The sequence below is a fragment of the Brassica napus genome, chromosome C1, assembly GCF_020379485.1.
Source record: "Brassica napus cultivar Da-Ae chromosome C1, Da-Ae, whole genome shotgun sequence".
Lineage (NCBI taxonomy): Eukaryota > Viridiplantae > Streptophyta > Magnoliopsida > Brassicales > Brassicaceae > Brassica > Brassica napus.
Window position 1 is genome coordinate 18,019,439 of NC_063444.1, and position 54,437 is coordinate 18,073,875.

Here is a 54,437-nt window from a genome sequence, read left to right on the forward strand (position 1 = left end):
CCCGGGGGGGGGGGGGGGTGTTGGCAGGGTGTGTGTTCGGTGCAAGCAGCTAGGACACCTTAAGAAATATTTCCTACTTATAAAACAATCTGAGACTATATGTTTTCACTGTGGACGACGTCAAGTCCATGTAGCAAAAGACTGTGGAGTTCATGTGACGAGGGTAGCAGATGAAATATTACCACCACCACCACCACCTAAGAGACAAGCACTAGAATCAAGGGTATTTCTTGTTTGTAATTAAGAATGAGCTGAGACGATCGCAAGTATGTATTTATGTATAACTTTTTGCATTAAAATTTTGATAAGTTGAAGTACTATGCACCTAAGTCTAGTAGTGTAGTCCTAGCGTGTTTTTTTCGGGGTTAGTAATGGGTGGAGGAGTAACTTCCCACGCCCCCACTAGAACAAACATATAGTTTTGTGAGTCTAAAATTATTAAGCTGTCGAACCTTCAAAAAATTCTCAAAATTGGAGGCCAGAAGAAGAATCGAGACAGTCGCGCCAGAGCAATGACAACTACGTGAGTCTAGAGACGTGCCAATGATAATGAGATCTTAGAGACAGAGGCGTCAGGTCTTAATGGATTGTGCCAGAAAATGTGTCCAAATTCTTCGATAAAAGAGGAAGATTGTACTTAATGGAATAAGGAATATGACATGGATCTTTACTACCGCGGCGTGGAATACCATTGGTAGTATACACAAACACATATGGAAGTTGCGATGATTTTTGGCAAGTTGCACCTGTGTGACACGTCAGTACAAGAGGATAACCATGGACTGGAATTTTTGGACCTGTTACACGCTTCAATTCAGGAACCGAGTGACTGTTGCAGGTGAAGAAGATGCATATATAGGACGAGATGTGGAAGAATGTTGTTTGATGGATTTCATAGTGCAGGCATATTAGTCGATAAAGGTGGAATGGTGAATCTAGTGTTAATTACTGCAAGAGTTGCATGTGCCATAATGGAAATGAAACATGGTAACTATGTATTGTTGTTGGTATGCCAAGGACATGATCTGATAAACATATGTTGCGTGCAAATGTATTTGGATGATAAGAAAAGTAGTTAAGGTATCTACCATTGATTGATACTGTTTACAATAATAGCTACCACTCGAGTATTAGAGAATGTTGGAAACCCTTATGCTTAACCAAAGTAGGGAAGAACTTGAATATAAAGCTGAAAGCGACCCAATAAACATCTAAGCAAGTGGAATTGCTTGATGTGGAGCCGAAGTAAACACATCACCATCGAATGATAGTAATGACAAGTGATGTATGGATTTAGAATATGCATAGGGATGCATGTTTTTTGAGGATGAGACATTTTTTATGAATTGATTTGGATTATAAGTTACAGGTGTTGGGTTATGGTACTTGAGATCGTTTGATTGTGAGAGGATGGATGTTGTGTCATGTCGGTTGGAATTCCACAACGAATCTCTGAGTTCGCAATGTGCATGTGCAGTATATCGTAAGGTTGTCATAGGACATGAGTTGCTTGTTTAAAAGCCATCATTAGATGGGTGTCATAGTTTATTAATGGTCAACAGACGTGTTGAGTTTGTAAACTGCAAAGAAACATTAGTTAATGGGACAATGACGTGTGGACTGTCTTAGTTCGATGGGAAAGTGATGTGATTTCAAATGTCGTTTGGATAACAATAAGGATCAGTAACCCAAGTTAGTTATGGGAGCCAGTGTATCACCAAGTGCCGATTTGTTTTTGAAAAAGCAATGCACCATAGTGCCGAATTGAATCCAAAGAGGAATTCTCTGTAAGTGGAGGAGAATTGCAACATGGCTAGCCCACTAGAGAATTAAAGCCCAAAAGAGAAACCCCTAAGATTTTCCTCCTTCTCCTTTTATCATCAGAGAAAACAGAGCTAAGCCGTGCAGATATTCCGAGCCGTCAAGACCTAAACCCTAGCCGCCACCGTTGGTGTCTCCGATCTGCCACCGCAAGCCCGCCTTCGCGCTTGTAAGCCTTCGAACTACATGTCATTCTTCTTCTTCTTAGAGATATTTCACTGGGTGTTACAAGTGTGATCCTAATCATGTTTCCTATCTTCTGTTGAGTGTGAGAGTGCAGATCTGTGGTTATGTTGTTGCATTCTTCTTCTTCTTCTGTGTGAGGACCCGGTTGTGAACTTCTCTCATGTTGTGTAATACCTCATGGAGTTAATCATTTGTTAATGTTGACCAAGATCTAGTTGATAATTTGTGTTGATGTGATGAAAGACATGTTGATTGTTATCAGATGAAAAGCACATAGAACGTGGTAGGCTGTTAAAGGATAACCAGTTGTGTGATAATACTGAAAGTTGATAACATTTTAGGGCATCATGACGCCGTTGATGAGACTTGAGGTTATTTTGTAGTGTGAAGGGTGCTGGTTGGGCGAACGCCGGTTGGGTGGAGAGTGATGAAGCCGGGTGTCCAGGCGGTTGGCTTGGGTACACTTGTGGATTAGAGAGTCTAGGAAATCTTGTTTGATGCATTATAGGCGATATTAACTTATGATTTGTTCTTGTTGTATTATGTGATCTGAGATGAGTTCATAGGTTCATATACTTACTAAGTAAACCGAATTACTCGCCCCTCATTCTTTAAAGTCCCGTTGTGGTGTCAATGCTTTTGGGAAGACACATGTTTTATTTCAAAATTTTCGTTGAGCTTTGGTAAGACTTTAGTATTGTTTTATATTTGGTTTTTAATTGAAATTAAGTTCATGGTAAGACAGTTTGGTAAGAAATAAAAGAAGTACTGAGCTTGAACATTCAAGTGTTGTTAATGTTAAAGTAAGATCATACGGATTGGGCCGTTACAATCTCCCTCTGGCCAATCAGTCAAAAACTTGTATAAGAAATTCCGAATGATGATGATTATTGGATCCAATACTGGATTATCCATTAAACCAAAAACTTCTTGCTCTATGTTACATAGCTTGACGTCTTCCTCTTCTTCTTTAAGTTACTAGACCTGCAAAAGCAAACAATGATGCTTTTTACTTCTTGTGTGATTCTCACATTCGGCCTCCACAGTGTCTGACTAGTCTTCTGATATTCTTTTTGTTATATTTTGTTTTTTAGGAGCAGTTTTCAGTTTAACAACACCACAACAGAATAAGATAGAGTGAAAGAAAAGAAAAATATTGATTGAAGAATTCTTATGGCGAGTTGTATAATTGTTTTACAATTTTATTTTATGTTGATTCATCTTCATCATGTTTTTTGTGGTGTTTATTGGTTTGTAAGCTTTTATATTGTACCTGTTTAGGCACATTGTATCTTCGGTGGAGTAAAAAAAAATTAATGAATAATATTATAATTAATTTATTTACTGATATAACTTTATCGATTGATATTAATTATGTATATACAATATTAATATTAAATTAATAATAGTAACTAATATAATTATTAAAACCATTTTAAATTAATATTAATTTTTATTTCAGTTACTAATAAATAATATAATTAATAACATCATTTTGAAAAATTGATGTAAATTTTAGCATCATTTCTTTTTATCAACATCATCATTTTTAAAAAGTGATATATACTGACAAAATTATTTACATCATTTGCATCATCACTTTCAAAGTGATTTATTTAAGTGAAACAAATTATTTGCATTATCACTTTTAAAGTGATTTATCTAAGTGAAACAAAATTATTTACATCATTTGTAACTAATACAAATATATAAAATAAATGATGAATCTTTTTTTTTGCAGTGTCTTGAGGTAGGGTTGGACCCGCCTCCAACACTTATTTTCCTTCTCATTATTTTAGATTATCTAACACAAATACCAAAATAAGTGTAACACTAACATGTCACATACATATAAAATAAACACAAAGCAAAAAGGTCATACATGACCGATCCAAATGTTAAAGACCACCACAAGTACAACTTATGTGGACGTAACTTATTGTACTCTTAAAAAAACGTGATGCTTATCTCAGCAGGAGGAGTTTCCATACTGGGGGAAAAGGAGGAATCTTCTTTTGCCGCTTGTCATATCTCGTACAAATACTTCTCAAACAATTTCATGTGTTCAGTTCGGAGAGCAATGAACAAGGATAAGCTGCCATCATTCGTGGGACTTGGTAGCACAAACGACAAACCCTCGAATGCAATTACACTAGGTCCCATAAATACGGGACGTCCCCAACCAAAGTCTGCATCGTAAATGGGTAATCTGACCCAGCTTGTGATTCCCAAATTTGGACAATTGTAGGTATGTGCACCACGGATTAGGGCTGACAGATCAGGTTGCATCTCCAGGTAGTCGAGAGCGGACCTCAGATACTCATCGTCCATGCGAGCCAAAACATCATGAATCAGTCCAGCAACATACGATGTTGGCTTTGACAGAAGATCCCCTGCAGCGGCCAATGGTGTGGCAGTAAATACGACGTTGCCAAGGTAACCAGGGGGCAGCTGCGGGCGCAGTCTTGACCGTCCATCAGTCGCAATGTACAGTTTGGTCACTTGATCGTCTGGAAACGCGCGAGCCTTCGTGACTGATCTCCACACATGAGCTGCCAACGTCTCGTACGAGCTGTAGCTTACTGGGTTGCCATCCTCCTTGGCTTTAGCCTTGAGAGCAACAAGAAGGTCGCGGGATAATTTGAAGATGGAGACGGTGGTATTGTCAGGATGGAGAGGGATCTTCATGGAGGGAGAAGGTTGGTATTCAACATGATGGAAAGTGGGGTGAGGTGGTTCTCTAGCGCGGAGGAGGGTACGATCGATGAAAGGAGGAAGGGTAAGGTCAAGACCGCGAGCCATATCAGACCAGGAATTGATGAAATGGATACTAGATAAACCATCACTGACATGGTGTTGAATGCCAACACCAAGGGAAACTCCACCACATTTAAAAAAGGTCACCTACAAGGGGATGAAGATGGAGAGTGAAGCTAGACAAAAGGAGCCAACAGTTGTTTGTTCACGATTAAAAGGGAAGTAAATCGACATTACTAAAACTCACATAGCACAAAAAAAAAGAAAAAAGAAGACATATAAAAGGGAAGCTGACCTGTAAAACGAGAAGCGGGAATGTATGAATGCCAGGGGAGTAATCAACATGGGGAACAAGCTTGCTGAGATTGACGGAGGGAGCAAAGTCTCCTAAATCATCGATGACGGAGGGAGTATCGGCGACGATGAAGAGAGCACCCGCGGCGTTGCAGTCGATCTCGATACGACCATTTTCGTCCCTCCTCAAGCTGCCAGCAAAGGGGTAGAAAGGGACCAGGGCCTTGGCGAGGGCTTCCTTCAAGACCTGGGGGTCGAAGAAATTGGAGGCACCGTTGGATCTGTAGAAGTAGACGCTGGAGCTGTGGTACCTGGCAATGATGAGGTCGACGTTGGAGTTCCATAGGTAAGTGGATGGGGTCTCGGCCGCGGGGCGGACCATGGCGGCATTGCGGATGTTAATTTTCATAGTTTTGGTTGATGGATTTGAATACAATACACTACAGATGGTGTGGAAATATGAATAAATAAATGTGTACTTTTTATAGTATTCCTTCACTAGGGTTTTGACCCACGTGGGTTTGTTTTCTGTATTCAATATATCTATTCCTTCACCCACCCTCTTTATTTTTCCATCTATATTACCAACTCCCCCATAATGCCACATTCATTTGCTTGTCTCACTTTCATGTTGGTTGTAAACAATTTAATAGCAGAACATCGATTATGGACCTTTTAAGAAACACGGGTTTTGACCGACGTGGGTTTGTTTCCTATATTTTTATTTTATTTATATTAATTTAGTTTTTTTTTTTTTGTAAATGATTTTTTTTATAAAAGAAAGTTTGAAACAAAAGAGGAATCAAGATGATATGAAAACTGGAGCGCCCAATTGTCGTAAAAAGGTTTGAGCGGAATGCTCTTCACGCAATAAAGTATGCGGGATTAAAGCCAACCTCACATCCCCTTTAAACCTGAAGGATCATTACTTTAGTTTTTTTGTTAAGTGCCTTCTCTCGACTGTAATACGTAATTGTATTGTTCATCTTAATGAAAGCAAGAAGTTATTACAAAAATGTATTGTTTATTGCCTGATTGAAACTTTTTTATTTAGTTATATCTTTTTTTTTTGTGTCTTATTTCATCTTTAATTTAGTCATATTTTCCCCATTATCCTAGTTATTTTTTTTTTACTATTTTTGTGTCTCTTTAGTCAAATTTTAGTAAATATCGTTTTTCATGTTGGTTTTAACTTACATTTTTACTTCAAAATGTCTAGTGATGATTTATAAATTTAAATATATTAGATATTATTTAGTAATTTATAGACTTGGAAGAGAAAATTACATGGTTTTTAATTAAACTGAAAACTAAATAGACTTAATTTGTACCCTTTTCTGGATTTTTTTCATTTATGTATAAAATATGTTTTGAAAAGTAGTAAATACATATATGCAATGAGTAATAAGTTTATAGCTATAACTTGTAGCCTTTTCCATTTTGTTACCACATCTTTCCTCTTCAATGAGATTTTAGGGGGTTGTAAAGCTTAATGTTTTCAAGATGCTTTAAATCAACTTGTATCTTCTTTTTTTGGTAAAAATGTAAAAATATTATTACCATTTTTTTTTGACAGAAGAACAAAGAAAACAAATATCAGAGAAAATAAGTAAAAACTTAAACACAGACCCGATCTTACTCAAAACAAGGACAGGCACAACAAACCGTAGCCGCAATCCAGGGGCCTCAACTAATCCGCACAACCGCTTGCCGCAAAAAGAAGAGCCACAGTTATAACGAGAGTTGGAACCGGTAATTTTGACGTCTCCGATAATCCGTTCTTTATGATTGGCTCGACCAAGAACAGCTCTAAGTAAACTACCAAAGCATCCGCCACCACAAGCTACAACAGAGGCCTAGTAACAAGAAGGAGCATTTATTCGGATGCAAAAGCCACCAAGTAGCAACGCGCCAAGGACCTATACAAAACTTTTAGCCTTTTCCATTTTAGTCAATGCAATCCTCGATTCAGACTGTTGCAGGTCGAGATGATAGAAAAGTGCATAAATGATTATTTTTGAACTTATTAATAGAAGAGTGCATACACGCTGTTTTATAAATATATACATTTCTTCTATTTTTATAAATATGTACATTTCTTCTATTTTATACGTAATATTATTAAAGAAACATATAAATTTTCATTCTAATATCTATAGTATACTATTCAGTTTAAAATTTGAATTATTGAAGTTAGATATGTGTTTTAGCAGAAAAAAGGGTTAGATATGTGTTTGATAATACTTTTACTTACATATATGAATGAAAATAATGATAGGCTTCATCTGTAAATTAGTTTTCTTTAGCTGAACCCATTATTTAAATGAGTTACTAGGTGTTTTCCTGCACCATGTGCAGTAATTGTTTTTTTTAAAATCTAACTTATATTTAAAAATAATTTTTATTAAATATCATAAATTTTACTATTTTCTTACTAATATTTAATATAAATTTGATATATATTAAATCAATTTATATAAAACTAATAAAAATGATATAAAATTGTATAATTATCAAAAATTTGGTCTAAACAATATTTATAAAATTTGTAGATATATAAGAAACTAATGATCTTACGATTAGATATTTAAATTTTTAAAAAACTATAGAAATTTTTGAAAGATTTAGTAATACAAATTGTATAATTATACAAAAATAATCATATTTCAAAATTTGAAATGTTGTATATGAATATATTTATTTTATAGATGTATGAGCTATTACCATATTTTAAAAAAGTTTACCAAAAAGAAATATCAATATTGAATGTAATATATGAATTATTACCATATTCTAATAAGTTTGTCAAAAATATAAATCAACATTAAATGAATTTATCCATATCATATTTTTCTGGAAGCCATGTCATCAATTTCAGTAGCCATGTCATATTTGTTTTGTGAAACTGATTGCAGAGAAGACATGTGGTAAAATCACTTCGCAAATATAGTCTAGGGGATTTAGGTGAATAACCTAAAACTATTCATAAATTAATTAGGGAAGTGGATATGCACGCTGTTATGAATTCATATTCCCGTTGATACCCCTACGACAAGTAGTGAAGTGAAGCTTTACATGAGTTATTAACAGATATGGTAACATTGTGACAGATATGGTAACATTGTGTGATTTTATTACATGGGAGAGCACTTAGTGCTACTGAGGCACTTTTTCACGGTTGAAGACTCTGCTGCCCTTCCAAAAGCGTAACCAAGCCTGGTATTTGGGTAATTACGCTTTCACTATCTAGTAGGGCTGGTTAGTCATTTGAAATTCGAAAATAATAGGGGTGATGAGTGTGGACGCGAACCGAAAGTTAATTTAGTTTTTGTATTTACCCTCGGGCCCGGGTTTTTTTATTCCGGGATTGTGGTTTTTTTACACTGTTTCGTCTGTAAAAGTAAAATGCGAAGCCGAGGACGGAGAAAGGCTACGACTTGGTTTCTCGGCGGCGGGCGGTGTAAATGTGTTCCGAAATCTAGATGGCGATGTCGGCGCGAAATAAGAGGGTTGGAAAGTCGGCGGGGAAAGGTTAGTTTTGTTATAAGCCGCCACTTCGATTTAAGGGATTAGGGTTGTTGATTTAAGACGTTTTCGTAGATTTTCAGATTGTTACGGACTCTTGTTACTAATAGGCGAATTTGTGTTCATGGGTTTGGTCCTTTTGTTTAATTAAAGGGTGTTTCGATGTGGCAGTTTTTTTGCATCTTCTAACCGTGTGGTCTATGTCGTTTGCTTTTTGGTCTTATTGTAGAGATTGCACATCCAACAGAGGTGGTGGGGAATCAGAGGTTACCATCTCGTTTATTTGCGACTGACAGATATCCGAGCAAACGCTTCAATTTGAATGCTTCCCTGGAGTACCTTCTACTGATTAGGGATGTGTTAGAAGGGGCCGATGAAATGGAGAGGCTGCTTGGGTCTTGCTTCGGAGTTCTATTTAGGTTGCAAGTGAGGAGGTGTGCTTTCTCTGCGAAGTTAGTACACGGGTTGCTAACGAGGCAGCTTGTAACAAAGAAAAGGTTAGAGTTGTGGCCTGTCTTTGGAGGTGACCCTTTGAGATTTTCATTGGCCGAATTTGGGCATGTGACGGGTCTTCCTTGTGGAGAGTTTGAAGAGGGGTATGTGGTTGATGACAAGGCACGACCAACTAAAGGAGATTATGTTTTCTCGGACAGGCTTTTTGGTGGAGGGAGACGTGATATAACCATCGCAGAAGTGGCTGCAATGGTTGCATGTGATAAGGAGATGCCACTTGTTAGGAAGCTGAAGTTGTGTTTGATAATCATAGTTGATGGAGTTTTGCTGGCTACAAATCAGATACCGAAGCCGTCTGTGAAGCATGTGAAGCGGCTTGAGAAGCTCGATAAATTCCTTTCATTTCAGTGGGGGCGGGAGTCTTTTTGGTGGACTATTAGCAGCATGATACCTCCGGTTAAGATGATTGGTAAATGCGACGACCCGAATGGTGTATTTTGTAGGAAGCTTCGCCTGGAGACCAAAGTCCTGGCCGGGTTCCCTTGGGCACTGCAGCTGTGGGCATTTGAAGCGATACTAGCCTTACTTGCTCGCCTATGGCCGGGAAACGACGAGCAGACATTGCTGACTTATGACGGGGACAAGCTTCCTCAACACACGGGGCTGGGCTTGGTGGATGTGCTAGACGCTGAGCATGACCCAAAGGTTAGTGCAGAGTTAAACCTTTTTGGTTGGTTGCTCTTTCGTTGATGTTGGATAACCTTTGTTAATTGCACGTCTGTACGAACGAAAACGAAGTACAAATTGGATAGTATGTAGTAGCGTGTGTACGAAATAATTGGATAACATGCGAGTTTGTACATATGTACTTATCTCTATTTAGTGTATTTTATGGACAACTATGTTTAATGGATGTATGTTTGATTGGTTACAGCTAACGGTGCAGCCGATGTATAAACCTTGGAAGGATAAAGAGGACGGTTGGGGGGAGTTTGACAGTTAGATATTCGATAGAAAAGTGGCTTACATGGTCGGCTTAGTGAAGACTGGGCACAAATTCAGCAGAGGCGAGTGGGTGGGTGGTGACGCGGACGAGCCAATGTACGATCACGAAGAAGCAACAAAGGACAAGAAGAGGAAGCAATATAGGGGCCCAAGCAGAGAAGAAGAAGGTCATACACTGAAGCAACGAAGGCTAAGCAGATTCTTCAGCAAGAAAGTGGCTGGCGGAGGACATGATGTTGAGGAATTGCATGCGAAAGTGAAAAAAATAAGCCAAGCGTTTGCAAGTTTGGAGAAGGTAGTTGTTAAGCAGGCTAGGGTGTTGAAGAAACTCTTAGCGAAAAGGAAATGAAAGTTTTCTAACCAAAAATTGAGTGGTGTCGGATAGAAGAGGAGGGAGGCCGTCTGTGTAGGCACTGGTCGAAAACAGTTGTTTGAAGGAAGCCCGCCTGCAGATTCTGATAGTAGCAGCGATGAGGATGGACCCGACCATATGAATGAGAGTGCTCCCGGGCAGGATGGCATAGGGCTGGAGGGGATGGAACCGGAATTGGTGACAGAACCGTCTGGCAAGATGGATGTTGTTCCTTTAGAAGCGGAAAACACCAGGGGTGTTGACAAAGAGGGTACAATGGTCTTCTTTGGCAGCGGGAGTAACACTTTCTACGTGACTGAAGATGAGGTATGGAATAACAAAGCCTTAGGTGGGGAGGGAGTTGTAGCAAATGCTCACCCACTGTCATATGTTAAGCAGAATGATGATGTTGGGTCCTTAAGAGGAAATGAAGGGGATGGTGTAGCTAGTGGCACTGAAGTGGTAAGTTGATTGTTTTTAAGGTCATGGTTGGAGTGTTTTTCCTTTTAATTATGTGTGTTTTTTTTGGGTAGGATTTTGGTGAACTAAATAAACTCGTGGATTAATCACACGGGATGCTTTGGTTTCTTCCCCCGATAAGAAGGTGAGTTGGGTTATTTGGTTAGGGGTTTACTTGTAGATAGAGATGTAAGTGCAATAACTGTGTTTGTAGGTGTGTGAGGACCATGCATCAGGAGAAGAGCATGAATCTATGGAGGAGACGGCTGCAAAAGTTAAGGGAGATGTTGGAGAAACGGAGGTTGAGAAGGTAAAAATAGTTGTTTTGGTTGTACATGTTGACATGATTGTGTACATGTGTGCGAAGAAGAATGGGGAACATATGGTGGATGATTAAATGACGTTTGTGTACATGTGATGCATGTGACAATCAATCAGGACAAGGATGAAGCCGTAGAGAAGGAAGCTGATGTGAAGGGACGTCATGAGGAGAAGGAGGATGATGTAAGTGAACTTATGATGTTTATATGTGTACAATATGAGGGAGTTGAACTTTTTTTGCGGTGGGTTAAATTTGCTTAGGGCCACGCGTTACAGGTTATTGAAGAATCTGGTGGGAGCGAAGGATTAGAAAATGAAGCTGATGAGGAGAAGGGAGATGTTGCGGAAAAAACATGCGAGGTATGCATAACTCTTTTTGTGTTGTAAAGTTTATTGGCTATACATGTGTGCAAAGTTGTTTACTTTGCATAATGGACACAATGAATAGTTGTACATGTGGATAAGGTCAAATACTTGTACATGTGTACACTGGGAGGTATATGTTGCTGAGCTTTAACTGAAATGTCTTTGGGTGTTGTTATGTTGAAGGTGACTGCAGCTGATGGGGTTAAAGGTGGGAGCGAGGATGAGAGTGATGAGAGTGATGAGGAGAAGATGTTGGCAAGAGAGGAAACTATGGTGGAGTTAAGTGATTCTTCTCCATGCCCACGGAGCGAGAAACATAAGCCAGTTGAGAGGGAAGCGGACTTAGCGGCCATTTTGTTGGCTAAGGAACAATTTACAATGGATAAACTCGTTCCGGAGGTGGAGGATCCTGATTATGCTTTCTTCGAAAGTGTCTTGGTTGCGAATCCTAAAGTGTATGCAACATATCTTTCTGATTTGAAAGTGGTAGGATGTGGCTAATTTGTCTGTGTCTTCTTGCAGGCTCCATCTCAATGCTGGGAACTACAATCTGGATAATCAGTTTTTTCCTGGACTTGGCGGCTCTTTGGAAATGGGTGTCAACAGAGGTATATTATTCTTGTAGCGGTTATTTGTGAAATATTTGGTAAACATGATTTTGTTGATTTGTTGCAGTATATGGAAGCATTGGTCGACTACGTGGGGCAAAGACATGACGAAAGGCTGAAACAGAGGCGATGCCTTTTCCTTAAGCCATGGTTTGTAGCCCATCTTCAAGGAAAAGCGCGGTCTTTCAATGCTGCAAAGTTCAACAAAGGAAGGGTGGTTGGTGATGGTAGGCTGTCATCTTTCTTAAAAAAGGAAGGAAAGAAATGGGGAGAGGATGTGGACACGTTGTACACTCCTATGATTTGGGATGGGAACCATTGGGTTGGGCTGTGCATAAGTTTGACTAATTGGAGGGTCCTGGTGCTGGATCCTAACCCCAAACTGAAGGATATGGCAGCAGTGTGTGGTTTGTTGGATTCAGTAGCACAGATGTTTCCGTATTTGGTGGAGAAGGTATGTCCACCACCAACAGAAGGGGTGAACTGTTTGGAACCTTTCATAGTGGAAAGAATGGGGGGGGGGAGTTACGAGAACAGGCGGAGTGGTGATTGTGGGCCTGTTGCTATAAAGTTCATGGAGCTCCATGTTTTAGGAAACCGGATGGGTTGACGGATGATCTAGTGGACCTGATGAGGAAGCAGTTTGCCATGGACTTGTACAAGGACTGGGTTGTGTCGCTATACATGGGGGATGAGATGAACTGAAAAGCTTGGTTTGTGTTGTGGTTTTATGCAGTACGGATTGTTGTAGGTTTTATTTTGTGTTTTTTGGTTGTATGATATGGACGTGTAAGTGTACGTGTTGGATTTATATAATTATGTTGGATTTATATAATTATGATATGGATGTTGGATTTATATGATTTTGGTGGATTAAGCTAATTATGTTGGAATTGTATGGACGTGTAGGTGTTTGTACAGATGTGCATTTACATTGATTGCACATGTGGATAAAGTTTAGACAGCTAAACCCTATGCAGTTTGTACTAGCTATCTGATCGAGGTACTTAGTTTGGCTTATGGTTCGGCGAAGTGTTCCTTGCTAATCTAAATTTGAGAAGCTCCTTGTAATAGCAGACAAATTCAATAGCAGACCAACATGCCTTTACATTGGTTGTACATGTGGATGAAGTTTAGATAGCTAAAGGTGCACATGAATATGAATAATAGGGTAGCTTGTTTGGGCTGGTACGTTCTAGGTTGTACATTTATTAACAGGTGCAAGGATGTTGGATTTATATGATTTTGTTGGATTTAGGTAATTATGTTGGAATTGTATGGATGTGTAGGTGTTTGTATAGATGTGCTTTTACATTGATTGTACATGTGGATAAAGTTTAGACAGCTAAACCCTATGCAGTTTGTAGTAGCTATCTAATCGAGGTAATTAGTTTGGCTTAGGGTTCGGCCTAGTGTTCCTTACTAATCTAAATTTGAGAAGCTCCTTGTAATAGCAGACAAGTTCAGTAGCAGACCAATGTGTCTTTACATTGGTTGTACATGTGGATTAAGTTTAGACAGCTAAAGGTGCACATGAATATGGATAATATGGTTTGGGCTGGTACATTCTGGATTGTAGATTTATTAACTGGTGTAAGTGCTTATGCAGGTTATCCAGATGGATACTAGGGTAACTGGTATGTGTGTACATGTTGTAGATATCCAGGTGGACATGAGATCATGTTGGGGTGTAGACCCTGCATGAACAAATTAATGCACGGACTAGAAGAAAAATAGTGAAAGTTGTAGCCATCGCAAAACACCCAATACATGTTCAATTGTTATTACATGCCATAAAACCAAAAACACAAAAAGGATTCTATTTGGGGGGGTGAATGCGCTATCCAAAAGGTAATTCTCAGTGTATATAGGATTCACCACAGTCAGATGGGGACAATGCAGTTGGTTCGGTTGTGACCGGTACGGCCACAGCGCCCACATTTGTGAGGAATAAGTTTTTTCTTCTTAGGGGGCTGCAAGAAAAAGCAAAGGCAATTATATGAGTGAAAGGTAAGGATTGATGCAATAGCAAGGATAGGATAGGAAAATTACTTGGATCTCTTCTGTAGATGCAACACGCTTATCTTTGGGGCATCCATATGGGCGGCGAGTCTGGGGGGGGGGGGAGCATTGTGATCGAATCAGGTACAGGGTGATCTCCCAAGGGGGCTTTAGGGTATATGACTCCTGCATAGGTGTCGATCCATGACTGTGTCTTGTTGCAATCTCCAAAAAGTTGGGCATAAGGAAGACCAATGTAGTCAGCAGCTAACAGAGCATGGCCGCAAGGAATTTTGAGTTTCTGGAACACTTGGCAAGTACAATTTTTTTTTTTCCAGAGAGACAGTGTTGGCATGACCGAAAAGTCCCCTAACTTGATAGCTCCAATCGGTGATGTTTGCTATCTTGCTGCCTTTAGTGAGCCTAATATGTGTCTGCATCACCTTCTCAACCTCCGGTGTGACAAAGCCCCGACATTTAGCTGATTTTGTTCTTCTTGCAGAGAACCATCGAGTTAACATTCGCTGAATAAACATGAACAGCTCGATGATAGGTGAAGATCTGGACTTGGTAAGAGCATTGTTGAGCTGCTCAGCTATGTTGCTGGTAAGAAGGTTGTAACGATTGTTGGGGAAGTAAGTCCTAGACCATTTTGACGTACCAATGCCTTCCAGGCAGGTGGCGCACGCTGAGATCAAAATCTTTTCGGCTGTAAGAGAATGCAGCCTCACAAACCATCTTTGCTAAGCCTTTGTTCTTGTATCGCGAAACAACATTCCGCATCAAATGGACAATGCAGGCTCCGTGATGGGACTTGAGGAAGACTTCTCGCATAGCTTTTAGAATGGAAGAATGACGGTCTGAGATAATGGAGAGGGCAATAGAGTCAGCAATTATCCTTTCAACCTTAGCAAGAAACCAGGTCCATGCGTGTTCGGTCTCACCATCAACCACCGCGAAAGCCAAAGGGAACACTTGGAAGTTTGCGTCTTGACCGCTGGCAGTGAGTAGTACCCCCTTGTATTTGCCGGATAGATGAGCCCCATCAATAATGAGGACATGACGTAGACGGTGGAACCCCTAAATAGATGCACCAAAAGAGAGGAAGGCATAGAGGAAGCGTGTGTTACCTTCCATATCCTGCTCAGTATCTATAGCAGTAACAGTGCCGAGATTGGTAGCTTTCAAACTCTCGAAATAGGAGTCAAGATTTAGAAATGAATCCTCCGCGTTGCCGACAATATCATCAATAGCTTGTCCTTTTGCCCTGTGGCATTTCATATAGGAAGCAGAGATGCAGAGATCTTCCAAAATAAGCTGAAGCTGCTGCTGGATAGATTTAGGACCGTTGGTGGGTTTGCTGTAGCGGGAACGGTAAACATGTGCAATAACTTTTGAAGTGGCCTTTTTCCTGTAAAGGTTGCGGGTATCGATAGTGCAGCAGCGATTAAGTTCGGCTTTTTTGATAGTGTAGTAGCCAAAGTTTGTAAGCTCTTTCGCTAGTATGCGCCAATCGCAATGAGTATCATAACAGCTTAGAACAAAGGAACGCCTAGTGGTGCGGGATTGCCTAAAATGAAATTGCTGCTTGATTGCGTAGATAGCAAGGCCAATTTGATAGTCCTGCTTGGTTGCATAGAGTTTTCCAACAAATGATTCCTCATCACTGTCGTTGAGATTCAAGTCAGGCACGTCTTCGGCTTCGTATGAAAGGTCATCGAAGAGTGGGGGGTGTCAAATTCCTCGTCACTGATCTCTGAGAGTGGCCTAGTATCGCGCACCGGAGGGGGGATGGGGGGACGCTGGGGGGAATTAGTGGACAATGGGGGTGGCGTACATCTGGACGTAGAAGGTGGTTGTACAGATGGATGCTTGTGTTGTACGCCTGTCGCACAGCTTGAGCCTGGTGTACAGGTGTACGTCGACGGTGTGGTGTTTGTACACCTGGACGCGGAGGAATGCTGTACGGGTGGGCCTCTAGATGGAATGTTCAAAGTTGTCCCCGTGTACAAAGGATTGGGTAGTACATGTGGAAAACTGTGAACGCTGCTTTTTTTTGGTTCAGACTTCCAATTGGAAGCGCTGGTCCCCTGAATGATGTGTGGAGCAGTTTTCGGTACATGGATGCCAGCCATCACTTCAGCTACATCAGAACCGCCAAGGTCTTTGTCAATCAAAGGGTCCCAGAAGTCATGATCATAGCCATGAGGTTGGACATCTTCAAAGTCAGGAGGCAGTTCACTCTCTAAAACGTTCTCGTCTTCCTCTTCTTCGGTCTTACAGCTGTCAAGAATGTTATATGGGTCTTCTTTGAACATCTCTTCTAGCATCTCGTCGCCACATGAAACAGTTTCGTGGATAAGTGAGAAGCGAGAGATCTTTGGTGGGGCTGGTGTGCTGGCGGGCTTGGTAGGGATATCTTCGAGGACATCATCGTCAGGGAAAAGTGAGAAACCATGAATTTTAGAGGCGCCTGTAGATGGTGGGGAAGGACAAGACAAAGGAGGGCGGGGGCTAGTAAAACGGTTGAAAAGGTTATGGTTTTTTTGGATTGGTTGGTTTGGGGTGGTGAAGGGGAAAAGGTTGTCAGCTACTTGGCTCACATTAGTTGGCTCGGGGTGTACTTTGAAAGTAACAAACAGATTCATTCCCTTGTGTGATTCAAAATGGTGGTAGAAATACAATATAGACCCATCGTGTGTCAGCATGACCAGGGGAGTTGAGATTCCGGTAGCGAGTTCTTTAGTGTTTGGCGGTCAATAACTCAGAGAGGCGGAGGGGAGAGCTTTAGTGTTGGGGAAATACTCCGTCAGCACATTTCTTTGCAGGTCAAGCAATGTCGTTGTGGGAGCGAGAGATACGATCTTTGACATGTGATGTTTGTCGATAGAAAATGTCCAACTGCCGTCGTCGGACATCTTCCATTCGCCGGCGATAACCATGACGTGGTCCGCCATGGAACATACCTACAAAACAAGTTAGGAACTTCAAATAAGTTAATTTGTAGTAAAACAAAAAGTTAATCAAAGTTTTGTTAACTAACCGCAATTTTTAGAGTGATAATCAGTGGGGGATTTCGTGTTTCTGGTTCAAAAGTTAATTAGCACAATTTTTTTTGGATGCTGATGAACAACAAACCCAACCAAAAAAAGCACAAGTGGGAGAAAGAAGAGAGATAGAGGTGAAGTTAATCTGAGCCGTCCAGATATTAGCTAGCTCATCGAACGGTTCTGGTTCAAGCCAGATAAATGTCTTGTCCAGATCTGCTTTTCCCATAATTAATCTCAGCCGTTGACAATGTGAGGAAATGTGTGGTTGGGGAGAAAAGTCCGCCAATTGGGTAACGAGTTAGTTGGGATGGGGTTGGGAGCAAACGAAAAACAAAGGAGCTAGTTGATAAAGTGTGTGTAGTGGAAAGTGACCCACCATGTAAATAAAAAGAAGAAATGTGACCTTAAGTGTTAATATTTAGCTTTACATTGTCAACTTAGATACTTGTCGCTATACTAGAGTCTAATAATGACACAAGACTGAGCTACTATACACAACTTAAAGAAAACTATTCTACGCAAAATTTTCTTTTACATGCAATTAAACTAGAGTGCTAACTTTTCCTCCCTGTCCAATATTTTCTTTAGCTTCTCTCTTCTTCCCAAGAAAGCTCTCTTAGATCTGATAACGTCCGGTGGCGATAATGTCGTCTTGTAGTTTCCTTTAAATCTTTTTATTCCTATGGTTTATGGTTCTACCTGCTTCCTTGTGTGTGCTTGTGTATCCGGGGACATTAATGTCGTCCGCCGGCTAAGATTTCTACAAATGTTTGCAAATTAGTTTATCAGTGTTTGTCTTGTCCCATATTAATTTACTAGTATCAAATTCTAATTGGTTACAAAACAATTTTAATTTTATTTTCTCTTAGTGAATGATCTCCTCACCTATGTTTGAGTGAAGCATGTGCGGCTGAGCTAGTCACGGAGACTATTTTTGGAGAATACAATTCCTGTTACCCAAAACCAGTGGAAGGTCCTTTATATATCCGGTTACGAAGACGACGATTATCCGGATAATAAATTCATGTTACCGAAACCAGTAAAGAATAAAATACAGTGTAAAAACCAGTTATATATCTACGAAACCGGGAATGAGAAGCATGTGTAAAATTTGATATGTTTGAGTAAAAATAGGGGAAAATTTAGAATTAAAACTAATCACAAAGCATGTATATTGTTAATAACCAGATATATAGCTCTGAAACTGGTAATGTGAATCAGGTGTGCAATTCGATATATTAGGGGTCGATTTCTAAACAAACTAATTAAAACCGGTTATATAGTAGCGAAACTGGTAATTTGAAGCATTCAGATATAGCATTGAAAACCGGTTATGGTAAGATGTTGTAACACCGATATATCATTGGATAAGCCAGAAGTTTCTTCTAATGGACCAAATGCTTCGGATGATCCACACATGTTCAATTGCCTGCGGCAACCTAAACATTCCGATAAATCTCTCTAGCATGCAAATAAATTTTGAAGCAGAGATGAAAGCTTTATTTGAAGCATATAAGGAAAAAATGAATTTTTTTACTCGCAACTTTCTTGCATTTACTTACTCATCAACGTAACATAAAACGTTGTGCTTGAGAGTGAATCCAAGTTAATGGTCCACTCGCTTTTTTATTCATTCAGTCATCGACAGCAAAAGAAAAGACGGAAACTGAGAGTAATATTAAAAGGTGTAGATCACAATGGAAAACGTAATAGTCTTATGTATTAAAAATTCAAAAGCCAACTTGTAAATAACGAAAACACAACACATGCTTGGGAAGGAGAGTACCTCAACTTCACAAATCATTATTCATTATTTATAAGAAGATATGCAAGAACAGAGATTTCAAAAATAGTTTGGATAAAGTTATGCTAGACTCCCTCTTGATTATCGTCCTCGACGTTGTAGCTATTGTTGATGCTCCAGTCACACTTCAAGGTAGATCTAGGCGACCCACTGTACTTGCCAAGCTTCTCGTTTGAGTAATTCATATAACACCACAAAAACAAGAAACGAAATTGGATGCGCTGTTTGTTCTGTGGAAAGGTTGGAAACAAAAATGTGGACTGTTTAGCTCGCCAGAAGAGAAGAAACATGTCGGAAAGGATGAACAAGGCGTTCACTGAACCCAAGAGGGTTGAAAAGGTATTTTTAGCCAAGTGTGACTAGATCAAGGAAGAAACATCAGAAGAAGGATGCGATTGTGTCAGAGTTGATCTTCACATAGATCAAGAAGCATAATTCTGGAGCCAGAACAAGAAGTTGTTCATGGTACATATATCGAAGTGCGTCACGAAATGATGCAAAGTGATCATGAGGAGAGTGATGATGGAATCACTCATAGACAATAGCAACGACTGCAGTGTACACTCGATGTGGATGAAGAGGGCCTTGTAGTCAAGATGATGACACATCAAGTAAGCCAGGTCCTCAACAGAAGTGAGTCGAGTGTAGTTTGATGGGTGCACAGATCATGATGCAGTACTTGTAATACCCGTGTGTAAGTGCTCAGCTTTTCTAAGTCCATCTCCTAACTTTTGAAATACTCGGCTCCATGGCAATACCTTAAGAGATACATTGTCATCATGATCACCTTTATTTCTTGTATTGAAATTTTTAGTTGTTTATTTATCCGTATTTAGAAAACTGATTACATCCACCAGTCTCGGTATCAGTAAAATGTTTGATCTGAACTAGCAAGAGGCCTATATTATGTAGTTCTCCAAAGCATCCGTTACTATGAAGTTGCTGCTATGATTAGTAACTGAACTAGGAAAGATCTTGAGGATATATAAACTGCATTGGCGCTAGATTCAGATAGTAATCCCTAACAAAACCAAGCCCATCTAGCTTAGAAACTCTGTCACACATCAAGCAAATGAAAAAAACTCTCCATCCTCAAGGTTGTCACCATCAATGCTCACCCTCTTAGATTCTTCAATGTAAACCCAGGGTGGGTTCCTGGTCCTTTGGGACACCAGTCAATAATTACAAGGTGGTTTTCTGTTCCTTAACAACTCCCACTTACACCTTACTTCTAGATACGTGGCTTACAAGCAAACTTTCTTTTAACCACTAACACTCCTAATAGCTATTACCAACTCTTAGTCACTCTAACTTGACTTAGTTAGCTTTTAACTAAACTGTGACTCTAATTATTCTTGTTGTAACTCCTAATTACACGACCCAAGTATTCTTTGACTTTTTTTCTCCTTCTCCTTCTCCTTTTTCATGGAAGCTTCTTTGACTCCACTTTTTTTTGTAAATTTTAATCAAAGGTTCAATTCCAACACCACTCAATTGAGCAATTCTAGGGGGGTTGAAAGATAAAAACACCTCTCTAAAACAAAAGCTCTCGCTTCTCTCTAACAGGAAAACCCTAACTTCGGCCCAGTTTATTTCGGCGCCGGAGACCTCCTCCATTTCCCTTCTCTCTTTTTCTTTTCCTCCCTTCCCTCTTTCTTCATGCTGGTCGAGATGCTCGATGCTCTGGCTCGACAAATCTACCTTAAGTTTCATACTTGATACATACGGTGGTGAGATCCGGTAAGTTCTGGAGTTGCGGCGAGACCAAAGAGACGGTGGTGTGGAAGGGAGTCGGCTTTTAGGGCTAACGGAGAAACCAGATCTGATTCCCCCCCCCCCCCCCTTCAAGATCTATAGTGACTCTGGTTCAGCGATAGCGGGTGGCTTCGGGAGACGTCTTCTCTACCTCGGATCTACGATCCATCGCGACGGTGAGATAAGCGGAGAAGGGTTTTGACGGTGAGCTGACAGATAATGATCTCTAGGTACAAGTGCCGGTTCTCAAAGACCACACGAATCACGACTCACATGGACAAAGTACACAACAAGAGATTACACTGCTTCTTTGAAAGCTCGTATTAGGTTCATCGACCCGCGTTTTTCGAAGCTGAAGCCCGACTTTCATTCGGATCTTTTATCCGTTTTAGGCTGAGGGTCACATTGATTAAAGACCAGCAGGACGATACTCCCTCGACAGTGCACCTATGGTGAAGAAGCTAAGTGACCATGTACTTTGAAGCCAAGCTTTAGGGTCATTTTGATAGTGTTTAATTGGTTCGGGTGTTGTTCTTAGTTCCTGTTGTGTTAGTAAACATTGTTGTACCATGAGGTCGAATTTGAGGTGGTTGAAGGGGTGGATTGCTTCGGGTCGTGGAGTGATTTCATCCCACCGTGGTTGAAAAATACAATGAAGGATGATAGGTTGCGTTGGCTCCAACTAGTGAATCAGGGTATAACTAAACTATTTCATTGCATATGTGGTAAAAATCTCGTGTGGTCATAAGCTTTGTACCAAGAATTGGTGAAATGAAATGTTGTCTTTGAGCCAAAAAAAATTGAGCAATTCTCGGCTCACCGTTTGCTATCACTTTAGCTTCTGGTCTAATACGCTACAGTTTCTCCCATATCAACACTTGGACCAACTTAAACAAAGATTTGAATAATATATTGATTCTCATTAAAATATCATGGTTGAAAGAAATCATGGGCTTTAAGTGTATTCCTAAGGATAATATCTATACTATTATTTATGAAGTGGTTTTGCTGATTTGTCACATTTTCCATGATTTTAGCTAAGTTTGCTTATTTGTCATATTCTTATTAGTTTTTAGATTAAATCATCAGTTTATTAATTTAAATAATATAAATATTTGAAAAATTCCCTAGGATAGACCTAAAAAAGTTTTTGTCACAAATATAAACCTTAAAAATAAAAATGACCAAAATAGACTTAAATATTTTATCAAAAGAAGTAAATATACACTTACCCCTAAGGTTAATTAATCTAGACATTAGGTTTAGAGTTAAGGGGGTGGGTTTTAGGGTTTAGGGTTTAAAAATAAAAAAAAGTTAAAATTTTCAAAATAAAAAATGCTATTTTGGTCATTTTAGTTTTTGAGGTCTATTTTTGTGACCAAAACTTAAAAAATGTCTATTTAAGAGAATTGCCCTAAATATTTTGATTTCTAATTAATTTATTAATTTAAATAATATAAATATTTTAATTTCTAATTAATTTATTAATTTAAATAATATAAATATTTCGAAATTTCTAATTGGAATTATGATTATAATTATTTTAACTTTCACAAGATTTTTATTAGTTTTTAGCTTAAATAATTAACTTATTAATTTAAATAAAATAACTATTTCAAACTTTCTAATTGGAATTACAATTATAATTATTTTAAAAAGTTAGGACCAATTCTTATTTTCATATGATGTAAGATGTTTTTAACTCTATTGTTTCAATTTTCTCATTCATTCCAAGTTGTCTCGATTATAGTTTTTGATATCTATATTTATGTACTTTTGATATTTGTTTTTTATAGTTGGATTTCTACGTTTTTCTTCTTTCTTTGAGTCTGAAATACTAGGAGCAAATCAGTTTTGTTACATGGAATTTGGAATTATTAATTAGGTATTCCGAATTACTTCATTAGTTATTTTACGTGTATGTTTTATTACAGTTTAATCTATAAGAAAAATATGTTTTGATATTAAATTTAGAGAATTGCCTATGTAATCATGTTATGAACATGTCTTTAATGGTTTAGTTTCTAAAACAGATAAAAGTAAATATATTTTTAATGAATAACTAGATTTATCATTAAATAATTAACCATAAATTAACTTTAATAATAAAACTATAATTATCTGTTGTTTCTTTTATTAAAATTTAACTTATGAAATATTAAGATAAGTCAATGTATATATTGATCAAGTAAACCAATGAAATATTGTCATTATCTCAATTCGTTAAAAAAAAAAATTCTTCAAAATTATCATCGAACTTTAGTTTTTATTTAATTTTTTATTTATTTTGTTCTTATTTGGATTTTCCGTGTTTTAATGTTTTTCTGGTAAGTTAATTCATGTTTATGGTTGAAAAATACAAAGTAGATTCAGAGAGACCAAAAGTTCACATTCTTACTTTACTTTATTATGTGGAATATTTGATATGTAATTATGCTCTTATCGTCTCATAGTTTTATAGCTTTCCTTTGTGTTAAGAAGAATTAGATCGAAATAAAAATCGAAGAGAACGAAAATGATTAAGAATATAAAGAATAAGTTATCATGATGTTTAAATCATAATACATATATTACTAATTATTAGTAAAACGATCATGTCCGCATGTGCAGGCAAAACACCTAATTTTTAGGTAATTAACTATGTGGAATTTTTGAAAGATGGAATTCTTGTGGTATTTTGATAAAATTTCTATATCGTATTGGCTAGTTAAAAACTTAAAAAAAATATAATTATGTTTACTAATAGCCAAAATTTATATACCTCAAAACATATTTGTTTAAAATTATTTGTCTTTGTGGTGGTTCCAACCAGAAATTTACAGAAAATAGAAACTAATACATAAGACTATGTTACATTAAAAAAAAAAAAGACCAGGTTACATATATGTATTTTTAACATGCTATAAACAGACACGCACACAAATTTAAGTTGTAACATTATATTACAACCTAACTCTCAAAGAGAGTAAGTTTGAGCCGGTCTGCACTCACTCACTCACACCATATTTAATAAACAAAGTTTGCAACACAACTCCGACAACTTTTCCCATAATTCTAACTTCATCCCTTAACAACGATCTTATTTATCGCCTTCGGTTTGATTATGGTTTAAGCAAGAGACGAGTGACGGAAACTTTGAGCTGACTCTATAGTTGCGGTTGCGGGCAAAACCGCTTGTTTTATAAGGACTGAATTATTTGGATATTGATAGACCAAAAAAGTTGCGTTTGTAGAAGATGTTATGCACTCTCTAACGGTACGGACTTGTGGACCGTGGTAGACGTATGAACTATTATGGGTATTGGCAGAACAAGAGAGATTAGGGTTTGGAGTAGAAGTGTTTGTGTTGAGCTTTTCCTTTCGAGAAAATCCCATGGTGTGTAGTAGAAAGAGATGATGAAGGAAGAGAGATGAAGAATGTGTTGAGTTTGCTGTCTTTGGTTAGATAGTAACAAACTCGGTGGCTTTTGTAGAGAGAGAGCCCAGAGCGTAAAGTTGTATACGTGGAGGTCACATTTAACATACAAATATCATAATTTTATTTATTTTCTTGGTAATTACTTTGTCATAAATTTCCACTATCATGTTCTCATGCATTGTTCCAAAAAAAAAAGTGTTCTCGTGCATGTTTTTTATTGATGTGCATGTTCGAGCATGATTAATGGGGATTCTTAAGGTGATGTTCTTAAAGCATGTTTATTGAATGTCTCTTAGGTTGAGTCTTTTAGCATAATATAAGATACGGTTTCTTAGTTTTTAACTAAAAAAACTAAGAGACGTCTCTTAAATAAGAGATATAAGAGACGTCTCTTAGCTTTTTAGTTAAAGACTAAGAGACTGTATTTTATATTACGCTAAGAGACCCAACCTAAGAGATCTGCAATAAACATGCTCTTAGCAGAATATAAGAAACTGTTTCTTAACTTTTAACTAAAAAAGCTAAGAACCGACTCTTAACTGTATCTAAGAGCCGGTTCTTAGTTTTTTTAGTTAAAACTTAAGAGACGATTTTTTATATTCCGCTAAGATCCCCACCCTAAGAAACCCTATTAATCATACTCTTATTATTTTTGTTTTTTTATTGTTTATCAATTTCAGAAATATATATAGGGTGTCATGTATCACCTAGATGTAGAAAAAAATCTTCAGAAAGCGTGGGAGAGAAGGGATAGGGAATCATGAGCTTTATGGTTTGCTAAAACAACACTGCAAGGAAAAAAAAGAAAAAAGAGAAAGGTCGGTTAGGATCTGGTATCCAATTTTATTCTCAATTATTTGTTCTCTTTTAGCATCCCATTATTCAACTCTACTATATATTATTCCCCTATATCTACAAACTCTATTCAACGCTACTATTATTCCACAACCTTTCTTCTTTACTACGATTAATATCTAGGATTAATCAGTTTCCTGTTAATTAAAGGTGTATGAAGAAGTTTCAACTTGGTATAATATATTTTCACACAAGATATATACCAATCTTCATTTAGAATCCTAAATCATTATATATTTGAATCCATAAACTTTAGCACAGATAAAGGTTGAGAGGATAGATTCATATTTAAGTAATCTTTAAATGTGTGGCAAAGGGGAAAACAAATTCTTAGTTCATTATTTAATTCCCACATGGTAATAGTGAAAAAAATACATTTTGGATTTCTTATTCATGAAGATAGCCCACTAAAATGAAATCACATATATAAATATCGATCTTTTATAGTCCCAAGAAAAATATTTCAAAACCCTCCATGAATAAATATATATATATAGAGTATCGAGCAGCGCATAAGCGTAGTGTGCTGTAGCAGAGTGTGTTATGAAGAAAAAGATTATGCTTAGGTAAAGGATGAACAAGCCAATGATGATACGAACTAAACGGGTGTGCTCCAGTACTAGTTGGGACATCTAGTTAACCAAGCCATGAATCAGATATTTCACAGGCACGTCATTCAAACTCGACCATGCAGCCGTGTGCTCTTTTGTATTTACTATTGGTGATGTGGGGATAGCCGCTTGGATTTACCACAATAACGTCTCTGTGAAGTTGTACTTGTTTGAATAAGCTTCAACATTACTTGTGTAATAAGTTATTCATAAAGGTATTTGGATAACTAATATAATTAGGATTAGGATGAAGGAATTTTCTATATCAATATGTAGTAGGATAGAGAAGGATTTCTAGTTCCTATATAAGTAGATCATTATGTGTGATGAATCTATAAGAAAGATTAATAAGCTTGTGTTTAGTTTTGAGATAGTTTCCAAATCTAATAAAACGAGTGAGAGTTTTATAACAAGCTTCACGAATTGTTCTTGGCTACTTTAGTAATTATCCCTATATTTTGAGATAGTAGCTAGCCTACATCTCCCGCACTAGTTGTTTAATGTGTGATCTACTGATCTTTGGGAGATGCTACGATGCGTAGACTTTTGTGTCGCAGAGGTTCTCTGATGGGAAATAAATTTTGCTGGGAGGTCTCATGATAAGAATACATGGCTAATTTGTTTAAATAATGATTTCTAATCCATGAAAACATATATAATAACTTTTGCGGTTAAAAATACTCTGAAACATCTACAATGCCATTTTATTTTTTCATCTATAGTTTCGTCTAAAATAAACAATTTTTTCTTATAATGATATTACTCTAAAATAGAGTTACTCTATTATAAAATATAATATAGAGGAATGTTAAATAGATATTGTTGGGAGGTGTCATGATAAGAATACATGGCTAATCGTTTAAATAATTATTTCTAATCCTCGAAAACATCCCGAAGTAATTTAAAGTATATAATAGTCGGTTAAAATGTCCTAAGAACATCTACAATGCCAATCAATTTTTTCTATAATTTTTTTTAAAATAAAGTAATTTTTGTTCAAATGGTTTTATTCTATAATAGAATTATTTTATTATAAAGTAGAATATAGAAGAATGTTATATTCTTTTACTTTAAAATACAGTAAAAATAACATTCTTCTATATTTCACTATATAATACTATTAGAGAAAATCAAACTTTATAATAGAGTTACTTTATTTTAGAAGTAACATTTTTCTATATTTCACTCTATAGCATTCTTCTATATTTCTCAGATTTTGATTTCATTCAACTAAACACATGGGTGTGTTTAACAATATGAATTAAAATTATCAATTAACAGAATGAAGGTCAAATTAAAATTAAAAGTAATCAATCTACTACACATAAATTCATATAGTGAATTTTATGGGTAACAACTATATGTATATATCTTAATTTTTAATTTAACATTGCTTTTTTAGAAGACTTATCTAATATATAAGAACGAGCAGACCGACAAACCGGACCTTTGAAGGAGATGTCCACTGTTAGAGGAATAATGCCTTTGATAAAAATAATAGAGAGGAATAATGCCTAATACAATTTGGTTATATTCGATTCCATGTACAGGTATGTGTTGGCTACACGTATAGATAAATTATTTTCTTTTGAATATATCAGAGCTTACACGTCTACTATACGTTGGATAACATAACACCATAGAAAATGAGTGTTCTAATGCAAATTCAAGCGGATAATACCTACAAATATATTTCACTAAAAAGTAATCGAAAGCTCTTGTTAAAGATTATGTTAAGTTCCTTTAGTAACGGAGAAGCTTTTTAATTCTATATAAAGGTGGTTAGCTTTCTTTCCCAAATCAAACTGAATCCAAAGAAACTAAGATAAAACATAGAAACAAAACACCTTTCATCTCTTTCATATTAAAATGGCAATGGCTCAAAAGGATAGGAATACAAGGATGGCTCAAAGGGCCTTTGAAATGGTCGATAAGGTGTACGGTAGGTCCCATAAAATAAGCCCTCCAGTACTATATGTTCCTAGAGATGAGTCTGCTCCTCGTTTTAACCAAAAACCTTATGAATATGGTGGTCCAAAAGTTTATACCGTAAAAGAGGGAACTAATACTACTAGTTGCCGCCGAGTCATTTATCAGTATTCAAAGGAGTCAACCACAAAGGAACCGGTTGTTTCTCCCCCCACGGAACATATTCAATACTTCGGTGGTGTCCATCCTCATATGGGCCATGCAAACAGATTTGAGACTGCGAAAGGACGGCCTATTAGCTGCGACGAGGCCGTCCAACTCTATGGAGGGGTTCTTATAAGGGAATATCGTAAATAAGCGGGGGAAACTAAAATAATGTTGAAGATGGAGGGTGAGTTTGTATAAAAGTATTTATAGTTGTTATTTCTGATTACGGAAAAGTGCAGACCAACACATATCCTTAAGCTTGTCGTAATGGTTTTCACTTAGAATAAGCTTTAGATCACTACCAAGTGTTTGTGTCTGTTAAGTATCAACAAGTACTTCAAGTTGAAGCTTTATGTAAAATAAAATCCTAGGGTGTTACTTCTGATGATGATAAATAATATGCTTTCTTAATGCATTCATATATGTTCTTAACTCATTGTAAACATAAATGACCAAATAAGTGGATATAAAAACACTTACATGCATGTCAAATATAGCCAGTGTATAGAACTTCCAATATATGAAACGAGTTTATATATGCTACACGAAAAATAATAAAAATATATTACAAAATATAGCTAAGCTTCTTTTCTTAATCCGGAGGTGATTTTTAGTTGTTATCTTAAACCCGGAGGATTGTTGTCGGATTGGAACCCGGAGATTATATTTGTCTTGGTCTCAGACTGTATTCTTTGTAAACAGGAAAACCAACATTTATTATAGAGATGTCAATTGGGCTCTCACTTCCCGGACCGCTGCGGGTTTGTCTTGGGCGGCAAACGGCGGGCCTGTCCCGCGCGGGATGCGGTCCTGAAAATAGCTGCCCAATCCCGTACTACATTCTTTGCAGGCTTTCGCGGGCCGTCCGCGGGATATTAGATATTACACTGTGTACTTCTTCCTGCACGAACAAACATAAACAAGAATGAGTTTCTGCAGGAACAAACACCAAACAAGAATGACTTGATCATAGCAAAGTCTATTTCTAATCTTATAGGAATACCATGAAGACACAACACAAGTATTTGGCAATTTAATTATGAAGCACAATGCGTGTACGTATACGTGTCTAGCACGATTTAATTATCAAGCACAATACCATGAAAAAACAATACGTGTACGTGTAGCTATGGAGATTAGTCTTTCAGCTGATATGCATCATTGTTATATGCATATATAGATTAGTTGACAAGGCTGTAACTACATATAGCTTAGTCTTGTTGCTGACTTGATAATAGGAAAATCTCTTTCATGTTATCTTAACCAAAATACCAATGTAATAAAGCAAAACACAAGAAATCCCACATTGTACCAAAGACACCATTATATACAAATCAAAATGTATACGCAAATAATGTGTGACGTTGCGCGCCTCATCATTTCCATGCCAAACAAAGCCTGAGAAGCCCAATATGTTTGTCTTGATCTGAGCAGCCTGTTCAAACATTAAGAATGAGTCATACATAAACATGATTAGTAGATTTGAGGCTAACATAAGAGCTGCAGAACTTGAGTCCAAACTACTGATCAAAATCCACAAGAGTATGCATGTGATTGACAATTTAGAATTGTGTGCAGTAACTTTAAATTTTCATCAGACGTCTTCCTCGTTACCTTGTAAGCAACTACAGAGAAACATTTAAGATATATATTTCATTTCAATTGCAAATTAGATGAACAAAACGAAACCAGTAAAGGAAGTTCAAATGTTTCTAGGATATATGTTTTGGTTTGCAGGGATTCAACAAGATTCAAAACGTCATGAACATACCGCTGGGAATATCTTTGAGACATGGACCTTGCCCCTGTAATATCCAAAAGATAATTATGAACACATGTAGCAACAAAGTTCTATTTAACTCAGGAATGTACTGGCAAAACCTTTTCAATATGGAATTCTCTCGAAGAGTTTGTATCAATCACTGCGACAAGCCTCTCAACAGATTTCCTCTCAGTTTTTTTTTTTTTTAACCTCTCAGTTTTTTTTTAACCATCAGTTTATTTTTGCTTCAGGGGGTTCTGGACTTGGATCCGTTGCATCAGTTTATTATTTACTAAGTACACATGCAGAAATAGTAATCAAAATATATAAAGTCTAGAGTTCATGAGAGGAAGAAAATATATACCTTTTGGTCGGTGACGAGGAGAAGGTAGTGGCTCGATGAAGAAGAATAGCTACGACATGCGGTGGTAGATCGATGAAGAAGAGAATCTCTGGTGGTGGCTTGATGAAGCAGAGAAGCTCCAGTGGAGGCTCGAGGAATATTGGAGAGAAGATCCCACATCGGAAATATGAAAGGGACTTGGGCCAATCCACTAATTGCCAATTGGTTTGAAGTTGGAAGCCTAAGAAACTTATCATGGTATCAGAACGGGCCCAATACCCTGACCCATTAATTTTGGCCCGGACAGTGTCCCGATCATCCCATTAGCTGATGGCCCATAGAAGACTCAGTTCCACCGAGATCACTAGAAAATAAAGCATAATTTCGGAGGAGGTATGATGGATTCTGCGAGATTAATGGTTATACGCACCATTATCTCGAGGGAGGGTATTGGAGAGATGATTCCACATCGGAAATATGAAAGGGACTTGAGTAATATATAAGGGACTTAGGCCAATCCACTAATTGCCAATTAGTTTGAAGTTGGAAGCCTGTGAAACTTATCAAGGAAGAAGAGAATCTCTGGTGGTTGATCGAGAAGATAAGAAGCTCCGGTGGTTCTGCGAAGACAAAGAGAGGCTTCGGTGGTGGAAAGAAAAGGAAGCTCTTCTGCTGGAACTCGAACATGATGTGGTCACCAGAAGCACTGTCGCACGTCGGACATCAAACGGCCATTGTTGGAGCCTCCATTTCTTCCCACGGTCATTGTCGAGCTCCATCGTGTTTCACTCTTTCTTTTTTTTTTTTTTTTCAGGTGAAGACAGCGAATCGTCGAGATGCGGTTGATGTGGGCCGTCCCGCGGTTGAGGTGGGTCATCCCGCTTTAAACCCGGTACCGTACAGTCCCGCAAGGCCCAAAATTTTGCGGGTAATGAATTCCTAGGCCCAAACCCACCCCTAACCAACCCCTAACGGGCCAGACCCGCAGTCCAATACCCAGTTTGATATCTCTAATTTATTATATTACTTATATATAATATTGAGTATTTGCACTCTCTACATTAGCTTTATTGGATATTTAGGCAAATACACATTTTGGGTATTCTTTGATATTGGTGAATTTTGTTTGGACCGTTATACCCCTAATATTGATCGATGTTATAATTCCATAAACTTGTAGCATGAATCTTATTTTTTGATTTTATTTCTTACTAGAGTTTTTCTCCGCGCTTCGCGCGGATTATATATTTTGAGTTGTTACAATTATATTTGTTTCACCAAAAAATTTCAAATTGACCTTTAGAATACAATATATAATTTGAATATATTTTACGTGACTGATATATTTTTTAATGTAAATCTATTGTTTAGAAAAAAAATTACATTGTTTTACCATTTTTTTATTCTTTGGCCATTTTCAAAAAAATAGTATTAATTTTTCTACAGTTAAAATGATTTTAAAATATGATTTAACTGATATATACAGTATTATATAATATATTATGTAATACATATTAGTTTTAGGTTTCGAACAGAACATGAAAATATTGCTCTACTAACTCAAAAAAATTGCACTACGAACTCAGAAATACGAATGTTTTCTGTTTACCCAAAGCGATAAAGTATGAACAAGACTTGGGTTCACCCCTAAGGTGAACCTTTAAATTCACTTCTGCTCTTATTATCAATCAAAATGTCACTTAGATTAATAATAAAATAAATTAATTTTATTTAAAAAAATTTGAGATAATTGAAAAAAATAATAACGCCAATTTTAATGATGCTAACGCCACTAACTAAACCCTAAATTTTAAATCTATACCCTAAACACTAAACCCTAAACTCTAAACCCAAATCCTAAACCCAAATCCTAAAACCAAATCCTAAATCCTAAACCCTAAACCCAAATCCTAAACCCTAAACCCAAACCGTAAACCCTAAACCCAAACCCTATATCCTAAACCCAAGCCATAGACTCTAAACTCAAACCATATATCCAAACGTAATCCCTACACCCTAAACTCAAATCGTAAACCCTGAACCCAAATCTTATATCATAAAGGTTTGGGTTAATGTTGATATTGTTTCTTTCAGGTTTAAGATTTGGGTTTAGAGTCTAGGTTTGGGTTTAGGATCTAGGTTTGGGTTTAAGGTCTAGGGTTTGGGTTTAGAGTTTACGGTTTGGGTTTAGGGTTTGGGATTTAGGTTTAAGATATAGGGTTTGAGTTTAGGGTTTAGAGTTTGGGTTTTGAATTTAGGTTTTAGGGTTTAGATTTAAGGTTTAGGGTTTAAAATTTAATATTTAGGGCTTAGTTAGTGGCGTTAGGGTTATTAAAATGAGCGTCGTTATTTTTTTCACTTATTTTTGATTTTTTTTTTTAAAAATAATGTATTTTATTATTAATCCATGTGGCAATTTGATTGGTAATAAGAGGAAAAGTTAATTTAAAGGTTCACCTTTGGGGTGACCCTAAGTTTTGTTCATAAAGTATTAGTAATAATTGGTATGTTAGCAGTAAACTCAACTAATAACATCACACAAACGAATTATTGTAGTAACAAAATATCATTTCGTAATAAAAGTATACTCAATTTTATTGATGTTTATAGTTTTATTTCAAAAGAGTCAAAATGTATGAAATTGAATAGTTTGAGATTAAATGTTAGAGACTGTTAATTAAAAAAATTATAAAAAGAGTGGATAGGAATAATATTATTTAATAAATGATCAATTAAATAAGTGTATTACATGTTAGAATGACATAAGTTACATGGAAAGAATATCTAAAACTTCTAAAAACACAGAGACATGTAGAAGAAGAGACCAACCTCAACTCAGATGTCACATTATCCTCTTCTCAGTTTCTTCTACTTTCATTGGTACTTTTGAGCTTTAGAGTCAGATGAACTAAAAGGGTATGTATACGACCTTTTCTTCTTATGAGTAGTTCACTTGAATATTGCCTCTTCATAATATTTTCTGTACCATCTTCTTCTTCAGACTTCTCTACTCTTTGTTTCCTACTCACCTTTTTTTCCTTGATCTATTGATGGTATTCAGATTGCTTGACCTGGTTAGAAGTAGTTTTTTAATAATAATAATATTTATGCAACTTTTTGTGCAGCCTTTATTAGTGTTAGAAGTGGTGTCATTACAGATTGATTAGTTAGAACTATGTAAGGACCATAGTGATCACGTCCTTAAAGAAAACTGTAGAGCATGCTTGCACAAAAAAATGGGAAAGGTTGATATACGAATGTTCACTCCATGCAGACGGATTAAGGTTTTCTAAGAACACATATGTAGACATAGTTACCTTTGTACACATAAAAAAGCCTTAATTACCAAAAATAGTTGTGCCCAGGAGATGAAAAAAAGTGGAAAGGGAAGAACATCTTACCGATTTCAGAAGCATTCATTAATTCACCATCTTGTTTGACACCTTCAGATTCAGCATTTTTATTATAACCTACAATGTAGAGGAGTTTCTTCTCCAGTCTCTGAAAGCATCATGCAGTTCGATAATCTCAGCAAGTGTATCCAATAATTTATTATTTGCATGCATAGAGACAGAAAATAGCCTAATTTGAGATACACGTAAAAGTTTTTTTCTTGCAATACGCGCAGAAAATGGATTTAAATATATTATGTTTAGGATTGAAAATTTTAAATAATGTTAAGAAGTTATTTGATATGTTTAATTAATTTTTGTTTCGATGCTGATATTGTGCAATGTGAAAGTTTTTCATAGTGGGGAAGATTAAATTTGTGAAAAATAGATGAGAATGTATTAGTTTAAAAAAAAAAATAGATGAGAATAGAGTTGGGTGCCCTTAGTTTAGCAGAAAACGTAATACATTATTCGGTGGGACATGAATAAAAGGAATAGGAAGAGTTGAAGTTTTTCTTTTCCTCTCTAGAGTTATTGTTTCTTAACATATTTTTTCAATTTATATTTTTCAAATATAAGTATATTTAGGATTAACTACAATCACGAATTAGATAATTTAACAGTAAATAATTTTTCAATATATAGGATTGTATAATATATAAATCTGTAATAAGAATAAGAATATATTTGAATATAAATAAACTAAAAGTAAAAGTTTGTTGGGTATTGAAGCGTAATATTATGGATTGGGTATTGAAAACTTTTAAAAGAGTTGCTTACTTATTATTATAATATAACAAAAAAATATCTTTTTAAAAAATATTTTGAGTATTCAAAATTTAAATAAACAATCGGCTAAGTTCAAAATTGTGAAACTTGTAGTAGAACAATAACCGATTATTTATACAAAATTAGAATTTAAAATAAATTATAGATGAAATTTGTATATTCTGTATAACTGTACATTTGTTAATTCTAAATTGAATAGTTTAAATGTTAAGAAATATAAAAAATATGAAATAGACAATTGAAATGCATAAAATATATATTGCAACATGTGTTAAGTAGATAATCTGCTCGATAGGTAAAATTAATTATGTTGCCAAAATATATATTAATTATTATAGCCATGAAGAAAGTTCCCCGAGGTGGGTTTTATCAGTTTTGTTTGAAAGGTAAGCACCAGTAACTTTTCAATATTGTAAAATCAGTCTTCAGAAAATAAATTCAGATATACAGTTGATAAATAGAAAATAATTACAAATTGTCAAGAGAATTGATACATAAGATGGTAAGAAATTACATAATGTTGTTGTTCTTGGCTTTTTGCCACTATCTTCTAAACAACATGCATGAAACCTTTGTCTAGACCCTTTTAAGGTCCTCCTTTGGGTTCTCTTTTGAGTCCTCATCGAAACGCTTTTCGTTTCATCTCAATCGGAGTTTCCGTTGAGATTTTACGACGAAAACAAGTATGACTCTTCTTGGCTTGCTTCCACTTGCTACGTAACGACCTGTCAGACCTTCACTCGCTATATAGCGACCTGTAAGGCCTCATAAAGGTCCTCTTTTTGGTTCTCTTTTGAGTCCTCATCGAAACGCTTTTCGTTTCATTTCAATCGGAGTTTCCGTTGAGATTTTACGACGAAAACAAGTAAGACTCTTCTTGGCTTGCTTCCACTCGCTATGTAGCGACCTGTCAGACCTTCATTCGCTACATAGCGACCTGTCAGGCCTCAGAAAGGTCCTCCTTTAGGTTCTCTTTTGAATTCTCATCGAAACGCTTTTCGTTTCGTCTCAATCAGAGTTTCCGTTGAGATTTTACAACGAAAACAAGTAAGACTCATCTAAACTCCTTCGCTTGCTCCTACTCGCCCTAACCTCCATATTTGTGTTCTCTTTCAATCTCGATCGAAACGTCTCTTGTTTCGTCTTGATTGGAGTTACCATTGAAACTTTGCGATAAAAAAAAAACCCCCCGCAAAGACTTGTTTTCTCACATGGATTCAGATTAATCGTATAAGAAGGCAACGGTTAATTTAACACCTTAGCCGCCTTAACTACACGATTACGTTGAACTTTTTAATAAAAATTGATGTCGTATCTAAGGAGAATATAACAGCCAAGTTCGGAAGATAAATGTCAAGTTTAAAGGATAAAGACCAATATCGAAAATGGCGAACATACACGAGAAGAGGAAGGGGAAATAAGCAAGCAAAACTGAGAAGAGACAAAACTGCGTCTTCGAGAGAACTAAGGTATTTCCAACTTGAAATTTTTGAAATCAGACTTGGAATTTTCGTAGGAAATTATTAAGAAATAAAAACGCATTTGAGACTGCCATAGAACTTTAGGGAACGTAAAACTTAGGTGGATAGTCTAGCGAACTAAGTCTTAGGCGATTTTTCTTGTCTCGATATATCGTTCCATAACTGTTCAGCCAGATCTTGCAAACCGATCTAAACTCTCCGAAAATCGAGAAACGATCGCCACGCATATCAAGCTCGCTTCCTAAGGAGAGAAAAAACTAGAGACATGAACATCGTCTTAAAACCAATTCGTTTCTAGCTATTTTCTCGGAACCAACATATTCCAAGTCGGCAAAATGGAAACAAATCAAATCACAGTCCAAGCGTCGTCTTTAAATCGTCAAGGATTATTGATCATTCCAAACCTTAGAAGAAGAAACGTACACAACCCTTCAAAGTATCGTTTCAACTGTTTTCTTTCGTAAAAAAAGGGAGTAGGTACGTATACTATACTCGTATACTCCCAAACTTCAAAAACTTTTGCAAATCGTCAAGAAAACGATTTTGTCAAAACAAATCGTCTCAAATAGGCAAACGACAATCTGAAATTCGTCTAAACGCTAGCAATATATCCAGACGATCATGAACATAATCTCAAAGACTATACATCATTTCTTGTCGCAATCATGCGTACAGAAAACATATACCAATATCAAACTGAAACTCGACGATTAGCCAAAGTATTGAAGCCCTTTCCAGTTGTGGAAAGCCAGTTTCGTTTAAAAATTTCTACGAGAAATCTTCAATCACCAAAGCATTTCTTTCAGTTTCCGTTGTACCAAGTGAGTCACGGAAAAGCATCGAAAACATTTGTGACGAAGAAAACTCGAGAATAGATGTAGCATCATGCACAAAGAGACGCTTTCCTCCCGATGGTGGCTAGATCCACCTCTGGTTGACCAATTTGTTCCAGAAACGAATGTGTCATGAGAATCCTTTCATAAAACCTATGAAAAACGTTCTGCGACTAGATCGTAATGAAATAAACTTCGGTAACACTCCATAAGTAACTCCAAGCAACTTTCACCTAGGATCGAAATCACAGCAGAAACGTTTCTCGTGAAACCCACAGAAACAACGCAACTTTAACATATGTTTACATATCACCGATCTACAACCTTCGTAAAACCGGTCCCCGTTACTTACGCGAAAAATCCTTCGTACAATCAGACCAAGTCTTACGAAGAAACTTTCTAAAGTTAACATAACAGGCTTCATGAAGAACCATGCGGCTCGCTGGCTTCTGCTTTTCTTTTCCCTCGGTCACATCCGAGAAGGCAGTCGTCCCGCCACTGACTCCACACTGGTTATGTAGCAAACCTCTTGGGCTTCGTCTTCCTCAGGCAAAAAAGATTCGATTTTCATAAGACTATAGGTCACCTTATACGAAATATTCGTCGTATAACTGAAACCTAGAGCGGAGAATCGTTTTCTACGACTATCGGCCATATTAGCATGGATAACCCCGGCAAACTTGGCCTATCAATCTCGACAAGCGCTCTTTGGCCCTCGGTCAATTACGCCTTCCACTAAAGGTCCAAACCAATATTTGACATCCCCTTTAAGGACGATCGTAAACTAACATGACCTTAAATGTTAAAGTACCATGGTCTAATCCTTGACCTACAACATCCTTGGCTATCTGAGTGAACACATCCCTCACGCCAAGCCAAACTATTTGAGAAACCATAGCTCCATCACTTAACGGCTAAATGACAATCTACGATTTGTCTAAAAACGTCGTGTGACTATTAAGAGAATAATTATCATATAGCCTACAATCGGAAGTCATATGATAAATTCTTCGTAACGAAACTCAGTCCTAACAACCAAATGGTTAAAGGAAGATCTAAACTTTTCGAAAATTGACCGAGTTCAATACGCTCCACAATTCACTTTAAGCCCGCAACGTTTTACCCATAATACGCGGCATGTAAGGAAAGGTTCGTAACAAAGCTTCTAGAGCTATACAAAATATCCTAAAAAATGCACGAAATAGATCTCGGAAAGCCAACACTTCCCAAATCACTATGAAGGAAAACGCTTCTTCCCATGGAAAAATTTACGCGACACCTCAGTCCTAATCCCTCGATCGCAAATCAAATTATTAGCATCCAAACAGGAACAACAATTTTGGCTGCGAACATCCGTAGCCAAACAAGAACATTTCTCAAACGCAGGGCTAAGACTAAACCCTTGCTACATCGCAAAACATCTTCAAGCCGGCGAACATTTCAAGCACGAAACGAGGCGTACGAAAGAATAACAAATCTTCAGCCTCGCGAGACGTCGCAGACGCCTTAAGATTTGTTCTTCGACGAAATTTTCTTCCTTGATAAAAACACTTTCTTGGAAGACCAGACAGTCATACGCACTAACATCTTCTCAAAGCATATCCTTTGCGAAGACTCGAAACGGTATTTTCTACCATTAAGTTTGTTGCTGATCACAACGAACTCTTAACGTCCTAAACAGACTTAGCCATCTCGTGGAGATGACTCTCGTACATCCGACACAAGGATAATAGCGCTATAAAAGAAACCCAAAATTTTTGGTCAGCACTTCCAGGAGGCTTAAAAATTATCCTTGGAGAGATGCTCGGTTTTAACCATACAAGTCGTATAAGCCGAGAACCTATCGGGGACTTTAAATCGGTATGGAATGAGGATGAAACTGAAATGGGATACGTAAGTCGAATTAGTCATCGCACCCTCTAAAACCAGGAGTAAACCTAGGTCTTGCCCTAAACCCAGTGTACTGGTCTCTAACATCTCTAGGCATAGTATCAAAAACCTTGATACGAGATCTCAAAATTTGTCTCTTTGCCAATATTCAAGCGTTTTCAGAAATCCCGCAAGTTTACACACTGCGGAAAACTCTCGAAACAGATCACAGATATAGCAGTTCACACAGAGTTTGATTACAAGATGACAACTCGTAGTCTTCCTTCTACACCCATATAAAATGCCATCGGCAGCAACACGCCTGATAACCGCTACATAAAAACTAGACCGTAAAGGTCTCGCTGGAAAACAAGTCATAAGAACCTTAACTCCAAGATGAACTACGAAAGGCTTGATCCCTTCAACAAGAATACGTAGACAGCCATCAAAAGGCGCAGCCCCAATCTTATTGCGTTCTAGTTTTAGAACAGCGAGAAGACCGCTTACCACTGACTTTTTTGACCATTAATTCCGCCTAACTCACCTAACTTGCCTAACTTGCCAAGCCACTCGCTAGAACCTCACGCTATAAGCTCATGGTTCTAACGAGCTGGGGGGCTAACTATTGGGGTCAAAATCGGTCACGACAGAATCAATGTCTGAAAGTCTGTACAAATCGGCATGAACATTTTTACGAAAAATAAATCTTCGAAAAAGATTTATTTTTACGAAGAATCTTGCGGAGAAAACACATTCACGAAACAACGGACAAGAGCGCGAAAAAGGTCGCTACGCAACGATCGAATGCGTGTTCCGCTCGGTCGCTACGTAGCGACCGAGCTCGAGCTAAGCTCAGTCGCTATGTAGCGACCGAGCGTCTGTTCCGCTCGATCGCTACGTAGCGACCGAGCTCTTCCGAAACGTCGATACGACATTAGTCCATGCATTCTCGTCTACCCTTCGATGCTATCTTCCGAAAACCCTAGCGAACCCATTTCATGTTTCCCGCCATTCTAAGTCATCGATCAAAATTTCAGGTAAAAACCGCGGAAAGTTCGTTCTTTATCGAAAGAAGCCGTAATAAACGGTTCGAGTCAGAAGACGGCTCAAAGGGACCTAAGACATGACTCGAGGCCCAACTTATGATTTCTTAACCAACAGCCCGTAAGCCGCATGACGGTTTACGCTTGGTTCGCAAGAAAAGATAAATGTCAAGTTTCCGCGGATAAATACAAAATTTTGAAGATAATTACGAAGATCGGAAAAAATGGAATATCTCCATTTTTATGCTATGACGGCTTAAGGGCAGAAGAGGAAAAGCGTAAACCGACTTAGGAGCCAGGATATTAGGAGTCCTAGGCGAGAGGCATGGAGAGAGAACTTTTCAGAGCAAACTTAGCACTTAGGGCAATTAGGCAACTTTTTCGTTTTTGTTATTCGAGCTGCGACTCAATTAGGTTTAGCCGTCTTAGGGTTGTTAGAAATAGGAATCTCGCCGACAGCTCTCGAGCCCAGGCTTATACCTTGTTGTAAACGCTCATACGCAAAGTCGGAATAAGACTTCTCTTTGCTCTCTTTTTACGATTTCATATAATTTATCGTTGTTATCTCGTGTTCTGATTGCTTGGCTTGTGGTATTAGCAGATATCCAGGACCTCTGGGAAACTAGGGTTCTCCTACTTTCCTAATTAAAACGGAAATCGACAGTGCGAATTCCGGTTCCCACAATAGGTGCGAGTAGTGACCGAGAAGACTAGAGTGGTGGTTTGAGAAGTTCGGAGTGTGATGACTCTGGAGCCCTGACGCCTCCACAACAATCTTATCCGAGGATAAGATTAGCTTTTGGTGAGTCGGCACCTTCATCGTCGGTTTTAGTCGTCCTCAGAATGACAAGCCCGTCTTCGAAGAGTCGACTATCGCGCAAGGAAAAAGGGAAAGACATTGTTTACGCCCCGAGCCCAGGTGGAGATTTCTTGGTGAATGGTAGTCCGTTAGATGAATTCGATCTGATCCATCGTGACGCCATGCCGGATACGGAGAACATGAGTTTATCTCAGCGTCTTCTGGTCACCGAATCGCATAGGCAAATTCGGGAGGAAGCCGCCAATCGTACCGACATAGGCGCAAGCAGTGACCGAGAAGACCAGAGTGGTGGTTTGAGAAGTTCGGAGTGTGATGACTCTGGAGCCCTGACGCCTCCATAACGATCTTATCCGAGGGTTTGCTTCGATCAGATAGACTGCAGGCCTACGGTATATCATCCTAGCAGGATCTTTGAGGAACTTTCCCCACTTCCTCCGGAATCCTTGCGTGATCCGCGGGCTGAAGGCCAGTCATGGAGAACGTATTTGACTCCTGTTCCTCTCATAAGTCGGTGAAGGACTTACTGTGGCGGTATGGAGGCGCCGGCATCACTTACATTATTCCTTCCAATGGGCAACGTCCTTGGTCGCCTCCGGTTGGCTATCAGTGTGTCTACGAATCTTATTTCGGGGACCAGACAAAACTATGGTTCCCCATTCCCCGACTCGTTACGTCTTACGCATTTCGTCGGGACATTGCGATCTGCCAATTGCTCAACGGGTCACTGAGCATTACGGTCATGCTGATGGTGATGGCCGCGGAGATAGACATTTCGATGAGTGTGAGAGTGTTCGAGGAGTTGACTTTCACAAAGGCAGAACCGAACGCGATATTCTCGGTGAAGATGCGTTCGAACTACAACGTCTTGACCGGGCATCCCAACAAGACGAAAGACTGGCAGCGTTCGAATTTTTACGTCAAATGCGACGAATATGCCTTCACAGAGCCTCCTGGGGATGACTATCGTGTTCTCTGGAATAAAACACTTGGTAGATAAAGTTTATTAATGTCTCGTTGTACTTTTGTCATTGCAGTTCGCCATCCGAACACGATCGCATACCCGGAGAAGTTCTTTGAGAGTGCCCAGGCGATCGCAGCCCACAGCCATCTCCCCTGGCCTGATCTTAGTCGAGAGTGGATAAGGCGGCAACAGGCTCGAATTGCTAGAGGTAAGGTCGTCGGGCTTTTATTTCGTTAATACCTTCCTTCACGCTGACTTCACGTCTTGACCGTCTCTTTTGTTCTGCAGTCGATTGGGAGTCGATACTTCCGGTTGTGCTTGGCCCTCGTAAATCTCGCCTTTCCTTGTTTACTAGGAACAACAAAAGCTTTTGAACAAAGCCAGAGAGATGGAGGGAGTTCCAGACTTGAGTGCGCTGCTGAAAGGGCAACTCCAAATGTTGTCGACGAAGTCGTCTTCAGCTGGGGCCTCTGACGCTAGACGTGAGCTTGTTGAGGGAGACGTAAACTTTGAGTCACTGGCCCAGAATCCAAAAAGGAAACGACCGGCAAAGCGAAGAAACGTGCTGCCGAAGGAGAGTAGTCTGGCTTTCTCGAGAAAAATGCTCCTTTGGAGGAGGCCCCGTCTTCTGCTGATGCTTCTAAGGTCTCAAGAAAAAAGAAGAAGAAGAAGGACGGGAAGAAGAGACCTCGTGAGGATCCTTCTATTGGACAACAGGAGACCCCGGCGGTGGTTGGAGAGGACGATATGGAGACCCCTGTCCAGACTGGTTCTAATCGAGAGTCGCCTGAGGAACGTCCCAAGAAGAAAGTGAAGAAGAAAATGGTGGAAGAAGGGTTGGAAGATCCTTCGAGGAGTGGAGGAAAAGCCACTGGGTCTAGGGGTGAGCCTCGGAATGAGTCTCCATCGAGTGAGAGACTCGCTCCTTCGTTGGTGGTGAGGAAGGATGCTCGGAGTGAACGCTCTCTGCCGAAGAATGGGAGAATTGAATTCCCAGATCGTGTGGAGTTCTTGTATGACGAGAAGACCCCTTTAATGCTCAATCCTCTCCAGTGCGCGGAGCTGACGCGCCAGATCCGTGGTGGGACGAGGGAGTTGCCGCCAATCGGGGATCTATACTTCAAGGACGAGTACATTGACGCTGCTTCTGCGAGCAAACGTGTATCCTACTTTCCTCTCTCCCTCCCCCTTTTTTTACGAAGTCAAATAATACTTCTTCGTGGACTAAGGGGGACCATCCTTGTTTTTGGCATTGTGCATAGCGACGGGAGTATGAACTATCTCGTCGAAAAATACGACAGCGCCTTGAAGCAGATGATGATCTAACTAGGTGCATCGGAAAAACTTGTGCGGGCCAAGCTGAGCGTGATCGAGAGATTACGTGCCGAGAATAAGAAGGCTAGCGACAAAGTGGCTGAGGAGAAAGAAGTTCTCCGAGCTAAATTCGAAGAGCTTGAAGGCAAGCTAAAAGCCGATCGACTCGCGAAGAATGAGATGATGCGCGAGAAGAATCATCTGGAGCGAAACGGTTCTGCCCTTGAGAAGGAGAAGGCGGAACTCGAGGGAGAGAGGGACGCAGTCGTTGAGACGTTAGTCAAGGAGAGGCAACGCTTGAGGGACTCTCGAATCCGGGAAGTTACTTGCGAGAGGGTCAGGGTCCAAACTGCTATGGGGGACAAGTCCACTCGCTGCTTTGGTCGGGTGAGAGACTATTTGGCTCGTCTCGACGCCTTCGAGAAAGCCAAGAGCTTTGATATCTTGCATATTTACATTGTTTTATCCATTTATTCATGTGCATTTTCATCATATAGATTAGGATTTAGCCATGTCTAGGTTGCATTTTGCATACATATGTCTCTATTAGGTATTGGAGTACCACATGAAGTTCTTGGAGACATTTGAGTGCGTTTGGAGCTCAAAAGAGGTGATTAAGGTGATTGTTGGACGAGCAATGCATGGGAGCGACCTACCGGAGCGACGCCATGAACTCGCTCGCCATTTACGCTTCGGAGCGACCTCCTAGAGCGACAAGGTGAAGTCGCTCCAGCTCCTAGAGCGACCTCACCACAGCGACACCCAGAGGTCGCTCGGGTTGTGTCGATTTGAGAGCGACGAACAAGCCGGGAGCGACCTCCTAGAGCGACACCCTAAGGTCGCTCGCGTTTGTGGTTTCTGAGCAAGCCGGGAGCGATGTCTTCAGAGCGACACAGCCAGGTCGCTCGCGAGGAGACGACCCGGGAGCGACGTCTTCGGAGCGACACAGCCAGGTTGCTCGCGAAGAAATGACCCGGGAGCGACCTCTCGCAGCGACGTGCCGAGGTCGTTCCGCGTCTATTTGTTTGGCCGAATTCATGTTTTCTCAAGGGCCTTTTAGTCATTTCATTATGCATGTTTTTACTTTTCAAAAACCTATGCTTTAAGGACCTTTGGTAGCCACCAGAGGAGGACATCTTTTTTCTGAAGAACAACTAGTAAAACTACTTTTGATTCAGATTTCATTGCTTTCATCTTGTGTTCTTGTTGATTTCTTATCTATTTCTCTACATGATTAATCTGAAATCCAATATGGGTTTAAGAGGAATCATGGAGATTAGTGAGTAATCACCTTTTGAATTCATGGGTTAGGGAGATCAAGGGTGATTAGGTTAGTTCTAGGATGTTTAGGTGTAGATCATTCTTGTTCCTTGCTAGTAGAGTATTCTTTATACATCTTCTGAGTTGGCCACTCAAAAGTTGATCAATTTGCATTTCCCACCCAAAAGGTGTTTGATGAAATGCCTGAGACAACTCTCCTAAGCTTTTAGTATACTTTGCCAAAGACATTTGTTGTTAAAGGTGCTAAGATAGCTAATAGACTTGTTAGAAATGATTGCTTTCACATTATTCAACCAAAGACATTTGATGTTTGAGATATGTTAGCAAATGAGCATTCATCTAGACATAGAGCTTGCTTAGAATTGTGTCTAGGCTTAAGGTCGATAGTTTGATTGATCATTTGTCATCCTTAGTTCGATACTTGATCACCCAAGGTCTAATCCCTATGCCCATGAGTTCTCTTTTCCCTTAGTCAAGAAAGTATCATTCTGTAATTGCTTTCTAGTATTAGTAGTAGTTTAAAACTCATCTAAATCATTGGTTGCACTTAGATTAAGTGAGTACTTGCATTCTCGGTGCTTTGATATCCCTCAGAACTGGTTCGACATTCACTTATACTACAACGTTTGTTTTAGGAGACTTGAAACTCCTAACATCAAGCTTGTATGGGCAGGCATCAGGGACGAGAAAATGCCTCGAGGTACTAAGGGACAACGGAACGGAGATCCCGCAGGGCATGATAGATATATTTGCAGAGCAGGAGAAGCTTCATGAGGCCGAGGTCGCTAGACTTTGCCTCGACCCGCTCTCCGAGAGTGACCTTACTCTGTCCCCACTTAACCTTCCTTCTAGATTTGTTAGTGAGGAGTTTATGGCAACGCTCGACCCGTACGGGTCAAATGTCGGCTTGATTGGGTCCGACTTGGCTTCCCAGCTTATTACTTCACGCGAAGTCGGCGAGGATCAGTCCGCGGAGCCGACGGTAGATGTCACATCTGCTCCCAGAGAACAGGTTGCGGCTATGGAGAGGAGCCCCGAAAAAGAGAACCTCGAGGTGGACGACGCCTTAGCTAAGAAAGGGGGAACCGAGAAACTAGGCTCTGAGGGACCTGTTCTTGTTTCCGATACTTCTTCTGAGAGGCGAGGAGACGAGGAGGAGGGAAGTGATCAAGGTAGGAAGACGCTGTCACCGAGACCTAACGAGGAGGAAGTGACAAGCGAGATCGAGAGGAGTACTTCGAGCGTCCTACCTTTAGAAGTGAATCTTCTCGCTCCTGTTCCTACTCCAGTTGAGAGCCCAGGATCTCCCTGCTTCGAAACTCTTGACGGGGAGCGGAGAAGACGATGGTTCCGTTGCTTGAGCCTTCGTTTATGTTGTACTTTATTTACTACATCTTTTTGGAGTGTGTTTGTGGCCCTGGTGGGCCCTTTTGTTGTATGTTTAGATGCATTATCTCTTTGTCGGCGAGTTGCTATGTTAAGCAGGCCTTTTAAATTTTATGCGTGCCTCTTATAAGTTCTTACAAAGTTTGAGTAAGTCTCAATCTACCCGAAAATCTCATAGCGTGTTTGCTTAGAAATGACAGGTTTTTGATTCTTAACTTTTGCAAAACTGGTAGAAAAATAAATCACAGAAGGGCTTTTGTTGATCCTCGTCGCATTTCAGACGAGATAATGTCTAAGGACGCTATTCGATTCCGAAGGACGAGAATTTTGAATTTAAGAGAGGAAAGCTTTATCCGTGTTTCCAGTGACGGTCGAGTATTTGGGTAGCTTATCCTTTACTCGTCGGTCGGAAAAAGGGTATAGATTTCTCTCTTTTTAGTCGGTCAATGCGTTCGAGGCATAGGTGACTTGCGACCATTTTGGCCTTCAGCTAAGTGTCTGATCAGGGCATAGCTGAGTGGTGGGGTGTGAATATCCGCATACTGCCTGTTGGTGGTATGGGAATTGATCCTTCGTTGGTCGATTTGAGATCGAAACAAAGGTTTGATTTTGGTGTTGTTACAGCTGGATCAGTTAAGGCTGCCTACATACCTCGGTTGAGGATCAAGCCATTCGTAGTTCGTTTTTCCCCAGTAAAAGTGGCTGTTAAAAGCGAATTTACTCGGTTGAGTAGAAGTGACCGCGGAGGTGCATCTACTCGGTTTTTTTTTTTGACTATGACGATTCTAAGAGTAGAAACGACGTAGGTGCATTGAGTTTCATGCTCGAGGCACTTCTTCTCCACGCGACGTTTGAAGTCGGTAGAGGCCCGGTTTGACGACTTTGATGATCTTGTAAGGTCCTTCCCACCTAGATCCGAGTTTGCCGGCGTTCAGTTCCTTAGTTTTTTCGAACACTTTGCGCATGACGAGGTCGCCGAGTTCAAGGGGTCTGGCCCGAACCTTTTTGTTGTAATAGCTCTCTATCTGAAGCTGATAGTTTTGGATCCGTAGTAGAGCTTGGTCGCGTCGTTCTTCAATCTCGTCGAGGGCATTGAGCAGCATCTCCTTATTGAGTTCGACGTATTGGGGCATTTTCGAACGTCGGAGGCTTGAAACGTTGACTTCAGCGGGGGCCATAGCCTCGACGCCGTGTGCAAGAGAGAAGGGTGTTGATTTAGTCTATCCTCTTGGTGTCGTGCGGTGACTCCATAGGACTCCATCGAGTTCGTCGGCCCAATGACCCTTTTTCAGGTCTAGACGTTTCTTAATGTCGTCGATGATGACCTTGTTGGAGGATTCTGCTTGGCCATTTCCTTGCGGGTAGCGAGGGGTGGAAGGGCTTAGTTGGATGTTCCATTTGCTGCAAAACTCCTTGAAGTTGCCTGACATGAACTGTGATCCAGTATCGGTAACAATTTCATAAGGTAGACCGTGGCGGCAAATAATGTTCTTCCAGACGAAACCACAGACTTCCTTGTATGTGACTTGAGCGTAGGCTTCGGCCTCGATCCATTTGGTGAAGTAATCAGTGAGGACGAGAACGAAATATTTCTGGCGGGAACAGGGAAGAGGTCCTATGATTTCTATTGCCCATCGCATGAATGGATACGGTGCGGTCGTCGTTCGTAACATTTCAGTCGGACAATGGATGCTTGGTGCGTGCCGTTGGCACTTGTCGCAGCTTCTAACGTAGGACTCACAATCTGCGTTCATCGTCAGCCAGAAGAAGCCCAGGCTTCTCACTTTGATCGCCAAGGCTCGACCGCCTGAATGGTTCCCTCCAGCTCCTTCATGTGTCTCAGCTATAACCCTTTCGGTCTCGTCGCCGTGGATGCACATGAGGAGTACTTTACTCGCGGTCCATCGGTGTAGTTCATCGTCCAGGACAACATAATGGTCACTGCGTGTTTTTAGTCTGCGAGCAGCCCACTTCTCTGTCGGAAGTTCTCCCTTTCTAAGGTAGTCGATGAACTCAGTTCTCCAGTCAGGGCCGAACCCATCAGAATTTGGTGCGTTGGCCTTGGTGACTGGAGCTACGATGATAGTTTGGTCGGTCGAGATATCGATACTTGGTTTCTCAATGCGATGTATTGGGAAGGTTCGTTCAACCTGATCTTGAAGCTTGCTGCCAAGGGCTGCGAGAGCATCGGCACAGATGTTTTCCCCTCTGGAACTTTGGTGAGTTCGAAGAACTCGAACTCTGCTGCTAAGCCTGGTACGAGCTTGAGGTAGGCGTCCATCCGGTAGTTGTGGGCGTCGTAGTCGCCGCTAAACTTACTGGCAACCAATGTTTTTAAACCCGACCTGGACACTGAACCGGGTAACTTACCGGGTCGCTGGGTCGACCGCGGGCGAACCGCGGGTTAATAAATGAATTAATTTTATTATATAATAATATATCAGCTATGTAAATAAAAATATAGAAACTAAAGTTTAATATTTTCTAAATGTTTTTATAAACATAAAATAATAGTTTGGATATGTATATTTTTATGTTTAATAACATTCAGAAAATACTTAACTTTAATTTCTATATTTTTATTTTTATTTGATATACAAAATATCAAAAAATAGTTTAGACTATTTATAATTTTGTCTAACAAGGTAAGAGTTATGACATCTAAAAAAATAAAGACATAAAAATTATCAATATTTAAATGTTTAATGTGAATATTAAATTAAATTTCAAATACAAAATAAACCAAAAGTAAAAAATCATTATAATAAATTATCAATAACGAAAATAAATAAACACCAAATTACATCAACTAGTTTTGGTTCTCTCTACCATTGTTCACTTTATTTTCTTCAAGTGACGTAGTGAAATCTTCATTAAAATCTAAAAATCACAAATATAAAACTGAAAAGGAAAAACCTAACTTTTTTTTTGTCAGTATATAACTTCTTAATTAGAAATATAGAATATAAATATAATCTAAAAACATAATTAAAAATTAAAAAAAGAAGTAAAAATTATTTATTGGTTCAACCAGTGGTACAACCGGTATCGGGTTCCGGGTTCTACTGGGTTTTTGTGGATTTTTGCGGGTTTCTAAATATTGGGTTTTTCACAAAACCCAAACCGGATTTTTTCTGGGTTGCCAGGTTTACCGGTTCAACCGCGGGTCCGGGTCGGGTTTCATAACACTGCTGGCAACTAACTGTGAGTCGCAGTAGGCGCTTAGGCATTTAGCCTTGACAGCCTTTGCTAAGCGTAGTCCGGCGATCAAAGATTCATATTCTGCTTCATTATTCGAAGCCGGAAAACCGAAGCTGAAAGACTGTCTGATAAGTTCTCCTGTCGGAGACTGCAATTGGACTCCGGCCCCTGCGCCTTTGTTGGTCGAAGATCTGTCGACATGAAGTATCCAGTTTGGGTTTGGGAGAGCGAGGTCTTGCTCCATTTCTGGGGCTAGTTCGACTAAAAAATCCGCAAGAACCTGGGACTTTGCTGCCGTTCGGTTTTTGTACGATAGTGATATCGAGTTCACCGAGATCGATAGCCCAATTCGTTAGTCTTCCGGAACTGTTGGTATTCTGAAGTATTGTTCGGAGGGGCTGGTCGGTTAATACTTCCACCAAATGTGACTGGAAGTACGGGCGAAGCTTTCTTGTTGATTCGACGACGGCCAGCGCCATCTTCTCCAGAGTCGGATATCGCGTTTCCGGTCCCGTCATGCGCCTGCTTGTGTAGAAGATTGGCTTTTGTTCGCCGCGATCTTCTTTTATCAGAACACTGCTGACTGCTGCTTGTGACACTGCGACGTAAAGAGATAGAACGTCGCCAACATCTGACTTGGCGAGTACATGCGGCGTAGTCAGATATTGTTTGAGTTGGGCGAATGCCTCCTCGCATTTTCATCCCAGATAAACTTTTTACCTCGTAGGAGATCGTAGAATGGCAGACACTTGTCGGTGGATCTAGAGATGAATCGATGGAGTGCAGCAATCCTACACGTGAGCCGTTGGACCTCTCTACTATTTTTTGGACTTGGGAGGTTTAGGACCGCAGGATCTGTTTTGGGTTGGCTTCGATTCCTCGTTGTATTACTATGTAACCAAGGAATTCTCCTGAAGAAACTCCGAACGTGCACTTTGTCGGGTTTAGTTTCATTCCGTATTTGTTGAGAGTTTCGAAGCATTCTTGTAGATGGTTGAGGTGGTCGGCAGCGTGTTGGGACTTAACAAGCATGTCGTCGATGTATACTTCCATGGTGACGCCCAGCTTTTCTGCGAACATTTTGTTCACAAGCCGTTGGTAAGTTGCTCATGCGTTCTTCAGGCCGAATGGCATAACCTTATAGCAGTAGGTTCCCCTATCTGTGATAAAGGCCGTCTTCTCGCGGTCATCAGGGTGCATCATGATCTGGTTGTATCCAGAGAAGGCATCCATAAACGTGAGCATCTCGTCTCTGGTTGTAGATTCGACTAAACGGTCGATATTGGGGAGAGGATAGCTGTCCTTCGGGCAAGCTTTATTTAAGTCAGTGAAGTCGACGCAAATGCGCCACTTCCCATTCTTCTTTTTGACTACTACTGGGTTTGCTAACCACTCAGGGTAGCATACCTCAGCGATTGAGCCAGCACCGAGTAACCGGTCAACCTCTTCATTCACGGCTTTTGACCTGTCGGGCCCAATCTTTCATCTCTTTTGTCGGATGGGTTTGAAGGTCGGGTCGACGTTTAGCTCATGAGTCGTTATGGCTGGATCGATTCCTTTCATATCCGCCATGGACCACGCGAACGTAGACACATTCTTCTTGAGGAAGCTGAGGACTGATTGCTGCATATCCTCAGATAGATATGCGCCTATTCGTGCGGTCCGGCTAGGATCAGTGTCGTCAATAGGTATTTCGAGAACTTTGTCTTTTTGGGAACAGACCTTTGAGGTCGGAGGAGAGACAGAGTTAACGGGTAGAGAGAGGAGTGTTGGAGCTTGACGGTGGCGACCAGTAATTCCCTAGCGGCCTTCTGATCCCCGCGCAACGTTTTGATCTTGCTGTTTGTACCGGGGAACTTGATACACTGGTGATAAGTAGATGGAATTGCTTGCATCGAGTGTATCCAAGGGGTTCCAAGTATGGCATGGTAAGGTGCCTTTGTGCTTACGACAGCGAACTTGACTGTCCGAGTAACTCCACATGCACGTACCGAAAGGCGGATTGTTCCCAGTATTGTTTCAGAAGATCCATTGAAGCCGGTTAACGTTCTGGAGGACGGTTTAATGTTGTCGAGGTCCACTCCCATCTTTTGCAGGGTTCCACGGAAGATGAGGTCGACGGAGCTCTCTGTATCAATAAGGACCTTGGTGACGTCGTACTCCCCAATTCCAAGGACGACAAGGAGGGGATCGTTGTGGGGAATGTGAATCCCTTCGGCGTCATCAGGCAAGAACGTTATAGGTGGGTGACTTGGCGGCCTAATCGGCCACCTCTGCGAAGTTGCAACTTGCCGGCAGTAATCCTTGACGGAGCGAACAGAATTTCCGCAGGGAGGAGAGCCGCCCATAATGACATTTAGTTGCTGTCTCGTTTTTACTCGCTTGGAATCTATAAAGGCGCATAGGTCGGCTGATACATTGTTGTCGTTTTTCGACAGCGTAGCGTTGCTTGACGTCTTGGCTTGTTCTAACCGTCTTCTGAGGTCTGTGGGTTTCGAGCGATTGAGAAGAATGCGAAGATCGCATGCGCCGGCGTTGAGTTTATCTCGAAGGTCACCGTTGGAGCATTCCTGATGCTCTTTGGGGTCAAGGTCATCCGTTGAGATTCGGCGAGACTTCTTTGCATCCAGCGTTAGCCGGAGATCACTATGCTTGGAACTGTTGTCGTCTTTGGACTCGAGCTTTCGTTTCAGAACATCTCTCAGATCTCCGAGTTTAGGTGTATCGTCATTATCGTCGTCTGATGATAAGGTTTGCTGAGAGAGTATAACCTCAATGCGCCTGCGGTTAGCTGGATGTTCTTCATCGGCCGAGGAGTCTTCCTCGCCGTCATACTTCGGAGTTTTATCCCCGTCTTTTTGCGTTTCGTTTTGGCGGCCTTTGTCGGTAGCTTTGCGTTTGGCTCTTCTTTCTTTATTCTTGCTCTAGCTTTTTCCGTTTTTGGGCTTAGCTTTTAGAGGTTCGAATTTGAAGTCGCCGCTTGCGAGAGAAGAGAGGTAGTGTGCGTAGAGCGACTTGCATTCTGTTGTATCATGCCCTTTGACGTCGTGATATTTGCAATGTTTCGTTGGACCTGCTGCTGTTGCAGGTTGTGTCGCACAAACAGTATCGACTGGCTTGTCAGACGAGTCGAGTTCTCTGACCCATTTGTTCCAACCTTCCCCGCGGACTACCAGAGTTGAGACCGGCACGTTATTCTCGTTTATCCGTCTTTGCGGCCGTTTTTGTCGCTAGGAGTGTGCTGGCGCGGTTCTTGTCGTGTGTTGGCGTTTTTCGCCGCTGGAGCTTTTGGTGCATTCATCTTGCTGAGGATTGCGTTAGTATCTTCTTCCATTCGAATAAAGTTATCCGAACGCGCGATTTCATCTTGGAGCGACGTAGTTGGATTTTGGTATAAGTCTTCTCGAAACTTGGAGCGAACCCACAACGTGTTCCGTAGTGCGTCAATGGCGATGTCGTCCGGGATTTCAATCCTCGAGACTACTGCCTTGAACTTCTCCATGTAGTCGCGGAGGCTCTGGTCTTTGGTTTGGTTGATCTTCCACAGGCTGGAGGCAGTAGTGCTGCGCTTTGTGAACATAATATACGTCTTGAGGAAAGCCGCTGATAAGTCACGGAAGCTTCCGATCGATTTGTACTCTAACTGGGAGAACCAGGTTAGGGCTTGCTCGCGGAGAGTCTCGATCTAGGAATAAAGGAATGACTTAAACTCTAGATCTAGCCGCCTCGTGTATGCCCCCTTTCTTTGTTGCCCTCTCTTCTCCTCTTATAGGCTTTCCTTCTTGCGTGCCGTAGCTCCCGTCTCACTCTGGGCCCTTTTAGTGAGAATGCCGAATATATGGGCCTTGGTAGAACCCCCTCGGACCGTGCGCTTTTGGTCGGCTTAGTCGACGGCTAGAGGCACTCTCGGACTGAGCCGACAGCTTTACTCGCTAAGCCAGATAAGCTCGTGGCTTGTTGGGCTAGAGATCGTTATTCGATGGGCCTTGTGGAGGGATGAAATCCACCTCCTACACTAATATTAGCAACAATGCACTCCACACTACATTGCTACGAATGTACTTAGATTTTATTCATAAAGATTGCAGACACTATGTTTTGTTTGGATCGCCAATGATGTATGTGTCATTTTTTGTTTGTTCTGCTTCTACCACATTGTTTGCTAATTTTTTCATTCTTGTCAAGGTCCAGCAAAATAAATTCTAGACCTGAGAATTTTACCCGGACACTCATTGTAAGTCTATCTGATTACCCTGCTACTTTTATAAAAATTCCGGTCACATATATGTTTAGCTGTCTAACTTAATTATTATCATTTTTCTGTTACAATTACAGTAAATCTAACGGCTACACATCATAATAAGAAACCATCTCCTGCAGATTTTTTCAACCAACCAACATCAGCTTTAGTGCTCCGCAATGCCAATTGGTTTGTAGTTTTTCTTCTCGCCAATCTCTGCATCTAAACATTGATTACTAAGTTGTTCTTTGTTTCTATATCGACGGACACTCTCGACACGAGACTTGGAGCCCTCTGAACTTAGCTACTTGGGCTTTTCTATTATCTTAATTGTGCTGTTATTTTGTGATGTTGCCTGAGCACCCTTTGGATGTTTCTGGTTCTCGCTTTTGATATGTATTAATGAACTCCGACTATGTAATATTGTACCTTGTTTAAGTTTATGAAATATCTCTTTTTATTAATTCAAGTGCATTGAATAATCTCCACAGCTAAGATAATCCTTACTTGTTTAATCTTATTTCTAACCTGCTACAACTATTTCTAAATCTAGTTAAATTAAAGAATCTTTACAGCTAAGATAATTTTTACTTGTTTAATATTATTTTAAACCGGCTACTCTCCAAACCTAATTTAATTAAAGAATCTTTGCAGCCAAGATAATTATTACTTGTTTAATATTATTTTAAACGGTTACAACTATTTTTAAACCTAATTTAGTTCAATAATCGTATAAAACTATTTCTAAACCTAATTTAATTGTATAGTCTTGAGGCAAATTCTGCTCAACTAAATAAACAAGGCACATGAGGAAAATTCTAAACAAGTAATTGGGTATGTCCTTGAGGCAAAATTATTTACAGCTTAGTAAAATGCTTTTTGAATCGGCCTTGTGTAATTCCCACCAATATCTAATTGAAAGTCACTAAACTCATGAATGGCCTTTGGACCAGAAATGGCCCTTATCTATACCCATAAGTGTAATCCAGAATGGAACTAATCTATAATTTTTTTATTTTGCCGTACTGAATTTATAGACAGATGTTCCCCTAAGCTTCCGGTCTCTCTCCTCAATACATATTTTATTGTATGAGACGTGTAATTTAGAAGCCGCTTGTATCTCAATACCAAAGAATTTGTTAGGTCTAATATCTGTAACTTATCATGTTTCACGTAATTGGGGGAGAAAAATAAATATCGCTTGATAAGTACGAAAAGGATATTATTGTCATTTTGCTTCTATTACTTGACCCCTGTTCGGAAACGCGCTAGGCGCTAGTCGGACGGTCGGGTTGGGCCCAGCGCCTAAAGAGAAAATCGGGGATTAATCGAAAATTATGCGGGGCGGAATTTTTAGATGGTTTACTATGTTATAAAACATGTTAATCTTTAATTGCGTATAACATTAATACATTTTCATGTTTAAAATTGTATAAAACACACAAATAGAATATATAAACTTAATATAGTGTAATTTTCATCAAAATTATGAATATAAATGATATTTATAAAATTTTAGATCAAATAAATAAATAAAAATATTATTAAAAATAAAAAAAAAATAAAAAAAATAAAAAAAAATAAAAAAATAAAATAAAAAGTAAATAAAAAAAATAGATTAGGTGGCCGCCTAGGCGGCTAGGCGGTCATTTAGGCGGTCTAGGCGGAAAAAAATCGGATATCCGATTTTTTAAACCGATTTGGCATAAATCGAGGCGGAAAAGTGACGCGTAACGCCTAGGCGGCCGAGTTTTAGAACAGGGTTACTGACACATTAAAGCCCACATAAGTTTTACCTTAGGTAGTTTGCTAATTAACAAGTTCTTATAGGATTTTCATTCAATTCACTCTATAATATTTGATACCAACACTTATTATAATAGGAAAAGGAATACAAAACCCGCATTAAGCGCGACACGAACTCTAGTTTGCGTTAAAAGAATAT

At 39.4% G+C, this 54,437-nt stretch overlaps 5 protein-coding genes, 1 long non-coding RNA gene and 1 other non-coding gene across 7 annotated transcripts; 4 read left to right on the forward strand and 3 right to left on the reverse strand.

The window, feature by feature from the left end:
• The first annotated feature begins 875 nt into the window (after positions 1-875).
• LOC125580716 lies at positions 876-2,712 on the forward strand. The gene is made up of 2 exons (XR_007318461.1): positions 876-1,990; positions 2,391-2,712. It is a non-coding gene; the product is annotated as an uncharacterized LOC125580716 (long non-coding RNA).
• Positions 2,713-3,821: 1,109 nt separating this feature from the next.
• Positions 3,822-5,523, reverse strand: LOC106396668 (shikimate O-hydroxycinnamoyltransferase-like). The gene is made up of 2 exons (XM_013837129.3): positions 5,060-5,523; positions 3,822-4,911 (listed from the first exon to the last, which is right to left on the reverse strand). The coding sequence occupies exons 1-2, from the start codon at positions 5,465-5,467 to the stop codon at positions 4,033-4,035; spliced, it is 1,287 nt and encodes a 428-aa protein (XP_013692583.2). The 5' UTR covers positions 5,468-5,523; the 3' UTR covers positions 3,822-4,032.
• Positions 5,524-5,856: 333 nt separating this feature from the next.
• Positions 5,857-5,964, reverse strand: LOC125581171. The gene has a single exon (XR_007318880.1). It is a non-coding gene; the product is annotated as a small nucleolar RNA Z279/snoR105/snoR108 (small nucleolar RNA).
• Positions 5,965-8,540: 2,576 nt separating this feature from the next.
• LOC106393162 lies at positions 8,541-10,039 on the forward strand. The gene is made up of 3 exons (XM_013833894.2): positions 8,541-8,589; positions 8,813-9,741; positions 9,971-10,039. Exons 1-3 carry the CDS (start codon positions 8,541-8,543, stop codon positions 10,037-10,039), a joined length of 1,047 nt encoding a protein of 348 aa, XP_013689348.2.
• A 17,384-nt stretch (positions 10,040-27,423) lies between these two features.
• On the forward strand, positions 27,424-28,192 carry LOC106394543. The gene has a single exon (XM_013835110.3). It carries the CDS (start codon positions 27,511-27,513, stop codon positions 27,925-27,927), a length of 417 nt encoding a protein of 138 aa, XP_013690564.1. The 5' UTR covers positions 27,424-27,510; the 3' UTR covers positions 27,928-28,192.
• A 12,389-nt stretch (positions 28,193-40,581) lies between these two features.
• LOC106393163 (meiosis-specific protein ASY2-like) lies at positions 40,582-45,026 on the forward strand. Its single transcript, XM_013833895.2, has 8 exons — positions 40,582-41,098; positions 41,144-41,278; positions 41,359-41,381; positions 41,426-41,572; positions 41,689-42,231; positions 42,430-42,771; positions 44,339-44,908; positions 44,955-45,026. Exons 1-8 carry the CDS (start codon positions 40,582-40,584, stop codon positions 45,024-45,026), a joined length of 2,349 nt encoding a protein of 782 aa, XP_013689349.2.
• A 1,245-nt stretch (positions 45,027-46,271) lies between these two features.
• LOC106393164 lies at positions 46,272-48,496 on the reverse strand. The gene is made up of 2 exons (XM_013833896.1): positions 48,204-48,496; positions 46,272-47,304 (listed from the first exon to the last, which is right to left on the reverse strand). Exons 1-2 carry the CDS (start codon positions 48,494-48,496, stop codon positions 46,272-46,274), a joined length of 1,326 nt encoding a protein of 441 aa, XP_013689350.1.
• Between the last annotated feature and the right edge of the window lie 5,941 nt (positions 48,497-54,437).

Excerpts from the sequence above, each read along its gene's own strand:
- LOC106396668 (XM_013837129.3), bottom strand. The coding sequence starts at position 5,467 with ATGAAAATTAACATCCGCAATGCCGCCATGGTCCGCCCCGCGGCCGAG. Across the intron at positions 4,912-5,059 it reads TCCCGCTTCTCGTTTTACAG|GTGACCTTTTTTAAATGTGG; the intron begins GTCAGCTTCCCT and ends ATCCCCTTGTAG.
- LOC106393162 (XM_013833894.2), top strand. The coding sequence starts at position 8,541 with ATGGCGATGTCGGCGCGAAATAAGAGGGTTGGAAAGTCGGCGGGGAAA. Across the intron at positions 8,590-8,812 it reads TGGAAAGTCGGCGGGGAAAG|AGATTGCACATCCAACAGAG; the intron begins GTTAGTTTTGTT and ends GTCTTATTGTAG. Across the intron at positions 9,742-9,970 it reads ACGCTGAGCATGACCCAAAG|CTAACGGTGCAGCCGATGTA; the intron begins GTTAGTGCAGAG and ends GATTGGTTACAG.
- LOC106394543 (XM_013835110.3), top strand. The coding sequence starts at position 27,511 with ATGGCAATGGCTCAAAAGGATAGGAATACAAGGATGGCTCAAAGGGCC.
- LOC106393163 (XM_013833895.2), top strand. The coding sequence starts at position 40,582 with ATGGAGAACGTATTTGACTCCTGTTCCTCTCATAAGTCGGTGAAGGAC. Across the intron at positions 41,279-41,358 it reads ACAGGCTCGAATTGCTAGAG|TCGATTGGGAGTCGATACTT; the intron begins GTAAGGTCGTCG and ends TTTGTTCTGCAG. Across the intron at positions 44,909-44,954 it reads TCGAGAGGAGTACTTCGAGC|TTGAGAGCCCAGGATCTCCC; the intron begins GTCCTACCTTTA and ends TTCCTACTCCAG.
- LOC106393164 (XM_013833896.1), bottom strand. The coding sequence starts at position 48,496 with ATGGAGCAAGACCTCGCTCTCCCAAACCCAAACTGGATACTTCATGTC. Across the intron at positions 47,305-48,203 it reads CCGGACCCGCGGTTGAACCG|GCTTAGCAGCAGAGTTCGAG; the intron begins GTAAACCTGGCA and ends AGCTCGTACCAG.